The sequence below is a fragment of the Juglans microcarpa x Juglans regia genome, chromosome 1D, assembly GCF_004785595.1.
Source record: "Juglans microcarpa x Juglans regia isolate MS1-56 chromosome 1D, Jm3101_v1.0, whole genome shotgun sequence".
In the NCBI taxonomy this organism is placed as follows: domain Eukaryota; kingdom Viridiplantae; phylum Streptophyta; class Magnoliopsida; order Fagales; family Juglandaceae; genus Juglans; species Juglans microcarpa x Juglans regia.
This window is the reverse complement of record NC_054594.1, coordinates 31,469,459-31,541,547: the sequence shown is the minus strand read 5'-3', so window position 1 is coordinate 31,541,547 and position 72,089 is coordinate 31,469,459. Positions and strand designations below refer to the sequence as shown.

General features: G+C 37.1%; 4 protein-coding genes across 4 annotated transcripts; 3 read left to right on the top strand and 1 right to left on the bottom strand.

Moving 5' to 3' along the window:
- Window positions 1-915: 915 nt before the first annotated feature.
- On the top strand, window positions 916-3,345 carry LOC121246699 (exopolygalacturonase-like). The gene is made up of 5 exons (XM_041144937.1): window positions 916-1,158; window positions 1,892-2,203; window positions 2,337-2,626; window positions 2,761-2,989; window positions 3,121-3,345. The coding sequence occupies exons 1-5, from the start codon at window positions 916-918 to the stop codon at window positions 3,343-3,345; spliced, it is 1,299 nt and encodes a 432-aa protein (XP_041000871.1).
- An 18,891-nt stretch (window positions 3,346-22,236) lies between these two features.
- Window positions 22,237-24,980, top strand: LOC121265808 (hyphally regulated cell wall protein 3). Its single transcript, XM_041169475.1, has 2 exons — window positions 22,237-24,001; window positions 24,558-24,980. The coding sequence occupies exons 1-2, from the start codon at window positions 22,646-22,648 to the stop codon at window positions 24,729-24,731; spliced, it is 1,530 nt and encodes a 509-aa protein (XP_041025409.1). The 5' UTR covers window positions 22,237-22,645; the 3' UTR covers window positions 24,732-24,980.
- A 16,614-nt stretch (window positions 24,981-41,594) lies between these two features.
- LOC121267460 (ethylene-responsive transcription factor RAP2-3) lies at window positions 41,595-43,034 on the top strand. The gene is made up of 2 exons (XM_041171329.1): window positions 41,595-41,871; window positions 42,226-43,034. Exons 1-2 carry the CDS (start codon window positions 41,685-41,687, stop codon window positions 42,843-42,845), a joined length of 807 nt encoding a protein of 268 aa, XP_041027263.1. The 5' UTR covers window positions 41,595-41,684; the 3' UTR covers window positions 42,846-43,034.
- Window positions 43,035-48,550: 5,516 nt separating this feature from the next.
- On the bottom strand, window positions 48,551-49,421 carry LOC121240120. The gene has a single exon (XM_041137589.1). The coding sequence runs from the start codon at window positions 49,279-49,281 to the stop codon at window positions 48,739-48,741; it is 543 nt and encodes a 180-aa protein (XP_040993523.1). The 5' UTR covers window positions 49,282-49,421; the 3' UTR covers window positions 48,551-48,738.
- Between the last annotated feature and the right edge of the window lie 22,668 nt (window positions 49,422-72,089).

Here is a 72,089-nt window from a genome sequence, read left to right as displayed (position 1 = left end):
GAAAGTGCAAAACTCACATAGGGATAGTAATACAGTGGCCCACATTCTAGCTAGGAAAGCTTTGCAATTAGAGAATAAGAGGGTATGAATTGAGGATGGCCCTAAGTTTATACGTAGTCATTTGACAAGAGACAGATTATGTAATAGTTGACGTTTTTATGAATATGAATGAAGGAAAGTTTATACTAAAAGAAAATAACCCTTTGGTTTTCCAATGAGATTTATTTATACTGTTAGAAATATGTTAGATATATTAAATATTAACTATCATGTATGAGGGATATATAAACCAATGTTGCATATCCACGTTTTAATCACCACCAAATTCCAAGCGAGGGTCAGAAGCATCACATTTATATTCTAAAATCACTTAATAATTACTCACGACAGAAAATAAAAAATGAAGACAATGAAAAATACTGAGAAGACTGATCTTTTCCGTATCCTTGGAGCGTAGGTTTTCCTCAATTAAAAGACATTAGGATAAGCAACAGTACTTTCTCCCCCGGTTGACCGACTGTGACTGGCGGAGGAACCGATGATCATGATAACCTGCTGTCACAAGATGGTGGTGCGAAAGTGGTGGTGAATTTGTTGGTACATGGAGATCAGGTTCGTGGAGAATAAGTTCAGGGAAGCCATGCACACAAAGCATCATACCATCAATTTTAGACAAGAAAATTTGACAAAAACACAAATTAATTAATATTCTCGATCCGTAGACTTAGATGGCCCATATAAAGAATCTGTATCGCTGGAAACCAAGTGTTTAAATAAAGAGGCATAGAAAGAGAGCTGACTTCCCATTTAATCGAAGAGAGCCTCCACCAGAGGCTTTTATATTGTAGAAAATGCGTAAAAGGTTATAAAGAAATCGGTGCTGGGATTTGAGAAGGTACGATAATAAACGCAGCAATGGCAGATAATAATGCAGCAGGAAACTGGGCTTGCGTGCACGCCACCATTCTGATTTTGTGCTTTGCAATTGCCTGCTGCTGCGAGGCAAAGGGCATGTCGCATGCACTTGTTGATACTCTCCTGGGTGCTAACTTACGTCGGATTACTTATGACATTCGGCCTGCAGGTCTTAACTATGAGAGAGTCTTCAACGTATTACACTTCGGTGCCTATCCTGATGGTCGAAAAGATAGCACCCAGGTAATTATAAATAGCTGTACTGCACCAGCTTAATTTATTGATCAATATTTGGTGTAAATACATGTACGTGGTTATGATCACAAGCATGCATTTTGTTCTGGTCATCTTTTATGGTTGCATAGAAAATCTAGAGGAAAAGGATGGAAACATGGATATATAGTGAAAGCATTTATATAAGATTTCACGAGCGGAATGACTCTTTATATAAAGATCGACATGTTCAGTTGCAGTCAAAGATTCTCCAGAATATATCCCATCTTATTAATCAGAAACAAGCTGTGAAAATCAGTTTTACTTTGTTTTTAATACACTTGGTACGGTCTTTGACAAAGTAATTCCATATTCCTCGATGCTCTTTCTCCACTTTTGTCTCTCTTTCCCAAAAGGATTATCTAGATGGCCTTTAGAGCAAATCAGTACCAAACAATCAGCCTATCCGTAGAAATGAAATTACTGTTTATCCCAAAACATAAGCAATGAAGAGAAATAGTTTTTATTATTTATTTTATATTTTAACAAAAACCATCCAGAAAAATATCAAGGTGAATGAATTTATATTTCATTCTCAAACTTCCTCATTAATTAAAAAGTTTTTGAGCGATAATATTCACAAAATTAGTTGGCTCCATTTAGATACGTTTCAGATAATCTGTAAATAATACTAAAATAATTTGAGAGTATCTAAAAGAATTGTATTAAAAAACGAACCTTAATCGAACTATAAACCCTGCAGCCGTTCAAAAGAGCATGGCGTGCTGCATGCGGCTTCAAGGGAAGGTCGAGGCTACTCATCCCCGGAGGGGCTTTCTTACTATCTGAGATTGTGTTTGCAGGGCCATGCAGCGGCCCATCTCCCACAATAGTTCAAGTTATAGGGACATTAAAAGCAACAACGGATATCAGAGAATACTCTTCCTCTGAATGGGTCTTGTTCCAATCCATCAATGGCTTGGTAATTACAGGAAGTGGGACTTTTGATGGGCAGGGTGGTGCTGTTTGGAAATACGACTGTAAGGGTAACAAAAACTGCGTCCAACTTCCATCTGTAAGCTAGCTAGCTGCTTTCTCGATCTTTCTTTTGATCAGTAGTTGATTTCCTTTACTTGAGATAAACTGAGTCGAAATTTAGAATGGTTTGTTTGTGTCCATTTACTGTTCGATCTAATCATTTGGAGCAGAACATTAAGTTCAACAAGGTCACCAATGGAGTCCTGCAGGGCATCACTTCCCTTAATAGCAAAGGGGTTCACGTATTCATCACTCAATGCGAGGACATCAGGGTACGCAACATTCGTGTAATTGCCCCCGGAGATAGCCCCAACACTGATGGCATCCATGTTAGCCATTCCAACAACGTGCGAATTAATGAAACCATCATCCGGACTGGGGATGATTGCGTCTCTATGATCCAGGGAGCCACTAACGTCGCAATCAACAAATTAACCTGTGGACCTGGTCATGGCATTAGGTAAATAATATTTCTATGTATTTAAAGAGAGTTAGGTTACAAATTTACAATAATGGTTACGTTACATGATGAGTATAATCATGAAAAGGAAACCCGAATTACTTTTTGCTTAATTTTGATCATGTCTATGACAGTGTGGGTAGCCTCGGCAAGTACCGTCACGAGGAGGATGTGAGAGGCATCGTTGTGAAAAATTGCACATTGACTGGCACAGATAATGGGGTTAGAATCAAAACATGGCCAGGATCTGATTCAAGTTCAGCGTCTGGCATGCTTTTCCAGGACATCATTATGAACAATGTCAAGAACCCCATCATTATAGACCAGCGATACTGCGAAAGATCAACCAAATGCAAGAAAGCGGTTGGTTTCATTCACCATATTTCCTCTGCACAAATCTCTCATTTTTTCTATATATATATATATATATATATATATATATATATATATCAGCTGCTCGATCTGGTACTTAATTAATAAATATGAATGTGCAGCCATCGCGTGTAAAGATCAGCAACGTTTATTACATAAACATTAAGGGAACCTCAAGCTCCGCAGTGGCAGTAAATCTGATGTGCAGCAAGCAGTTTCCTTGCCAAGATGTTCACTTCTACAACATCGATTTGAGGTATCAGAGGAAGGGAATGGGTGCCACTGCTACATGTGCCAATGCAGTAGTAAGGTATGGTGGAAGACAAAACCCACCACCTTGCAAATAGGTGCAAGTTGAAACTTGAAATTAAATTAGGTGAGTTGAAATTGTGAATCAGGTAGCAATTTGGCAGATCACCTACATGATCGATCAGTACATAAAGTGATTCCAAATTGGAGGCTTATAAGTATGTTGGCCATTAGGACTGCATTTGTTTTTTACCCCAATTCATTGGTCTGAGACATTGGCACTAGATTTGGGGGTGAACTGTTGGTATCTGTTTCTTTTTACCATTATTTTCAAATTTTGCAGAGATCATGTATATTAACATTATCCTGATCTGTGACATCCCCAAGAAAGACAAGAAATTATTAGCTTCATTTTGGTTGTACTGTAAATCACAAGTCAATCTCCTATTCAATTGTAAGTGATTATATGTATTCGAAATTGAAACAAAAGCAAGACGTGGTCAAAGCCCTTCCTTTATGTAACAAAATATATATACACGAACCTTCTGTCTTCCAAGGTTACCGGTACATAACGAAATCTTAATAAAAGGAAGGACGTTGAATTCAGAAATTCACTTTATGATCTATTGTATATATCTCAAGATTAAAGGGCAGCATCCACCATAATTGGATTATAGTTCAAGACTGAAACTAGTCAGAATTACACCCTTACATTTTTATTTTTTCTGTTTTTTGAAAAAAAAAAAATACTTCATATTCTTCTTTTCTTTCTTGTTTTGGTTTCAAAAAAAGAGATACGGAAGCTAGGGGCGTTCCCACCTACACGGGTGAAGCCACCCCATCCCAACAGGGGCGGAGAGTCAAATTTTTTCCCGCACCTTTTTTTTGTATTTATAGGGGGGCGGGCGGGCGAGTAGAATATCCACCCGAATCCTGTCCTGATTTTTCTTTTTTATTTCTATCTGTCTCGTACCATGCAGGCCAAGTGGGGCATACTAATGTTTACATTATGCATGACTTGTATTGATTTATCTTAATTATCTTACTATTTTGATTTATCTGATTGCCCAATACACTTAATCATGTGTGCAAGGTTGTACACCGGCCCCACATCCCTTCGGCCACAAGGAGAGCTGCTGAGGTAGTATTCTGACATACTATGATGGACCACGCTTGAGTCCGTGGCTTGCACATTCACCCCTGAAACTGTATTGGTATCATGCATCTAAATGACCATCTAATTAAATTGATTTGATCTTATCTTGCACTTGAACTTAAGAAAGTTTACATGTCTTATGCGACATGAGATGCATGACATAATACGTACATAATTATAATTATTAAATATGAACATGATGCGGAATGATATGATCATATGTGCTATGTTGGATGACATATTTGCATATATCAAGATAGGCGCTGTACATAAAAAGTGGATGTCAAAAATGGCTTTAATAATAATTTATCTAAACTGACATGTGATAATCCTAAATATTCATGATCAAATTACTTACCTCGCTTTAATGCTTCTTAAATCTCACTTCGTAACTCGTCATCTATACGAAGTATTAAATGTCACTAAATCTGTCAAGGAAAACATGTCCTAATATCCCACTTAATTAAATGCATACTATAAGAAAATAATCAAATAAATATTTTGTTTAATATAAAATCAATGAATGTTTATATCTTAAATTATTTAAATACTATAATATATTTTCACTTTCAAATTATAATTTAGTAGAATACTTGGGCAATATTTAATTCTATTAAAATAAGTTGTTAAAAATCTCAATTCTTAAAATATGTTTACTTTCTTATAATTAACATAATTATTAAATCTTACAAGAAATCTAATAAATATTAATATAATATCATTTTAATATTCTTAAAATATTTCTTTATTTTCTAGTTATAACTGTAATATAATAATTTTACCAAATCTGACCACTAATTTGTTCTCTTCGAGAGGAGCTCCTCCAAGAAAGTGAGAAGTAAAATGAGAGAAGATGAGAGAAAGGTAATGAAATTTCTATATCAGAATACCCTACACTCTCCAAGCATTTGAGTATATATACTCACGTGAATACCTGTGGAAAGCTATCTGCAAGCCATGGGCCTTTAAGCCAAGTCAAACTAATACAAAATATAAGTAAGAACTATAAGCAATTGGACTTAACTAACCAACCTCTCTTGTATATGAAATACAATAAAACCAAGTGGAAAAGGTACTTAACCATCCTAACCCAAGCCCATAAAAGCCTTGAGCCCAGATCTCTAAATCTTTATTATATCAAACCAAAATCCACAGTGATCTTGGCCCATTTCTGTTGATGCATTAAAGTGTGTCAGATGGGAGTAGTGTTAAGTTACTATTCTGAGAGTGGATATAATCAGATGGTTGCATGGAATAGAAACTAGGAATACAAATGAGAAATAACATAGGGGATGAGAAGCGTTTGTAAAAAGGATTCAATAAGTTAGAGCACTCTCATTGGATTAGCCAAAATTAAAGCATATTTTTTTATGAATGTAAGAGAAATTTGACTTTTAGCTATTCCATTTACATAAATCTCTCCATTGGAATAGCGATTTTTTTCCTTATATAATAATAAAATAATTTAAGATGAAGTTGGTTTTAGTTATTCACATCAAATCTCCACATTAGATTATATATTTATTCATTATATAGTAATGAATAATTAATAATTTCAAAAATATTTAATTTTTTTAATTATTAATTTATTTTATTTTATCATATTTTACTATTCTACCTATTATATATTAATTAATAATCATATTCTTATTAAATTAATATATCACTAACTCAAATTAATATATCAATTGTGATAAAATATGTGATAGAAAGAAAGGGAGAGAGAAATAATTAATAAAATATGTATTTGATGTATGTACAGTAACCTTCAAATTTGGAAAAACTTTTGAAAGTCATTGTAGCTAAATTCTAAATATTTAAAATTTGGCTAATCCAATATGAGCATATTTTGCTCTCCAAAAGCTAAATATTCATTGGATTTATCTTTTAACTAATCCAATGAGAGCACTCTTATAAGCTTGTATTGATAATAGGGTTATTCGAGGAATCCCTAGACCTCCATACATTCAATAAACTTTCCAAATGAATCTTCTATTTCCTCTCTCTTTCTCATATATCTAGGACCTTAGATTCGATAACTAACTTCTAGTAAATGATAAACTAGCCTGACAGACACTTGCAAAATGATAGAAAAACTAAATGCACCGTTTGATTTTGTAGTCCTAAAACAATGTGTATTAAAGTAAATAAAAAATGATAGACACTAACAATTGATTAAACATTGTGTATTGCAACTCCTAAACCGTAACACAACTTCAACCAACATGCCTCATTTTATTTCCTCAAAATGCAGTGCTTTGTGACCTCTTCCAAAGACGTCGTTCCCAATCCCATGCCTCTCCACTTAGTTCACTTCGCATAACTTCATCTTCAATTCAGCACTTACTTGCTTTACTTTCTTCTCTACTCCTCCTTAGGGTTTGCAACTCCAACCTGTTCCTAACAAATCCCCTCCGTTCAAAGCACCTTGCCCACAAGGTGTGGGTAAAGGGCTTGAAACTTCCATAAAACTTTCCAACTACTTTCTTCTACTGGCAAACCAACCCACTTCACAAGTATCTCGATGATGGTTCGGTTCCCTTGTCACAAGTATCTCGGTGATGGTTCATGATGGAAACCAAGGTATTTCATTCCCACGGGTTCATATCAGTTCAGTTCCCTTATTTTCTCATACGCCTTTTCAAAACTTGCTCTGGCTTGGGACAGATCTCATCCATGGTGTCTGTAGGAGGCAAAGTTGGGAGGACTTGGACGTACAACCCCAACTTTCTCTTGAGGCAAGAGGCATGGATCATGGGATGTATCCTAGACGTTGGGAGTAGCTTCAACTAGTAAGCCACTGAACTAATCTTCTCTTCAATTGGAAATGGCCTATAATATCTAGGAGATAGCTCCATTAACAGTAGTTCCAGGAATGTATGATAGTAGTGTTGGGGTGGATAGCCATAAGTAGCCTCGAATGGGGTCATTTTGGTGGCTATGTGGTAGGTAGTATTATACCACCATTCCGCCATAGGTAGCCACTGTGACCAAACCTTAGGTTTAACCCCTGCATAACACTTCAGATACCCTTTGACACATTTATTTAACACTTCAGTTTGGCCGTCCGTCAGTGGGTGGTAGGCTGAACTGAAGTCTAATGATGTCCTTGAGCTTGAAAAATGGCCTTCCAAAATGAACTTAGGAAAATTGGGTTCCTATCCAACACAATTGACATTGGGAACCCATGGAGTTTGAAAACATGGCTCATAAATTCTTCGACCACACCTTCAGCTGTGTAAGGATGGGCTAGAGCAATGAAATGACCATATTTTGTGAAACAGACGATCCACCATAAAAATAACGCTAAACCCCTTGGAAACTGGTAGTCCCTCCACGAAATCAAGAGATATGTCAGTCCAAGGATGATGGGGAATGGGCAAGGGCTGAAGATGCCTTACTGGATGTGAGGTTTCGTACTTCATAGCTTGACAAGTGTCACATTCCCTCACTAGCTATTTGATGTCCCTCTTCATACCCCTCTAGTAGAAGTCACATTTAGCCTACTAATACATTTTCAAATACCCTGAATGACCTACTTGGGAGCTGTTGTACACATATTGTAGCACCATTTTTTTAAAATTAGATTTAGGATCCAACACTATCCTTCCCCTTTTAATGATTAAACCCTGCTGCAGTGAAAAGCCCTTAGGAATGTTCTGGTTGGTTTGGAGCTGATTCAACAATTCAACCAGCTCATTGGATTCTTGGTAATTGTGCTTTAACTCCTCAACCCATAAAGGAGTTGGAAATGAGATCATGGCAGTACCCATGGGCTCTTCTAATTCTTCTTCCCTCTGAGAAAGGGCATCAACCACCCTATTTTCCTTTTCCCTCTTATACTCGATATAAAAATCGTACCCTATTAGTTTTGTTACCCACTTTTGCTATTTTTTAGTTCCAACCATCTATTCAAATAGGAATTTGAGAGCTTGTTGGTCAGTTTTAATAACAAAAGATTGACCTAGGAGGTACAGTCTCCATTTTTGCACCGTCGTCACAAGAGCCAATATCTTTTTTTCATATGTAGAAAATAGAAGAGCCTTCCCCTTAAGTGCTTGACTTAAATAAGAAATAGGTTGTCCTGATTGCATTAACACATCCCCAATTCCATTACCATACGAATCGCATTCAATCTTAAAAGGCTTGTTGAAATCAAGCAATTTCAGAACCAGGGGATGTGAAGCAACTTGTTTTAAGGCCATGAGTGCCTTGCTGGCCTTCAAGTTCCATGAGAATGAATTCTTCTTGAGCAAGGAGGTAAGAGGTGTTGCGATAGACCCGTAATTCCTGATAAATTTTCGATAATACCCTGTGAACCCTAGGAATCCTCTTAAGGATTTCACATTCTTAGACTCGGTCCATTCAGCATGGTGGCAATCTTAGAAGAATCAGCCATTACACCCTTAGCATTAATTATATGGCCTAAATAGTCAACTTTCCCATCTGCAAACTCACATTTAGATTTTTTTTGCATACAAACAGTGCCTCTATAACATGGTTAGGTCCTGCTTTAGGTGATTTATGTGCTCTTCCCAAGACCTATTATACACCAATATATCATCAAAAAATATGAGCATAAATTTCTTTATATATGGTTTGAAAACATCAATCATTAACCCTTGGAATGTGGTTAGGGCAATGATGATGCCAAAAGGCATCACAAAAAACTCATAATGCCCTTCATGGGTATGAAGGTTGTCTTAGGAATGTCAATAGGCACTACCCGAACTTGGTGATAACCTGATCTTAAATTGGGTTCAAAGAAGATCATAGAGCCAAATAACTCATCCAGCAGTTCATTTATCACTAGAATAGGAAACTTTACCTTCACTATTTCCTTATTTAGTGCCATATAATTGATGCAAAGCCTCCAACTACCATGGGCCTTGCGAACCAGCAAAACAGGGGAAAAGTAAGGGTTGGAGCTTGGCCTTATCACCCCTGCAATAACTCTGCCACTATTTTTTTTATTTATGTTTTCTAGTAATAGGGGTATCAGTATGGTCTATTAGTGATGGGTTGTGTTCCCTCCTTGAGGATTATGTAGTGGTCATGGTTGCGTGGTGGGGCTAACCCCTTAGGTTTACTAAATACTTCTTTAAATTCTTCCAACAGTTCAGTAATTTTTCCATCCACTTTTTTAGAAACTTGCTCTTCCCTTTCATCACAAACAATTTGTAACAAAATTCTCTTGCCCTTAGCCATAGTGGTCTTGAGCATTTTTCGGCCATCCTCCACAATTGATGAATTCAATTTCAACCCTTTTAACTCAACAGTGCTACCACCATGCACAAAACTCATCAACAATTTTGAAAAGTCCCAAGTTATAGAACCTAAGGTCTCTAACCATTGGACTCCTAACACAACATCACAACCCGCAAGATCCAGTAAATGAAGAGGAGGTTGGAATAGAGTACCTTGCACCTTTCGTTTTATAGTTTTGTACATCCCTTCGCTGCTTAGACTTTGGTCATTAGCTACCTTTACCCTCAAATTAACTTAATAGGCCACTGGCAACTAAAACCTAGAAATCAATGTTGAAACTATGAAATTATGTGAACTACCCGAGTCCACTAATATCACCACTTGTTTTTCTATGATGTTTCCCACCAATCACATGGTTCTAATAGTGGGAGTTCCAGAAATGGCAACCAAAGAAATCTCAATTTCCTCAGATTTGTCGGTAGGTACTGCCACATCTTATTTCTCTTCATTTTCCCCACACTACTTGTCTTCTTCCTTTTCCAACAGTTTATCATTAACTTGTAAAAGATAAATTCTAGGGGTTTTACAAATGTGGGTTGGGATCCACTTTTCTTCGCAGCGATAGCACATTCCCTTCCTTCGCTTATCATCCATTTGCATGGATGTCACCTTCTTTGTAGGTCCCATGGGTTTTTGCCATTTGTTGTAACTGTCATTGGAATATGAGGTGTGTGCAGAATTTCCTACCACCCCTGCATCGTGCTTCTCCATTATGGGCTTGCTGACTTTCTTTGTACTCTAGAGGTACTCTTCTTACATTTTTGTTAACCCATAAGCTGCATTTAAATTGATAGGATTCAACATTCGAATGGGAAGGCATATCTCATCCTTCAAGCCACTGAGGAAACAACTCAGCTTATACGCATCTAATAGCCCCCTCAAACGGTTGAACAAGGCCTCAAATTGAGCCTTGTACCCTGCCACAATGTTGGTGTGCTTAAGTCTAGTCAATGCTTCCATGGGGTCATAATACATTGTTGGCCCAAAGTGAAGGAGCATGAATCTGGTGAATGCATCCCAATCTCTACACTATCCCCCTTCCACATCGTCTTGGTACCACACAAGAACTTCACCCTCCATATGGTAAGACTCCATGAGCATCCTGTGGGTAATAAGAGTCTGATGGAAGTCGAAATAATGATTGGCTTTAAAGATCCAAGTTGCTAGGTTGGTTCCCTGGAAAGTGAGGAAACTCAAGCTTGACACCCCTTAAGTTGATCCTTCTGGTTTCCTGGTTCTCATGCTCCACATTGACGTCCTAGTGAGGCTCCTCGTTATTGTGGTTCTGAGTAATGGAGAAGTTTCTCATCGTGTCCTTTATTTCTTGCACGTTTGTTTTCAATTCAGTAATGGATTGTTGTTGGTGGTTGACTTGGTGTTGAAGAGACTCATGTTGTTGGTGCTTAGATCTTGTATTATCTGCCATAGGATCAGTGCATACTAATACCAATTGTTAAGTTACTGTTCTGGGAGTGGATGTAATCAGATGGTTGCGTGGAATGGAAAATGGGAATACAAATGAGAAATAACAGAGGGGATGAGAAGTGTTTGTAAAAAGAACTCAATGAGTCACAAGCTTATATTGATAATAGGGTTCTTGGAGGGAATCGCTAAACCTCCATACATTCAGACTTTTCAATAAACTTTCCAAATGATTCTTCTATTTCCTCTCTCTTTCTCGCATATCCAGGACCTCAAATTCGGTAACTAACTTCTAGTAAATGATAAACTGGCCTGACAGAAATTTGCAAAATGACAGAAAAACTAAACACACCTTTCGGTGTTTTTAGTCCCAAAGTGGTGTGTATTACAGTAAATCAAAAACGAAAAACACCAAGAATTGATTAAACATTGCATATTGCAGCTCCTAAACAACAACCCAGCTTCAGCCAAAGCCCAACACGCCTCATTTTATTCCCTCAAAATGCAGTGCTTTGTGACCTTTTCCAACAATGTCGTTCCGAGTCCGATGCCTCTCCACTTAGGGTGATGATAAGTGTCATGCGGCGGTTTCTATGGAGGCTGGAAAGCTGAGGAGGGATGCGGCTTGTTGGTTTGCCGTAATTGGAGGATGGGTTGTGCTTGTTCTTGTTGTATAAGAACACAGTTGTGTTGGTGGTTGCAGGTTTGGTGGCGTTGCGGCGTGGAAGAGATGGGTGGTGCAGTATTGGGTTATTCGCAGTTACTTCGGGATGAAGGAGAGGACATATGGTGGTGCTATTCATGGCTAAAGCTTGTTGCTCTGTTTTTGGGTTGGTAAAACTATCGTGAGCTTGAGGTTGGCAACATGCTATGGTGACTTGCTATGGCATGCTTAGAGGCTTGCAGTTTCATGTGATGGAACGTAAACCTAGAAGGCTTGTTCGGCGTGTTGTTTCCTTTGACTGCTACTCCGTGTGATGCAACAAATTGTAGAATAGAAAAGAGGACATAGAGTAGACATCGAGGAACTAGCTTCTGTATGTTGGGTTGCTTCATGCAATCGTGGCTATCGTGAGTGCTTTGTGGCGTGCGCAATGGAGATTTCATGAGAAACTAGAGGATTTATAGGTGAGGTTTTGGTGTGTACATCATTTTGAATTGGATAGTGCTACAGTTACCGCTTAGTTTTCCCGTTCGTGTCTCCCGCTCTACGTGGCATGCCACGTCATTTAAAATCATTTTGTTAAAAATAAAAATAAAAATAAAAAGCTTCATCTCCCGCGCAACCCACCCACCCCCCTCCCTCCCCTGCTCCTCATTTCGCGTTTAGAAGTGAAAATCCCAAACCCGACGTTCATCCTCCAAGTTAGACATCCAACCCCGACCGTGTTTTAAAATCAAGAAAGCTAGCCACTTTCTTTCCGGCGCCGTCTTCCTGCTCTCCTTTGTCCGACCTCCAATCCGTGAGGTACATTTCCTAATATTTTTCGTCGTTTGGGATTTGTGATTGACTGAGAGGGCATTGAGCCATGGCCTTCACCTTTAGTACTCTTAGCTAATTAGTGTTAGTGTTATGTGATATTGGGACAAGCTCTGGTTTTTTTTTTTTTTTTGAATGAAAAACCTAAGATGCATGTGATAACAGAGCACGGTGGAGTTGGTTTATTCATGCTTAAAACCTATGAACTGGAACTTTTTTTTTTTTTGGCTGTAAAACTAGAAATTGTAGATCCAAAAATATCCGAAAATAGATTTATCCATTAACTAAAAGGAGCTATGAAGGAAAGCATTCACACCCAGGTGGTGAGATTATTTCAATATACCAATTATCACATTACATATAAAGGAAAGCATGACCTGTCGTTGATTTCCAACACACACAACTAAATTATAAAATGGAGAATTTAATTTTCTTATGTTGGGAGGGAGATGGATAGCCATCAGCTAGCTGTTCATGTATTGAACTATTAAGGCCAACTACCTGATACCCAATTATCAAGGCCAATGACACCAAGCTGAACTTGGAAGTTAACAAAATTGTATCTTTTCATCAAGTTTGATGTTGGGAATGTTGTCATGGTGACTAATGGAAGAAACAGGGCTCGTGTTGGAATAATTAAGAACATGGAGAAGCAAAAGGGAAGCTTTGAAACAGTTCACATATAGGATGTCCTTGGTCATGAGTTCACTTTTGCTTGAAGGCCAACCTATCACTGCTGCTTGATCAGTATTGTCTATCAATTATAGTTTTAGAGCATTACCTAGGTGGGGTTCACTTTTGCTATTTGATCATCCTTTCATGAGGTCATGCTTGGGATTCATGTTTTTGCTTTAATTTTGCAGTACCAGGTTTTGAGTTGCAATACCTTGATTTTCTGTTCTGACATGTTTATGTGAATTTGAGATAAAATTAAAAAATTAAAAAAAGCAAGGTAAAAGCCAGGAATGTCTTTGATTTTCTGTTCTGACATGTCTAGTTGCAATACCTTGAGTTGCAATACCTTCCAAGAGTGTATAGTGTACATGTTTAGGAATGCTAAAAGCCTAAAAGCAATGTAAAAAGCCTAAAAGCAACGTAAAAAGTCATTGTTTTTCTTATATGCTCCTGAAAGAACTAATTCTTGCAGCAAATGTTTTTTTGAATTAAAGTCCCATTTTAATTTTTATGTAGTGTTATTTTTTCAGTACTAGTGCATTGATGCTCAAGTCAAGTTTTACAATATGCGTATTAATGTTTAAAACTGAATTCTTGAAAGCCAAACTTGATAAATATAACTGTTAATTATACATTTGAGAGTAATACAATATCTACCAACATTATATCACAAACTAGAACAAGACATCTAACTTCACATTCTATGAGTATTTTTTACATGAAATACTTGTCCTATAGTTTCAACTAGATCGACAACCACATGAATAGCCTATTTCATAAAGAAAACCAGGTTATAAATACATCATGAAAATACTGCAATATTTCCTTACATTATTCTCTCGTATTGGGAATCCATAGCTGTACTATTGATCTTGTTCTTATTTTCCAACCATAGCTAGCTATTGATGAGATATTCTCAATGCATGACAACTTAATTTGTACCCGTTACAAACATTCTTCTTATCTTCTTGAGACCCTTATCATTTATGGTTGTTTTTTATTTTACAATCCAGTGGGGTCTCAAGCTCTTGTTCTTGTTTTAGTTGTTATTAATAACAACTAGAACAAGAAATATGAGAGAGATGGACATGAGAGTCTTAGTCTGTTACAGTATAAGGAACATAATGAGAAATAAATTCTTTTACATTTGCTGAAATGTGGTGGGACCATGTCCCACTATCTGTTTCCCAAATTGTTTGGCTTGATTAGAACAAATTGTAATACTTTTATGAGTTTAATGACATGGATGTTTTCCTATAAATATATATATGTAATGTATAAGTATTAATAATTTAGAATATAAAGAGTAAAACTTGTAGTAGTACTATTTAAAATATACAAAACAAGTATTTCCAATAGTTTGGAAAAAGAGAGCAAAAAAAAAACCAAAGCAGGGAAAAGGAAAGACAAGCAAGTGGAATAAAACGCAAATTATAAGATAGGTCTTCAAAAGTAGCAAAATAACAAACAAAAATTCAAGGAATTGATGTTTCACTAAACCCTTCTTCCACACACACACACGTGTATATATATATATATATATATATATATATATATATATATATATATATATATAATTGGTTCAATGAATTGAACCAAGTTGATTCCAACTGATTCATGCCAACACAGTGAGTTGTAAACTATATACAAAAATTGGACAGACTGCTTTCGACTTTTTATAAATAGATTGTACTTTAGATATGAATTTTTTCTCTGCAAATTTGTAACTCCTAAAAGACCAGTACTTGTTTTCTTTTATGGTTTATATAAGAAGTTGATTTTTGACACTATATCTTTTTGTATCATTGTAGGCAATTCGAACGGATGTACAATGGATGCCAACACAGATTGTACTTCAGCTCGTAAGTGTGATGAGGTTGTTGAGGATACAAACATTAAATGTGATGAAACTATGGAACAACCTATGGTTGGAATGAACTTTTTATCTGTAGAAGAAGTTTAGTCTTACTATAAGAAGTATGATAAGCAGAAGGGTTTTGGAGTGTGTAAAAGGAATTCTAGACAAGATGACGATGGGAATGTCAAATGGATTTGCTTGGCATGTGTGCCTAGGCACATCAAAGAGTAAGGCTGCCAATATTATGAAACCAAGACAAACAGAGAAGATAGGATGTATGGCTAGGATTAACGCAGTACTGAATGATGAAGGTGGATATACTTTATCTAAAATGATCTTGGATCACACACATGTTTGTAGTCTGAAAAAGGCAAGGCATTTCAGATGCTTTAAGAAGGTTAATGCTCGTGTGGCGAAGAGATTTGAAATAAATGATGAGGCAGGAATAAGATTGTCAAAAAATTGGTTGTGGTTGTTCAGGCAGGGGATACGAGAATATGCCATTCAGGGAGGAGTGTCAAAACTACATTAACAAAGCTAGACAACTTCGCCTCGGGGTTGGAGGTTCTATAGCTCTATGTAACTATTTCCAAGAAATGCAAAAAATAAATCTGGATTTTTTTTTATAAGATAGACATTGACAATGACATGCGGTTAATAAATGTGTTTTGGGCAGATGCCAGCAATAAAGCTGCGTATGAATCATTCGGGAATGTCATTGTCTTTGACACAACATATTTGACTAATGTGTATAAGATGCATTTTGCACTGTTTGTGGGTGTGAACCATCATGGTCAGTCAATTTTATTGGGGTGCGGATTGATATCCAATGAGGACGCTAATACATTCGAGTGGTTGTTTGAGTCATGGATGAAGTGTATGAATGATCAACCACCAAATACAATCATCACAGACCAAGATAAGGCCATGAAAATTACAATTTCGAGGGTGTTTCCAACGTCTAGACATCGCTTTTGCTTGTGGCATATAATGAAAAAGCTTCCTAAGAAGTTTGGATCACATTCTCGATATGAGGAAATCAAGAGTACTCTATATAGGTACATTTATGACTCTTTCAGTGAGCTTGAATTCGAATCACAGTGGCATGATATGCTCAATACCTATGATCTGCATGAGAATGCATAGTTGGTATCACTATATACTGATCGCCATTTTTGGGTGCCGACGTACATTAAAGACACATTTTGGGCAGGTATGTCAACTACACAGCGGAATGAAGGCATGAATGCATTTTTTTATGACTACGTTAACTCTAAAACAACTTTGAAACAATTTTTTGAGCTGTACGATTCAGCCCTTAGGAGGAAGGTAGAGAATGAAGCAATTACTGATTTTAATTCATTTAATACGGAGATTCCGTGCATCACTCGCTATCCTCTTGAGAAGCAATTTCAAAAAGCATATACAATTGCTGAAGTACATTCGAAGTTGCCAATGAGATTCAAGTTGGTGATGACTTGTTAAAGCATGCAACCTTCACTGTCAAAATTGATGAAGATCCCTTTGATGTTAAATGCAGCTGTAAGTTGTTTGAGTTTAGGGGCATATTATGCAAGCACACTCTTCGTATCTTGACTCAGCTAGGTAAGCATATAGTACCATCGAAATACATCTTAGATCGGTGGAGGAATGATGTAAAGTGAAAATACACCTTCGTGAAAAGTAGTTAAGACACTAGTAGCATCGATGATGCCCGAACGAACGATAGGATCCAGAATTGCTTCTATAAACTGTGTTCCAATGCTTCAAAGTCCGAGAGCAGTTGTGTGAAATTGATTAATCAGATAGAACAGTTAAAGGTACAGTACCCTGGTATCGCTGATCCAGTTACTTCCACGGGGAGCACGACAATTGATCCAGATACTTTCCATAGGGGGCACGACAATTGATCCAGCTACGTCCATGGGAGGCACGACAGGTAGAGTTCTTAATCCATTGGTAGTTCGGAGTAAGGGAAGACCACTGTCTAAGAGAAAAGTGCACCCTGCTGAGAAGAGTCTTAAAAAATCTAGTACAAGGAGACGATTACACCACGAGGAAGCTGAGGTTCATTTTTTGTTTTATGGTGTATATAAAACATTATATTTTTTTTTATAATGATAAATTATTATCTTCATTGCAATGAATAGCGGAGTAGTCACGCTCTAGATGAATGCATTTTCAGCGGCACACAGATGAGGCTCCTCAAACCCAGGTACTTTTTTTCTTTCACAATTCCTAGATTTGTAATTAATATAAACAAGTTAAAAACAATGTACTTTTGATATAGGATCAATAAAGTCAAATTTGGACATGTGTGCCGGATTTTTTTGCTACTCCTTGAATTATTCTGGCATTGGATGGACTGCTCCTCCCTCACAGGTAATTCAAAGAACATTATAATGTAGAAATTGTTAATACGGTTCATTTAATAATTTTATGCCACTCACAGTACATGCCTCATCAAGTATATGCATCGAATTTATTTGGTATTGGACAGACTGCTCCTCCCTCACAGGTAATTAAAACTACATTATGATGAACGCATTTTTTAACACTGTTCATTTAACAATTTTATGCTATGACCAGTACACGTTTCATCGAATATATACTATGGATTTTTTAGTATTGGACAGACTGCTCCTTCTTCATAGGTAATTCACACTACGGATTATATTATTTTGGTATTATTTTTTTAAAAGTGTATTGCAACATTTTTTTGCAACAACTGGTCAAGTATACACTTGTGACTTTAGGCGCAATTGAGAGGATTGCATGTCACGGAAGAGGATAATGATGCGAGAAATTAATCATACATAATGCAGATGCGGTCATTGGAAGACGCTATGTTTCTGGAAGATACCATACAGCTTTTGTACATTTTGTAATGTAATAGCAGATTTTTGGTTCCTCTATATTTTGTATATTTTGGGAGAGACTAATGGTATATTTTGTATATTTTGGGAGGGAGCAATTGTATATTTGCTCATAAATTTTGTAATGAAGACAGAGTTTTCTGGTTGATTAATGAAAGGAGAGACAACATGGTCTAATTCTGGTTGATTAATGATCAGTGCCTTATTTTGGTTTCTTTTTATTAATTTTGAAATGAGATACCATTTTCAGGAAGAAAATTTTGAAGTGCAAAATTTGTGCAATAAGTAACCAACCAAGCAAAATAACCATTTATACATTCAAATTTATACATCATTTACTTTGTACTATTACAAAAAGTAACCAACCAACCAACTAAGCAGGGTCATATATTACATCTACATACCAACCAACAAATTCTTTTTTAGAATTTTTCAAAAAGCATGCCTAAACAAAGTAGCCACGACATTGAAATTGCAACAACTACACTAAACCTCTCAAACTTTCGATTGCACCTTTCAGTCTCTATTTCTAGTCGATGTCGAGTTGTTTGGATATCCATTCCAAGTTATATTTTTTGAATTTCGGTTTTTAAACGACTAATTCTCTTCTCGCCATATGGTGGTATTTCCGGGTCATACCAACAAAAAAACCTGCAAGAATGCCCAACCTGCAAAATCAACCAACATATATTACCTTACAAAAATTACCCAATTGATTTTCCAAAAATAGATAAAAGATGCAAGTAAAAATGCAAGTAAAATAGATTTGCTCTCACAAACATTTAAAAATAAATTCTTAGCAAACAATTAAATAACATACCTCAAAGTTTTGGCAAATAGAATGTCCATACCGGGACGTCGACGTGAAAATGGTGAGTCGACGGAAGCTTGAAGCGAAGGTGACGGAATTGCTTCGACGGAAGGGTGGGTTTCTCGAACTGGGATGGAGGCTTGAAGGAGAGGCGACGAGAAGGGTGGGTTTCTCGAAATGAGTCTCTTTGGCCGTCGGATGGCTGGAGGCTTGAAGACGAAATGGGTTTCTCATAAGGTTAAAGACGAAATGGTGCGAGCCAGGGATGGGTTTCTCGGTTTCTTGGGATGGGTTTCTCGAAAGGTTGAAGATGAAATGGTGGGCGCTGGATGGGTTTCTCAAAAGGTTGAAGATGAAATGGTGGGTGCGGGATGGGTTGAAGACGAAATGCGAGATGGGTTCAATTTGAAGAAGGAAGGTTGAAGATGAATGGGATGGGTTGAAGACGAAATGAGCACGGCTCGTTTGGACTGAAGACGAAGACGAAGCGTGTTTAATTTTTAATTTTAAAACACTTACAATGTGGCATTCCACGTCAAGCGGGAAGAGAGAACGAGAAGGGGAGCGGGGCGCATAGCATTTTCCTTTAGAATTAGGAAACCCTTTAAAGTAGGAAATCACCCAAGAGATTACATGATACATGGAAGAGCTTATAAACACACGGTCTGATGAGGATACGAAAACGAGTTTGGGCCTTTTTAGTGGTTGTGGGCCTTGGGCTGGCCCATCACATAGATACGTGGGCTATATCCAATTTTAATGGGCTTGAAACCAATTATTTAGGCCTAATAAAACTACTAACCTATCGTAATAGAATTCAGGCCCATGGCTTATTCAAAATTATTTGTTGCATCTCAAATTGGCTTTTTTGAAATATTAACTATCAATGCCGTCCAAAATCATCAACTAGATATTTACTGCCTTAAAATAAATTTTTGAACCTACGAGTCTAATCTAAAATTCGCACAATCTCAATAAATTATAGATCGCGGACTTACCAAAAATGGCCCATTAAACTTAATTAGGCCTAATAAAATTTTTCCTTACAAATATTGGGCCTACTAGTATATTTGTAGTAATAATATAGATACAACATTTTTATAAATTTTGTTTTAAATGAACGATAGTTATGTAAGATTTTATAACTCTTACCAAAGCAACTGAAATTTTTATATAACTATTAATTTTAAAACATGTCATTTTAAAATAGGAAAAAAGTTTTCGTATCCCTACTCTAAAACTAATTAATATTAGTCTCTTTTTACCATCTCTGATAATGTAACCATGATTACTTAATTTACCTGTATTCTAATATTAGTGAACATTTCATATGGATTGCATGCACTAAAATAAAATAAAATCTAATACATTATTCTGTAAAAGTATATACCTAAGTAAAAATAATGTTAAATTACACTGTTGTTGATTATTGAAATTGTTTATGAAATAATCTGAAAATGAAGAGTTTGACTCCAAATGTATATTTAACCTAAGATTTATTTATATCTTCAGTTTTTTTCAACCTTTACTCATATATACTTTATTTTGAGAATTTTATTATTCTCAATTATAATAATTAATATGATATATTGAAAGTAATTATTTATTTAAATAATTAATACAAAAAAGGTATTTAAAATATGTTATGTCAATTAACATGATTAAAGATAATAAACTCAAAATAAAGACTAACATGGCTCAATTACAATATACGCTGCTCTGTTTTTTCTTTTTTTTTTTCCGATTCTCTTATGTGACTTAAATAGTACAAAAAGAAGAACAAAGCCGCTTTGAAGCGGTCCGGCTACTTTTATTAGAGAAGCAGACCTCCTATTATGAGTTGCCATATCAGATATCACACCAAATAGAGAATAGATGCACCCAAACCGAATCACAAACCTAGGTCACCAAAGCCCCTCCCTTCCGTCTCGATTCCATTCCAAACTCACCATCGCTTTCATCGAAGCAGCCCTCACCATCACAATTCGAAGCTCATCTCTTCCATCTCTTTGCTCCGTCGCCCAATAGTTGTTCTTGTTCCACCGCCACCTCCCAGTTTGACGTCGACAAGTTTCAATCGAAATCCACCTCTCACAATCACTGCTTGCTGCGAGACTTGAAACTCTTCCATCGGAAAATCGTGCGATTCTCTCATGGCAAATCGCGTGGACGAGACCTGGGAAGGTGATAATGTAAGGCACTCGTTGCTAATTTTCTCTAATTTTTTTGGTTTGAATTTAGAAATGTTGTGCTTTAGGAATGATGGCATATTAATTTTCTCATTGAATGCCTCAATTTAAAGAATTTCAACTTAAGGAAAGATGGCCGAGAGGAAGTGGGACTATAAGTGACCAAAGAGCTTTCGTGCGAGAGGGGCAAAGTGGATGGTGAGGAATCGGGTGAAGTGCAGTCACACTATCACTAAATTGTGAAGACTACGTGGCAACCAACTATTGGAGGGCTGTAATTTTAAGGTTATAAGGCCAAGAGGTAGGGCTGTAAATGAACGAGTCTATTTGATAGCCCGCTCGGAACTCGCTCGATTAAACTCGAATCGAACTCAACTCATGAAAAAAAAAAAAAAGCTCGTTCGTGAAAACAAATATCCGCTTGATTTTTAAATGACATATACCCGACAAAACTCTACTCGACTCGTTAAAACCCACTCATTTATGCTCGAATCGACTCGTTAGCTCGACTCGATTAAAACTCATTCATATATTGATAAATATATACATACGCTTATGTACATATACACAAATATATATATTAGCTAATAATATAAACATACCACTTTTATAATTAAATATATAATATGTAATCTAATTATTTATGTCTATATAGTGAATATACTTCATAGGTATATTTTATAATTTGTAAAATAATTAGTCGATAAAATTTAATAACTTCATATACTAGTACGTAGAAACCATATATGAAATAGATATATGTTATCATATCAAATGTATGTATTAATAATATATGTGGGCATATAATATATTGTTATTTTGGATAAATATCAACTAAGTAAATATTAATTATTTATAAATTTTTTAAAATTTTATAATTCAATAAAGGTTCTATTTGTTAGTTGTATAAATTTAATATTAAATTTTTTATTTTTGTATTTATTTAATTTATTAATTATTAAATTTTATTCCAAAAATAAAAAATTCGAGCTTGAACTCGGCTCAACTCGACTTAAACTCGTTTGTGGGTAACTTATCAAATCGAGCTCCAACAAAGAATAGAAAAAAAATATCAAACTCGGATTCAAGTTCGAGCTCGAGTATTTATAATCAAGCTGAGCTCGACAAGTTAAAATCGGCTTGGCTTAGCTCAACTCGATTACAGCCCCATCAATTGGTCCTAAAATTTTCTCAAAGAAGAAAAAGAGAATTAGAATAAAAACAGAGTAGAAAAAAAGAAAATAAGGTCAGTCATTTTTGGCTTTACATTTTCGGATTTTCCCGAAATAAGAGGAATTTGGTTCTTTTCCATTCCATTTTTGCCACACACAGACAGAGAGAGAGAGAGAGAGAGAGAGGCATACGGGTATTCGAGATCTAAAAAGCGCCCGAATCACTGAAAGCTGCTTCCTGTCCTTCATCGTCAATCAGGTACTTCCTGTCCTTCATCGCTCTCGCTCTCACCAATCTTCCGACACCGAAGACGCACCTTAGCACCGCCACCGTTTCTCTCTCTCTCTGATTTACGGCCTCTGTTTTTTTTTTTTTCCTCCTGCTCTCTCTGGTACGCTATCAATCGCACCAGATCTCGTATCCCTCCCTTCGATTTTCAATTTGAAGGAATTTGATTCGAGTAATAGTATAATTAAGAAAGGTTCAAACCATGAATTCAAATTTCGGGAAATCCAGCTTCGACTTCGATCTGGGTCTCGGATCTTCCCGACCCAAATCTCTCAACCAGCAGAAAAACCAGATCTCCTCCTCCTCCTCCTCCTCCTCCTCGTACACCTATGCTTCCTCCCAACCCAAATCCACGTGGCAGCCTAACAAGCCCTCCTGGACTCACCAGCCGGCGCCGACCCAGCCGGCGGCCAAACCAGGTTTGTCCAACGGGCCCACTACTTCCATGGTCGGCGACATCCTTGGGAAGAGCTGGAATTCCTCGGTGCCTTCCGTTTCAAGCGCCGGCATCGGGATCGTCGACAAGAACCCAAATCTGTTCGGGGATTTGGTCAGCTCTGCCTTGGGCGGTCAAGGTAAGACCAATTCCAATGTCCCTTTGAAGAACGCGACGCCCGTGTCATCGGCTTCGAATAAGAGCAGCTCGTTCTCGATGGGAAACATGGCTGATACTTTGCCGAAAACTGGTAATTCGGCTAAAACTAGTGGAACCTGGGGATCTTCTGAGAGTTTTGGAAGTTATGCTAATAGTGGTGGATTTAATTCTAGTAATAGTAGTATTCGCAACAATAATTCCATTAGTAGTGACAAGGGTCCGAATCTTGGAGGTCCTTCAATGCGAAGTATGGGCAGTAGTGGTGGAGTTGGGATCGGGATGAGCTCTAGTAAGGACCCATTTGTTTCTTTGGTTGATTTTGGATCAAAACAATCGGGTCGTGGTGTTGATTCGGCGACTACAAATAGTAAGACTAATGCTGGTAATGATGCCTTTGGGGATTTCCAGAATGCCTCGAAATCAGGCTCAACTGCATACCCTTCGGGTGGTTTTACGGCAAGTAATAACGATTTTATGGGAGTCAATTCCGGTACTGGTTCAAAAGTGAGTGATTTTGGGATACCGGGAATGGATTTTGGTTCTAAGAATCAGACTCCGATTCAGAGCTCTGGTGATGATCCGCTCAACATGTTTTTCTCCTCGTCATCTGCGGCTTCGGCCGGAGGTGCTGTTGGAGGACAGCAAACGTCAGGAGTTGATGATTGGGGACTGGATAATGACTTTGATGGTGGGTTTGGAGGAGACCATGATGGTGGTTCCACAACTGAGCTTGAAGGGCTTCCGCCACCTCCTGCTGGGGTGTCAGCTTCCATGGCTAAAAACAAGGGGATGGATAGTTACAAGCAGGGACAGTATCCCGATGCCATCAAGTGGCTTTCTTGGGCTGTAATTCTTCTTCAGAAAGCAGGTGATGATGCTGCCGCTGTGGAGGTCTTGTCCGGCAGGGCATCCTGTTACAAAGAAGTTGGAGAGTATAAGAAGGCTGTGGCAGACTGTACAAAGGTAATGATGGTTTCCTTTTCTTAAAATTGGGAATGCTAAGATTTTTTGTTATGCATTTGATATTTATCCTGTGGCTTGTAGTCTTGTAGATGACATCTGTGACTTTAGAGTTGTTGAATTATTAGTAATATCATTTGGGTGCTTGGCATAACATTAGTAGAGCTACACAGAGCTAATGAATCTAAGCTAGCTAGTATTTTTCTGACATTCAGACTATAGGCAGAAAAGAATAAGAATTGCCTGTTAAAAAGGGCATTATTTGAACAAACTGACTTTCATATACACATATATGCAATAAGTACTACTGCACGCTGGTGTGTGGCGGCATCAAGGTTTGCTTTTGCCAGATCTAAAGTATTTTTCCTTGGTTTGAGTAATGGTAGATGACCAACTTAAAAGAGGTAACCAGCCAAATGGTGCATGTTGGAGTGTGGTTCAACTACGTGTAGACAGCTGAATGCCACATTTCTTTGCTCCGTCATAGTGATTAAATAACAGTCTTGATCGCTTTATTTCCCTTATGAATAATGTTAGTAATCTGGATTGTGTTGTGTAGGTACTGGAAAATGATGGGGCAAATGTATCTGTCCTTGTACAACGTGCTCTCCTTTATGAGAGTATGGAGAAGTACAAACTTGGGGCAGAGGACCTTAGGTCTGTTCTGAAGATTGATCCTGGTAATAGGATTGCAAGAAGTACCGTTCACCGCTTGGCTAAGTTGGCAGACTAGAAATTCAGATTTTTAATCTTTTATATTCATAGACTTTTCATATAGATCAATACTTTTCCCTCTTACTATAACCAAAAAAAAATCGTGGGAAATGAACATTTTGCTTGGATACATGAACAGTTATCACAATCTGGTTGTTGGGATTATTACGAGTGGTGTATTCTATTTGTGACTGGGAATGATTCTTTGTGTAGCATGTATGTGGCTTTCGAAATTTGAAATGATTTGCAGGGTGTACTTTGTATTTCATATTTGCGGAACAGCTTATTTTCTACCTGAAGCCCTTAACTATGCATTTCTTGGTTTTCTACTCGACCTCTTCATGCAATTACACTCTGCATATCCTCATATTTCATGCTAAGCTCAGCCCTATTTAGTTTGGGACCTGGTAGCCATATGGTTTTGGCCTTTGTGGTTCTTCAGGTTGCTAATCTCCCTTAGTCTGGCAACTTATAGTCACCTGTAATTTTCCCATTACAGTGCTTCAATAATGCTTCAATAATGCTTGTTGACGTATGTACTAAGTTCCGCGATGATGGGAATGTAGTTGTAATTTATTTGTTTCTTTGAATGGCGTCTTCTTATGGTACCTGCATTGTCTATTCCTGTTTGATGGTGCAGCTTTTGCTTGAATGGTTCTAGTGGTTGTAAACCATCGTATGGCCAGGTTAAGCTAGAATCGAAGTTGGAATGCCTGTTTATTAGAAAACAAATTAAGAACTCCTTTTTGGTTGGAAAAGGTTAAAAATCATCAGCCAGTTGAGCTTTCTGAGACAGTTGATGTTGAAACATGGTATTATAGCAATGACCCTTAAGTTCAACCTTGATTATATATACTCTTATCTTCTAATTGAAAATGCTGAATTTCAAATAGATAGGTCCACACACCCTTCAGTCTTACACGTGATGGAGAATATTAAAGAAGATAAATTAAACGGTTATATTAGCATCTTCCTATAAGTTTTGAAACTTCTGAATTTCAAAGTGGACGCATATTTTGAATCATTCCAAGCATATCTCTCTATTTAACATTTTTAGGAAGGTAACAACTAGAGTGTGCTGAGTAATGCTTGATCAAAGTCTAGTGCGCTTATGGTTTGTGCATGGGTCCTGTCTGGTCTGCAACATTGTTCGTTGCAAACTTTATTTGTTTGGATTTAAATTTGCTCATTATTAGTTTGGCAAAATGTATAGTTCCTAGCGTCCCACACCAATGATTCTTAGTGATGAGTTTGTTTATTGCGGACCTCTTTTGCATTTTGGTCGTAATTTTCCATGAAATGTTGGAGTTTTAGACTGCGAAGTTTCCTGCAACTAGCATTTGTGCTTAGGGGTGTAGGACTGGATCCGAATATCCAGTCATAACCGAATCCGTATCCGGGTTTTAAAAATTATCCTCCCCGATAAGTTAGAGAAAAATCAAGGTGATAATTGGATGTAAACTCGGATATCTAGGTTTATTAACTTCTGCTCTTTTTAAAAAAAAAAAATAGAAAAGACTTTTTAAAACCATATTCCAGCTTTGCCTTTGCGTACCCAATTTCATGCACTTGATAATTTTTTCCAGCTTAACCTTTTGTTTTTTTTCATACAAAAAAGCATTTTTCATTTTTTATAATACTTTATTAATTTTTATAAACTTAATTTTTATTTTATTTTATTTTGGGATAATAATTTTATTCTATCGCTTTAGAAGATAAAAAAAAAAATAATTAGAATGATGATAAATAAAAAAAATTATATTCCATATAATATTTTCATTTTTTCGAACTACATAAGATATTAAGATTTGAAAATTTAGACTTAACGTACAAATACGAGAGAAAAAAAGAAAGTAAGATACACTATTTACCATTACTATATCTTGCAAAATGATATATATATATATATAAATATTTGTTAGGTAATTTTTGTTCTGAGTCTCTAAGTTGTTTTTTTTTTTATACGTCTCTAAGTTGTTATTAGTTAAAAATATTGTGAAAAACGATGACAATAAAGTAAATTCAAATACGGGAAAAAATAAGCAATCACACACGACACAGTATTTACGTGGTTTGACAAATTGCCTACGTCTACGGGAGCTGCAGATGATTGTATTACTTGAGGAATCACAATACAATGTATGTAGAACGGCTACTGTTCACTCTGATACAGTACAAGCTATAAAATATCACTATATATATGTTATGCGGCGGAAACTCTAAATTCAGCAGAATTAGTGATGTTCGCTCGAGCGACGTGTCGAGCCCGCATCGAGCGAACCTGTTTCCCGCAACTGCTCGAGTCATGTGTCGAGCGGCTCCTCAAGCGAAGCTCTCTGACTTCCCTCCACTCGAGCTGCATGTCGAGCGGTGTCGAGCGAAGCTCTCTGACTTGCCTTTGCTTGAGCGGTCTGTCGAGCTATCTTTGAGCGAAGCTCTCTGACTTGTATTCGCTCGAGCGGCTAGACGCTCCGCTTGAGCGCCGTGGACCAGACTCCAAATACTCAACAATTCTCCCACTTGGAGACTGGTACACCCACAGTATGGCCCTCTGCCTCAAACATGATATCCTCCACCTCTGCAACTCACAGCTCCTGTCTTCATGCAAGAAGACTAACTGAAGTTGCGCACAACTTCAGTTTCTCAAGTGTAACACCCTTTGTCAACATATCAGCAGGGTTCTTACTTCCACAAATTTTCTCAAGTAGCAACTGTTCATCATCTAACAATGATCGTATAAAGTGATACCTGATTTGAATGTGCTTAGTCCTGGAATGAAATGCTGGGTTCTTGGCAAGGAATATGGCACTCTGACTGTCACTGTAGAGAATGCCCTTCTGATTCTTTTTACCCAATTCCTCCAAGAAGCCCTGTATCCAAACCATCTCCTTTGCAGCTTCTGAAACTGCAATATACTTAGCTTCTATAGCAGACAAAGAAACTGTCTTCTGTAGATTTGAACCCCATGAAACTGCAGTACCACCCAGAGTGTAAACAAACCCTGTGGTACTTCTTCTGCTATCAGTATCTCCAGCTAAATCAGCATCAGCATAGCCTTGCACCTCTAAGCCCTCTCCTGAGAAACACAAGCACGTTTCTGAGGAGCCTTTTAGGTACCTCAAAATCCACTTCACTGCTTCCCAATGTTGTTTTCCAGGATTACTCATGTATCTACTCACAACTCCCACTGCATGGGCAATATTTGGTCTAGTGCAAACCATAGCATACATAAGTGAACCAATAGCTGAGGCATAAGGGACCTTACTCATATAGTCTTATTCCTCTTCTGTCTTTGGTGCCTGATCCTTGCTGAGTCGAAAGTGACTACCCAAGGGTGTGCCAACAGACTTAGCCTTGTCCATATTGAACCGATTGAGTACCTTTTTCACATACTCAGCCTGTGAGAGTCTCAACGTGCCTTTGACTCTGTCTCTGACAATTCTCATGCCAAGGATTTGCTTTCAACTCCTAAATCCTTCATTGCAAAATGCTCTGACATCTGCTTCTTCATATTATTGATCTCATCAATATTTGCCCTTGCAATAAGCATGTCATCCACATATAGCAACAAAATAATGTAAGAATTGTCAAACTGCCTGACATAGCAGCAGTGATCTGCCTGACATATGATGTACCCTGCACTGCACATGAAACTGTCAAACTTCTTATACCACTGTCTAGGAGCTTGTTTCAGGCCATACAAGCTCTTCTTCAGTCTGCAAACTGAACCTTCCTTTCCCTGTACCACAAACCCCTCAGGTTGGTGCATGTAGATGTCTTCTTCAAGATCTCCATGAAGAAAAGTTGTCTTCACATCTAACTGCTCAAGAAATAGATCTTCAGTAGCAACCATAGCCAAAACTAACCTGATGGTTGTGATCTTTACCACAGGTGAAAAGATCTCAGAGTAATCAATGCCCTATTTTTGCTGAAAGCCTTTTACAACAAGTCTGGCCTTGTATCTCTTACTGCCATCATGCTTAGTTTTTACCCGGTACACCCACTTGTTGTGTAAAACCTTCTTCCCTGATGGAAGTTCTGTCAACTCCCATGTCTGATTCCCTAATAAGGAATCCATTTCATCCTTCATGGCCAACTCTCATTTGCTAGAATTTTCATCTTGCAAGGTTTCTTGATAACTCTGCGGTTCTCCACCATCTGTCAATAGAATATAATTTAAAGTATGTGAGAAACGCTGTGGAGGACGAATAGTCCTAACTGACCTACGAACTGCAGCTGTAGGAGTGGACGGCGCTGGATCTGACTGAGGAATAATAGGAATGGGTGCACTGTGCCCACTCTCCCCTTCACTCATTTCCCTACACTGCACTGTGACCTCTGGTAGATCATCCAAACTCACAAAGTCAGACTCCTGAGGAACTGCTTCAGCAACTGTGCTAGCCTTGTCCTTGTACATAATCTTCTCATTGAAGATCACATTCCTGCTTCTTATAATCTTCCGACCCTGATCATCCCAGAAACAATAGCCAAATGCCTCGTCTCTATAGCCAATGAAATAACATTTCCTTGACTTAGCCTCAAGTTTACTACGAGCATCAGAATCGATAAGAACATAAGAAAGACAGCCAAAGATTTTAAGATGGAAAAATTTGACCTCTTTCCTGCTCCAAGCCTCCTCAGGCAATCCACAATCCAACGGAACTGATGGCCCTCTGTTTATCAAGTATACTGCAGTGCTAACTGCATCTACCCAGAAAGTAGGTGGTAAGCCAGCATGCAGCCTCATGCTTCTAGCCGCTCATTTATGGTTCTGTTCATGCTCTCAGCAACTCCATTTTGCTGTGGTGTCCCAGGAATGGTCTTCTCCATTCTGATACCCTGAGTAGCACAATACTCCTTGAACCCACCATCAATATACTCACTACCATTATCAGACCTTAAGCATTTCAACTTCAAGTCTGTCTCTGTCTCAACCATGGCTTTCTAAATTTTGAACACATTAAATACATCAGATTTCTGTTTCAAAAAATAGACTCATACCTTCCTGCTGTGGTCATCAATGAATGTAACATAGTAACGAGAACCTCCAAGAGATGCTACTGGGGAAGGTCCCCACACATCAGTGTGCACAAGATCTAGTCTCTCTGACTTTAGTGTTCTGCCACTCTTCAAGAAACTGACATTCTTCTGTCTCCCCATAATGCAACTCTCACACATACTGAGATCAACTGACTTCAGTTCTGGTAGCTTACCTCTAGACAGAAGTTCTTTCATACCCTTCTGACTCATATGGCCAAGCCTGCAATGCCACAAATCTGCTATGCTCTCTGCAACGGTAGCAACAATAGTGTTATCCAAACCAGTAGTCATATAAAGTGTATCAGTTTTCTTACCCCGAGGCAATACCAATGCCCCTTTGGTGACCTTCCAGGTGCTATTTGAAAACACCACTGAATGTCCACAATCATCAAGCTGCCCAACAGAAATGAGATTCTTCTTCAACTCAGGAATGTGTCTGACCTTTTGTAAGGTCTATTTGTTCTTGTTAGGAAGAGCAATATCAATATCTCCCATCCCTACAACATTCAAAGCCTCTCCATCAGCCAAATACACCTTTTCAAAATTACGTGCAACATAATTCTGCATTATCTCCCGATGGGAAGATGTATGGAAGGAAGCCCCTGAATCAAGTATCCAGTCATCAACTGGACTATGAACTGCAAGTAATAGTGCATCCTGTACTTCTTCAGTAACCACATTAGCACTATCATTCTCGGTCTTCTTTAGATTTCTGCAATTCTTCTTTATATGGCCAGCTTTGCCACAATTCCAACAAGTTGCCTGCTGGCCGGGTCTTGACTTGCTCTTGCCCCTGTTCTTTAATTTTGATCTGCCTCTGTTTGAGTTCCTGTCTTGTGTTCTCCCCCTAGAGTCAACATTCAATGCTGAACTCGAACCTGAGGTCTCGCCCGAATCTTTCATGCGCACCTCCTAAGCCAGAATCAAATCACGAATATCATCATATTTCAACTTTGACTTACCGGCAGAATTACTAACAACCATTCTCATGGCTTCCCAACTATTTGGCAGTTATGCCAATAGTATCAATGCACATATCTCATCATCAAATTCAATTTCAACAGACGACAATTGATTTGTGACAGTATTAAAATCATTCAGATGTTGTGCAACAGACGTACCATCTGCCATCTTCAAATTAAATAGCTTTTTCATCAGATGTACTTTGTTATTTGCTGTCGGCTTTTCATACATACCTGACAAAGCCGCTATGATATCCGCAGTCGTCTTCTCCTTGATGACGTTGTGAGCAACGGATCTCGACAGGGTTAATCGGATAACCCCCAGGACCTGTCGATCCAACAGGGTCCAATTAGCAACTGACATGCTGTCCGGCTTCTTCCCCAACAATGGAAGATGAAGTTTCTTCCCATAGAGGTAGTCCTCTATCTGCATCCTCCAGTATCCATAATTCGTGCCATCAAACTTTTCGATCCCCGATACCTTCACTTCCTCTCCAGCCATCGTTTTTTTTTTCTCAGACCCGAACCTGGCTCTGATACCAATTGTTGTGAAAATGATGACAATAAAGTAAATTCAAACACGGGAAAAAATAAGCAATCACACACGACATAGTATTTCCGTGGTTCGGCAAATTGCCTACGTCCACGGGAGCTGCAGAGGATTGTATTACTTGAGGAATCACAATACAATGTATGTAGAACGGCTACTGTTCACTCTGATACAGTACAAGCCATAAACTATCACTATATATATGTTATGCGGCAGAAACTCTAAATTCAGCAGAATTAGTGATGTTCGCTCGAGCGGCGTGTCAAGCCCGCATCGAGCGAACCTGTTTCCCGCAACTGCTCGAGCCATGTGTCGAGCGGCTCCTCAAGCGAAGCTCTCTGACTTCCCTCCGCTCGAGCTGTGTGTCGAGCGGTGTCGAGCGAAGCTCTCTGACTTGCATTTGCTTGAGCGGTCTGTCGAGCTATCTTTGAGCGAAGCTCTCTGACTTGTATTCGCTCGAGCGGCTAGACACTCCGCTCGAGCGCCGTGGACCAGACTCCAAATACTCAACAGAAAAGACATAAAACATTAAAAATAGTAAATTATAAAGCTATCTTAAAGAAGAATTATAAGCTTAATTTTAGTAAATTACTAATTAAAATTTGAGAATAAGCGTGCACGAAAGAATGAAGACTCAATTGCTCGTCATCCTAGGGGTGGGCAGCGGGGCCCCGCCCCGCTTCCGCCCCGCCCGTCAGATGCGGGAGGCAGGGCCGCCCGCCCGCATCTGGGGCAACATCCGGGGGCGGGGGCGAGCTGGGGTGACCCCCGCCCCGCCCCGCCCCGCCCTGCCCGGATATATTATATATATATATATAATTATAATTATATATAATTATATTATATACATTATTTACATATATATTACAAAAAAAAAAAAAAACCCAGGCGTGAAACGACGTCGTTTCATGCCTGGGTTTAAAATTAAAACTGAAACCCTAGTTACCCAGCCCCCCCCCTTCTTGCCTCTGCCGAGCCCCGATTTCTGTTCTTCTCACTCTCGCAGCCTAGCTCTCGCCTCTCTCTCTCTCTGAGTTACTTCTCGCAGCCGTGAGCCGCCGGCCGGTCCATCTATCTGCATCGCCATCCCCGTTGCACGACTCGGACTCGCACCCGGTTCCTCTCTCTTCATCTCCGAAGGTAAGAAACCCAAATTCGACACTTCAATTTTTTTTGTGATTTACATATTTAATGGAGATTGGAGGAAGAATGGGGTTTATCGGAGATGGAGGATGGGATTTTGTGAATTGTGCGCTGTGGAGTTTAGATTGTGCATGTGGTTTGATCTTTGAAATTTTGAATGGCTCCCGTGACCCGTGAATTGTGTGCTGTGAATTGTTTTTTTTTTTTTTGCATTATATAATGTGTGTAAATCACTGAATTTCAATATTATTGTGTCTAATTAATTCGGATTGGAGCCCTAAATTAATTTAGGGCTCCAATCCGAAACCCTAAATTAATTTAGGGGTTTTAATCTTTGAAACCCCTAAATTAATTTTGGGTTTCGAAATACCCTAAATTAATTTAGGGGTTTCAAAGATTGAAAACCCTAAATTAATTTAGGGGTTTAATCTTTAAAATTGCTATGCACTAGGGGTTTAAAAAATTAATTTAGGGGTTTAAAAACAGAATTTGATGTTCCCTACCAAATTGAACAAAAAAAAAAAAAAAAAAAAGAATGCACTAGGGTATTTCGAAATTCAATATAATGAATTAAGATGAAATATATATATATATATATATATATATATATGAAATTATGAATGTCAAGTGGTACTTTTTTTTATTCTACTTTTTTTTTTTTATGTTCATTATAATTTATATAGTTGCTATGCTTATGCCTTATAGTCTTTCAAGTTATAAATATATATATATATATATATATATATATATTATGAATGTCAAATTCATTTGAACACAAAAGAGAATTTGCATAAACATGTTGTTTTAGTAAAAAGAAAGCATTTAGGGTGACAAGACAAAGCCCTCAACAAATTTGGAACATTCATACTAACACAATAATTATGGTGCATGCCCATTATCGATATGGACATCCATCCTTTTGTAAAGCGACCATAATCATTATTATCCATTTATATCAACATCTCATCCCTTATTTTGAGTTGATTTCTAGACGTTTCATTTTTATTGTATTGTATTTAATTTCTTTATTTAATTTAATATGCTCAGATGTGATCATTTTTCTTAATATGTTGGTTCAAATTTGTCTGTTTTGAGTTCGGAGAAATAATTAAAATAGTACAATAAAAATAACTAAAACCACTATAAGTCTTTTTATAACTTGAATAATTAATGTGTCTTTTTAATGCCTAAAATTTATGACTTTAAATTTTTTACAATTGTTTGATGAATTATATGGTCTAATTTTTTTATTCTAATTTTTTTTTTATGTTCATTATATATTTGCTATGTTTTCTATAATTTCATATTTGTTGTTTGCTTGAGTTCATGGATATGCCAGCAGATTCTAGTGCGAGCTCTCATTTCCAGGCCGAGGGCACCCCTACCCCTACCCCTACACCTACACTTACACCTACCCCTCCTACTCAAACCCCTACCCCTAGCCCTACAGCACCTTGCCCCACCCCCAAGCCCAACAAGAAACCTGCTTCAATAGTTTGGAGTCATTTCACCAAATTAGAAGGTGGTGACTCAAGTAACCCCCAAGCCAAGTGTAACTATTGTGGAAAAATTTATGGATGTCACTATAGGAAACATGGCACCTCACAATTAAAGGTGCACTTAGAAGAGCAATGCAAAAAAAGTCCAATATTAAGATCATTACAAGACAAAAGCCAATCTAGGCTAGAAATTGGACTTAAAAAAATGGCGGATGAGACTAGTGGGGGTGCAACTTTGAAGGGATATACTAAGTATGATCCCGATGAGTGTAGAAGACACCTAGCTCGTATGGTCATAAAGGATGAGCTACCTTTTCAAATTGTTGATGGGAAAGGGTTCCAAGCGTATTTTCGCTACTTAGAACCAAGGTTTAATATTCCTTCTCGCCACACGGTGGCAAAGGATGTAAAAAAACATTATTACATTGAAAATGAGAAGTTGAGGGGTCAATTGGTGGATCAATTTGTTTGTCTCACCACTGACACTTGGACATCGATCCAAAATTTTAATTATATGTCTTTGACTATGCATTTTATTGATTGTCATTGGACATTGCAAAAGAAAATTATAAAATTTTGTAAAATCACCGATCATAAGGGTGAGACAATTGGAAAGGCCTTGGAGACCGCAATAAAGGAGTGGGGGTTGACCCGAGTGGTTACAGTCACAGTCGATAATGCCTCGTCTAACGATGTTGCATTGGGACATCTAAAGACCTATCTTAGAGAGGCAAATAAGACACTCATGGGTGGTGAGTGTCTGCATGTGAGATGTGAGGCACATATTCTGAATCTGATTGTCACTGATGGTTTGAGAGATCTTCATGACTCGATTGCTCGGGTTAGGACTGCTGTGAGATGGGTGAGATCTTCTCCTTCGAGGTTGGACAAATTCAAGGTTGCTGCGAGATCTGCGGGCTTAACATCTAAGAGGGGCCTTTGTACTGATATGCCTACATGATGGAACTCAACATTTCTGATGTTGGAGGCGGCCCAAGAATATAAGCTGGCATTTACATTATTGGGTGACGAAGACATCCAATATGTTAAATATTTTGATGATCACGGGGGATTGGGGAAACCCGTAGAGGATGATTGGGAAATTGTAACTAATTTTGTAGAGTTTTTGAGGCTTTTTTACGATGTCACCATGAGGCTATCTGGAACTTTGTACCCTACATCCAATATTGTATGTCAGCAAATATGTAGGGTAAAAGAAGAATTAGATGACATGGTCGCGGGTGGTCACATTAGGATGCGGGAGATGTCATTGATTATGAGGACAAAGTACGACAAGTATTGGGGAGATTTAACGAAGGCTAATATTTTGTTAGCTGTCGTGTTTGACCTGAGGTATAAGTTGGATGGCATGATATTTGGATTGGGCCTTGCGTACGGGTAAGTATGGGCAGAGCTTATTGCAGCAAGGGTTCGGGAAACCCTTACTAGATTATTTGATGAGTTTTCCACCCTGCGGGGTGGTTATATTGCGGCACCTACACCTACCCCCTCAGCCTCAAGCTCACAGTTTCCTGAAGTCGAGGTTGGGAAAAGACGTAGATTGGAGTGGGGTGAGAGGTATGAGCAGACCCCCTTCCTTCGGAGTTCTATAGAGGCTCAGCCAGAGATAGACAGATACTTAGCAGCAGAGATTCTACCATTTTCACGAGATTTTGATATATTAAGTTGGTGGAAGGTGAATGCCGTGAAGTATCCCATCCTTGGAGAGATAGCCCGTACACTTTTGGCCATCCCTGTTAGCACAGTAGCCTCAGAGTCGGCCTTTAGCACGGGAGGACGTGTATTAGATTCATTTCGGAGTTCATTAGCTCCTGCCACTGTGGAGACTTTGATTTGCACGCAGAATTGGATCAAGGGAACTCCAATTCATGTTCCGGATGTTCTTGAGTATGAGAACGCCGACGTCGAGGAGGATAGTGATGATCAGTTTGGATCTGGTATTTATTTTAATTTCATTTTATAATTTCTTATTTTAATTTATTTATTTTCATTTAATTGGTATTCATTAATTTGATTTCAAATTTAATACTTATAGTGATACATGAGACGACGTCTACGGCTACCTCCGATGCAGTATGACTTTGTATTGGACCCACCATTGTCATGGTTTGCACAATTTCTTCCATAATTGTTTTTTGCATTTAAAATTTTGTTTCATCTTTATAACTTTTTAATTCTAATTTGTTTTATTTTTAACTTATTAATATTTCAGGTTTTATAACTTATTGACTTTTATGATCTTGATTTTCAGTCTCACAGCAATCGACATAACTCACCACTCAGTGAACTCACCGCTACGGCTCCACCCCAAAATCAAATTGATCAAATTGAAAAATTATGATTTTGTTAATTTATAATTAATTGTAATGTTGCTACAATAGTTAATTGTACAATTTGTAATATTTATTTCTTTTAGAGGAGTTTGTAATAGTGTAATAGTTTATTAGTTCTCTGAATTTGTATAATTGTGAACATAATATTTTAGCATAATGCCTTACTGCCTTAGTGATGATTACTACTTAATTAGTTAATAACGTAATAGTTCAATCTATGATTCTATATATATATATATATATATATATTTTCATGTTTTTAAATCTATATATTTTTTAATCTAAATAATGGGCTCAAATGGCCCAAAAACAAATTCTGGGCCCAAAGTGGCCCAAAAACCGATTCTGGGCCATTTAGGGCCCAGAAAAATGTACTGGGCCAAAGGCCCAGTATGGGGGCGGGGGGTGCGGACGGGTGGGGGTCCACCCCCGCACCCCAGCCCAATGGACGGGGGACCCCGCCCCCGCCATGCGGGGGCGGGGAGAAATTCCCCACCCCCGCATATGCGGGGGTGGGGGGCGGGGGAGGGGTGGCCCCGCCCCGTAGGGGCGGGTATCACCCCTAGTCATCCGTGTGGTGCCAACAAACCTCCACATGTTGGAACACTTCATTATCTTAAAAAATATTTTTATAGGAGAAATGCTTTTAGTCCCAAATTTGGATCTGAAGCTGTCTCGAATCCTTTTTTTTTTAACTTAGTGATTAAAAAAGTATTTTTTAATAATATTATGAATTTTTTATTTTTTTAAAAAATATTTATGATGATTAAAAAAATACATAAAAAAAGAAAATAAAAATAAAAAAATAAATACATTTTCAGGCTACTTTTTTGGTAACCGTAGCAATTATCTTTTTATAAAATTTTAAGAGAGAGATAAAAAAAAACTGAATAAAAATATTATAAAATTAAAATATTATTAAAATATGGTCTATGTATATTATTTTATTTTGAGATTTAAAAAAAATTAAATTATTTTTTATATATTTTTAGTAAGACCCGGTTATATAATCGGATCCGTAACCAGGTCTATATTATATCCAAATTTATCTTACCTCCTCGGATTTAATTTAGACGGATAAGGGTTCAGATTCGTCCAAATTTTTAGATTGAAAAAAAATCCAACCATGTTACTCACCGTAGCGCGTGGCTCAGAACGAGCTGCCAATTCTATGCCTTTCGACAGAAATGAAGTCACTGGATGCATCTTTGTATGCATGCACATGTAGTTAGAGAAGATCAATTGGCGATTAAAATTTCCATCTGATTCTTCCTGAGAGGGAAAAATAGATAAGGCCAAGAAAGTCTGGAATATTTGTGAACTTGTCACCTAGGAAAACTGTGAGTGAAGAAGTCAGGGATGATGTGTAAGGTTCCTCTCCACAGATTTTTTTTTTTTTTTCTTTTCTTTTTTTTTTCTTGAAGTTGTTTTAATTCTATTTATTTTAGGTTTCAGTTTTTTAATATCTTAAATTTTAATCTCTTATGATTATATGGATTTTAATTTTTAGATTTGGATTTTCTGTTTTTCCTTTCTCTTTACTCTTTTTGATGTCGGTTTTTTTGTTTTTTTTTTTTAATTTGAGACTTTTATAAAAATAATTTGTGAGCTACTCTTAAGTTATATTTACTCGTATCTTTTTTAGATGTGGTGCAAGCTTTTAGCCGATTTAGCCATTTATTGACAAGATTTTTTCCTTTAGTGGTTCTGACGGATAGTTAATGAAATGACTATTTTTATTTTTCAAACCCAAAATCTAAGGGGTATAAATTAAAATTTGAAAATTCATTAATTATTTTTTTAAAAGAATCCAAAATTTAGGGACCATTCAAGTTAAATTTTCCCAAAAAAAAAAATGTATTGCAGTTTTTGAAAAATTGAGATAAAAAAATACCTAAAATAAATAAATACGAAAATTAAAATTAAACAATTTTTTTTTTTTCATTTCTAAAGTATTCTTACATGAATGTTTGATGCAAGTCATAAATTTGACATCGACTGTTAGGCCCAATCTCCACCTTGAAAAGTGGGCCCAACCCCCATCTGGTCAGCTGATCCATCCAAGTTCGGACTGATTTAGGTGCAACGTGCGCAAAGGGTGAACAGTTGACAGACCTAGAGGCCCTTTTCTAGCGCGATATCGACCAACCCATCGGGGAAAGGCCTAGGAGTTGATATGGCCATTCGGCCATGGCTCAGCAGGGTACGCCCATAGGAACTAGTGTAGTCAGGGTAGGCCAACGCATCTCTGCTAGCTCGATTAGTGAATGGGTCAGGTCTGAGTGGCTCTCCAGGCCCCTTTTTCAGAAAGGATTACCGCATTAAATGCACCGAAATATCCTCACAAGAGACATATTTGTTTTGAGCAATATTACTAGTTTTTACTTAGAGACGGCAATACAAAATAATTTTATTTTTGAAAATTTTTAAAATTATAAAAATATTCTTCTTAAAATAATATTTTATCTCATTTAATAAAGAATCATCACATATTAAAAATTTTAAAATTATAAACATATTCCTCTTAAAATAAAATTTTTTTTATTTAATAAAAAATATGTATATACAATCTCAAGTGAAGACTATAAATAGAATTTCATATTTGTTTTAAACCGTGCTGATCAAGGCCTTAGAAAGAGTTACCACATTCAATGCTATAACATGCCTCTTCAAAGGGGGTGTGCTGTTCTCAAACCGCCAAAAAGAGGACCGCCAAAACGAGGACAAGTCAGAGAAAGTTTATTAAACTCATCCTAATTTAAAATTTTTATAATTAGATGTCGGACTCATTTTAAAATTAGATTAAATTTAGTTAAACTCAATTAAATTCAGTAATGAAACGAAGCTTAAATCTTAGAGTAGTCTATCCTTTTTCTTTCTCTTTTTTTTTTTTTTTTTTGACTTTGCTTGACTGTACAGTATCGTCTACTACGTACATTGACATACTTTTCCTTATCCACAAATAATCTGATAATCATGATCTTAATTATATTCAGAGTAAGTACTTAGTACCAATTGAGTAGTGGATGCAGGAAGTCGTCGTCCATACCAATTACAAGTATTCAAATACGTTAATATTCTTCATGAATTGAAAGTTAAAATTTGATTAGGAAGATAAGTAACATTAACAATAGTTAATTAATTTGTGAAGGAAAATATAACAATAAAAAAATCAATTGGAAATTAAGATTAGGATGAACATCATGAATTAAGAAGGCGGCTGCATGTATGAGGATGGGAATGTGAGTGGAGAAAAAGCAAAAGGCCATGATTTTCTGACATTTCATCGATTCATCTTTGAAAAGAGTGGCGGGCGCAATTAAAAAAAAAAAAAGTGAATAAATATTATATTTATACGAAAAAAGTTAATTCTTTAATAATAATTTTTTTGTCTTTACATACTCACAATTATATGTGAAATTATTTAATTAATGTGTGAATATTATAATACATGCATTTATATATATATATATATATATATATATACACATACATACACACATTCGTGCATCCCGTGCGAGGTTTAACCCTACATGACTTATAACGCATGCGTTGTATTATTTCTTGCATGACCTACTAAATTACTAATGTTAGATATAAGAAAAATTCTGCTTAGCATGTTACATAACATACTTCTTTTAATTTTTATTCTCTATAATAAGTATGTGGTGTACGTATAAATAATAAGTAAAATAATTCAATTAGTTTAGTAAAAATAAAATAAAAAATTTAAAATATGAAAAGTGTGCAATGAAATGATGAATAGCATCCATCTAGATACAAATCTTAATTTTACAAGTCTCGCACAAATTTTTTATAAAAAAGAAAAAATAAGTTGTATTATAAAAAAATTAATATTTTATTACTTTATTATTGTGAAGTCTACCTTTATACGCACAAGGACCTATAGGTTTGTACAAATTATTACTGTTATATATATATATATATATCTTTAAAAAGGCATAAATGACTCTTTAAAATTTATTTATTTAGGTTGTGTTTAGATAGTGAGGTGATATCTGATATTTTGTTAATAATAATAAAAAAAGTAATGAAAAAATAATAATAGAATATTGAATAATAATAAAAAATAAGTAAAAATTAATAATAAAATAAAGTAGGTGATCTCGTGATCTAGAATACTCCACAACCCGAACTAGCCCTGGGTCATTTTTAATAATTAATCTTGATGACCCTGAATGCATTATTCGTTCGGGACCCAATTTACTTGGTTTGCAGGCTATGAGTGATCATGAGTATGGAACAGTTAGTATGGTGAAAGTGAAAATTGTAAAGGCGCTCAAATATATATACCAGCTGCATGCAGGCCGGATGCATGCATATAAACTAAGTTTCGCAGTTAATTTGGCCGTATTCCTTCAATTATTTACTGAAATGAATGAAAAGGACAACATGCGCGCGGCATATGAAATATTATTTAAGTTTCTGCTAAAACTCTGATCTTAAATATTCCAATTTCATAAACAATTACATATATATATATATATTTATATTACGGCCCAAAATATGTATCTGATCTTCGCCAGCTTGCTGCTGATGATGTAATATTAATGCATGCTCCCCTTAATTATAAATTTATATATAGATTATATTGTCATTTTCTTCTACTTTCTCAATGATCAGAGATTAATGCATGCATGGGTTCGGTCCACATGTCTTATAGATCAGATGATTTTGAAAGAATAATCCTACGTGTCACTAACCATTTCAAACGTCACGTAATAACTACATGACCATATATGACATGCATCGTTAGTTTTTGTTTTCTTGAAAATAATAATAATAAAAATTATAGAAATTATGGAGAGCATACGTACGTACATGGATGACGATGTCCCTTGGTTTGGTTTCATCGGTAAATATTGTTCGAACTCAGGGTCATTTGATATAAAACTACCCCGGCTTCGAAGAAACCGAGCGCGAATCCGTGGCAGTTAAATTTTGGCACCACCCGTGACGTACGTTACATGACTAGCTGTTTCCCGGCACGAGCACGGTTACAGTACCGTCGTCTAAGCTTCCCGTTTCCCCAAACCACTAGCAGCCACGTACACATCCTCCACATGCCCAACTTGTTCCGTAAGGCCCCCCCACACCTTCGCTCCCTCGCTTCCATAAATACCAATCTTCCAGAAATCGTACGGTCGCTGTCGATTCAATCCCATCTGTAACCCCACACGTTTCTCTTCAACTTTACCTTCATATTAATGGGCCTGGAAAAGCAGGCCCATTTAAGGAAAAAGTAAATGAAAGTTTGTCTGCTTCTGGGCCGAGTAGTTGTTACCGTCAGTCTATAAATGGAGACCCCAACACAGCCGTTTGTTCGTCTCTCCCAGACACGTTCTGCAGACCTGCCTTCTACGAGACTCGTCACAGTGATCTCTGTTATAAGCGGCACAAAACATGTGTGGGGGTGCTATCATTTCCGATTTCGTAGATATAAAGCCGGTTAGCCGGAATCTCACCGCTCACGATCTCTGGTCGGAGCTCGACCCCATCTCCGACCTCTTTGGCTATGACTCAATTACCAAAGATTTCGCTAACCAATTTGCTCACAGGTTGCCTCAAAAGACCAAGCAGATTCGCAAAGGTAAATTCCTTGTATCTGAGTCTCGTCTAGAATTCACAAACTTTGTGGCCTTCTACCTTTCTTTCTTTCTTTCTTTTTTTATTTTTTTATTTTTTACTCAATCCTTGTGACCTTGGCCTTATACTTGAAGTAGGTATCTGGGTATTTTATTTTTTCTCGGTTTTTTTTTTTTTATAACTCTTTTTTCTTATATTTATTTTGCTTGGCATGATTGATGTGATAGCAGATTTCGGTATATATTTTATTTTGTAAATTTATGATTTTTTGCTGGTTCACAGGTTTATTTTTGTAACACTAGAGTAGTTCTCATCGAAATACAATGGTTTTTTATTTTTATTTTTGTGGGTATTACAGTGAGGCGTGATAAGGCTCAGAAAACAAACCAACTTGCAGAAAAGGAAAAGAAGTGTCAGAGAACTCGGAAGAACGTGTACAGAGGAATCAGGCAGAGGCCATGGGGCAAATGGGCGGCCGAGATTAGAGACCCACACAAAGGCGTCCGAGTCTGGCTCGGTACCTACAACACCGCCGAAGAGGCGGCCCGTGCTTACGACGAAGCCGCCAAGCGAATCCGAGGCGACAAAGCCAAGCTCAACTTTGCCAAGCTACACCAACCCTCTCCGGCTCCACCAGTTGCGCCGCCGCCAGCTAAGAAGAGGTGCGTCGTTCGTGAGTCGACTCAGACTACTTTGCTGAATAAGGAGCCGCCGCTTCCGCCGCCGCTTCCGCCGCCGCTGCCAACGCCACCGCCGGCATATATGGGATACCCATATCAGAAGGAGATTTATTGCAAGAGCGAGGGGGCGAATGAGTTCGAGCTGAAAGAGCAATTCTCGAGCTTGGAATCGTTCTTGGGATTGGAGCCAGAGCAGCCGAGTCTGGATAGTGGAGGCGGTGAGTTCGACGCGGTGGACCTTTGGCTACTGGACGACCTAGTAACACATCACCAGCAACATCGTCAGCTCGTGTATTAGGGCCTTAACAAAAATAGAAGATGAACTGAGAGTTATGTCTGGGAGTCTGTAATCTTTTTATGCTAGGGTTTAAATTTGAATGGCTACACCTGCCATACGTACGTGTTCTATGCTCTTATGTTTGTCCCAACTCTCTCGGTCGGTGCCGTAAATACCTTAAATAAATCGTAGCGTGTGTTTGCAATGTCATCGTCCTTGTCCTCATCTGCCTTTGTTTCAAAACCCTGGATTATCCCCGTGATCTGTTGTCGGTGCATGTATCTCATCCTCTCGGTTGTTTTTTTTTTCCTAATAAATAATCACTCTTCTTTTAGTTTTATATTATAATCTTGACTTATTATATTGGTAATACACTTTTATCTCGTTAATTTTTAATTTTATTTTCCTAGTATATTTTATCATCACATCATAAAGATATTATGTTTATAAAATGTTGTGCAATGAAAATAATTTATTTATGAGTAACAAGAGGTGCAAATATTTAACATATAAATCTTTTATAAAAAAAAATGATTTTGTTTATACAATTTATAGTGAAATTTAGGATTGATTTAATTACACAAAATTAAATTATTTTATCTTATTTTATTTAATCAGTATAATTTTTTTAAATTTTTATAAAATATAATAAATAATTTAATTTATTTAAATTTTATAATAAAAATAATATTAAAAAATAATATTATAATAATATTTTATTTAATTTTTAACAAAATATTTCATTTCGAAATAAAACGTTAATCTCTTTGAAACGTTAAACTTTTTGAAAGAATCGTGATTTGCGTAAGATTTATATATTTAAAATTTGTATTGATTATTACTCTTTTTATATTATTCTTTATATATTATAAATTTTTAATATAATTTAATTATATAGATATTTATATTGTAAGAAGGGAGGGTGGCAGCCACGGGCACTTCTTTCAGCTCAGAGTTGCTTTATTTCTCTACCAACCCTTGTAGCCCCTCGCGGTGACATAAGATAAAAAAGTGCTAGTGGCTCTACAGCCGCCGCGCGCTAGTTCGTTTTAATTTTTTTACATATATTTTTTTAAAAAAAATTCATATTATTAAAAAAAATGTTTACTTAATCATTAAATTAAAAATTAAAAATTAAAAATAAAAATCGAATGGTAGTCCCAGCAAAAGCTACTAGTGGGAAGAGCAGCGTTATCCAAAAAGTGCATGCATCTTTGTTTTGTATTTGAAATAAACTTTTATATGATTACCTTTTCTAAGAATAAATTCATTTTGAGCACTGAATAATGGTCGTTTTGACCCTTAATTTTAATCTCACAATTTAAATTATAAAAAAATATGACACAATTTCAACGATCATAGTTCGTCTACGATCAAAATTTGATAATTTATGGTGTGAATTAACAATGCTGATAATTTAGAATAAAAATAGAAAAATGACAATTTAATGACGTAAAATATAATTTCTTCCTGTTCCTAATTATAGTCATGGTATATTATTTTTCAATTTAATAAATGATCATAAATTAATTAATTGCTGATTTATCAGATAATTCATATATACATTCAAATAAAATTTTATTTGATCAACATATTATTTATAAATATTTTAATTATCATCTTTTTATATTGAATAACGCTACTTTTCATCATAAATATTTATTATCTCCTGTCACACGTCAGTACTAATGTCTCTTCTCTCTTATAAATATTAGAATCTTGCATGATCGGGCCTGACGGTTGTTTCGGAATTTTGTCTGATTGACAATTTCAGTAGAATGGAATGGATGTCACAATCTTTTGATAAATCCAGTCTCAACAACTACTCTGTGTCTCGGTTGGGCCGTTCCTTTCTATCGTTGAGTGCCTATATAAAATGGCAATGAAAGTTTCATTTTAATGGTTGCTTATATAAAAGAATATGAACCAATTTTACGTACGTTCGTAGTTCGGTCCAACTTGATTTGTAGAAGGAGTGTCTACGCGTTTCTCATCTAATCGACAACAAGTTTATGTTGATGGTTTGACCTCTACATCTTCACTTTCCACTGCTGCTTTGGACCAAGGAAAAGAAGATGAAGAAAGAAGATCCAAAGAAGAATGTTCAACGTTCCTCATTTAATATTTTCAACCCAAGCAGTTGAAACAGGACAGCAGAGGCGTATAAATATAGCTGTCGGACTCCAAATTAACAAATATAGCAGCATGCATGTGTCATTACTTACCACAACACGTTGAAAATTGATATGTCTCTGCCTCAGCAAACCAGATGGGAAAATGAAACACGGGAACATGAGTCCATCTGTCAACTGCCCCGGATCGAGTGGAGTCGACATTATTGGACGTGAAAAGCCTGCAAATTCAAATGGAACGTGATCATATATTGAATTCACTGAAACAAATAACTCAAAATACCTAAACATTTTCTCTTCCACCTTGAGCTTTTTTAAACTTCAATTGATGTTAAAGCATATACAGGTGGAATTAACGTACGTAAGTCTCCTACAAAGAAAATCCAGCAAACGAGTCGCATTTTACTCCCAACTCACTCTACCTCGTATGGTTGGTTCTCTAAGATGAATCCTTATCTGATGAAATCCCTCACCCTGTTTATTGTCTTTGATATTCCAAAGAATCAGAGGATTGACAATATGCATCAAGGACGACTACCATAAATTTGTTATGCAACTGCAAACCAGCACAGGGCTGAGGGCTCTAACATTAATGCCAATGGCCACTCCTTATCACACTGTGTCTATGGGGCTCCTTTGCTCCTCAAAATTGAGTCACTTCTGCACCACCCCGCAAGCCACAACTGCTCACTATTATATAACAAACATGCCTTCTCTCAGATTGTAATCACGATGACAAAAAACCCAGTACCACGTATAGCATATATTTAAAATGCAAAAAAATAAAAATAAAATTGACAGGTCAGTTTGTATATGCAGAAGCTTGATGGGACAACGAGACGAAACATTTGAATAATTTGCATCCATAAAGAAAGATTCATGAACCAGAGCAAACCAAACGTCACACGAATCTGAGTGGGACATGACATTAGGATACATACATAAATACCATCATTACAGAGTAATCAATAGAGTCTCCTTAATTTTCGAGTAATTGAAATCCAATCATTGGAAGCTAAAATTTCGTATATCAGGTCACAAAAAGTTAGGTACATGTCAGCTGATTTTCAGAACAGTCATAAACAAGCTGGATTTGGAACATAACTTGGGTCAGACTTTGTTGCATCTTGTAGGCCCCCAAGTGGGACCCTATTTCTCCTTGAGATTTAGGTACTTTTTGGTAACCAATCTATAACAATAGTTAAGCACCAATATGCAATTATCTATTTCAAAATATGTATTTGTGTCTTTTTGGAAACGACAGATCAAAAAGATACTTCATTGAGAAAAAAAAAAACAAAAAAGTTCACTCCTATAGATGATCTAATATGGAACAACATATACATATGCACATCTACATGAAGCCCAAGGGGTTGGCCTAAATGGTGAAGACCTTGATCTTGAGATATCACTCCTTTCAAAGTCTAAAGTTCAATACCTCATAAGTACAAATAATCTTTTGGGATCATACCCCCTTGTGAAAAAGCAAGAATTTAACCAGTTCTGTATAAAGAATCTTCTGAGAGTGCAGTGCATGAGACCGGAATTTACTTTACAGGAGTGAGTCCGAACTGCCCTACCTTAGAGAGCTTCCTGACATAAAAAAAAAAAAAATATATATATATATATATATATATATATATATATATATATATGTATGCAATGAACCTCTAAGCCGTCTCTATGACAATTTGTGGTTTCCAATCAATGATAGCCTTGAGAATTCGATCCCAATATATTCAAGGCTATATTCCTGTTGATTGAGACACATCTGATTCCAAGTCAATAAAAATACCAATGAGGTTTGTCCACAGTTTTAAACAAAACCACCTAAACCTAGTCATAATCCTACGTTATCTAAGGCGAAAAAATTTATTCATCATCCCAACTCTCATCATCCTGTTATCATTCCATGATATGACATTAGATAATAGGTTCATAAGTGAAATGTAATAAATAATTTTCAATCAACTACTACCACATCATAGAATGATGAAAGGATGATGGAAGTTGAGATAATGAGTAACATTACTCATCTAAAGCACAGTATGACATGATTATCTCCACATATCAGACTTAATTTACACACTTTATAAAATCCTTTCCGTAAAAAAAGCATGTGATTGCTTGACCATAAGGTCGTATATCACTTTCACAAACGCTGTCAGCTAAAACAGACAACAGTTAACATATCCAGAAAATTTTCACAGACCAATCTATGAATGAATGCTAACCAAATCTTTCAGCCTAGCACCTTACAAAACAAAATGGATACCCCTGTAGTCACACCCTCATTCAGATAACAAGCCGATAAAACATATGGTATATCTGGCTCGTGGGGGAAAACAAGCAAGCGAAATGTCCGTGGTCAAAGATTAAGATCCCAGAATTTGAAAACTCCACCAGGATAACAATTATAGGCATCCCGCAATTTCACAGAAAGCAACATGTAACCCAAAGAAAAGCAGCTAAATCCTCTATCATTGTAACAAAAAAAACTAACCCACGGGGTTTTGCTATTAGAACAGTTTGGGCATCTCAGCAATCAGTAGCAACAAATGCACATCCCAAAGTTGCATTGACGTGTTTAGCCTCCCTGAAGAAACTAGAACACTTCTCGACCTACCATGCAAGGCATAAACTCCGTATCAAAAATATATAAATGCCTGATTCAACCTCTTTAGGTCTACACTGGCATCGTACTATTTGTCAAGACAATTTGATAGCTATTTCTATGGACTTTCTTATCAAGGCACCCACACTAGTAATAGACTGCATATGCTGTTCAGATCCATAAGAGGCCAGTATTAAAACCATTCTACTACCCACAAGGGACTTCCTATGGCAATGAAGACTTATCATAAAACTTGTTGGAGCAATTCTATCAAAACGTTCTATTAAAAAGACACTACATCAACAAGGAGGCTTCAGATAGCAGTGCCCATCATCATAAAACTAATCAAAACTACTATTATAAAAAAATCAATGTTAAAATATTCAAACAAACTAGTTTAGCAGACAACATAAGTTTAAAGCCACCAGCCTAGGAGGTGAAAGAGCTGCACTAGGCATCACCTAGCCAAATACTTGTGCTCGAGTCACAACAGAAAAATTATAACCACCTATTTCCATCTCTTGATCTATGGATTACCACAAAGCTCTAAAAATCAGTTTTCCCCTTACAAAAGCGCATTGTGCAGTAAGTAATTTAATATTCAGTCATGCAAATTGCCACAAAGTTCAATGTTCCCGGGTTAACTAGACCTCCAATTCGTTACAAATACTTGGCTAAGAGAAAGGAAAAAAAAGTCAGTTCGTGAAACACTTTTTATCAGCACCGGGTGTCCAAGAACAAAAAGTTCCGATTAATCCCAGAGGTGGACAGACCCTCGATAAGGAGTATCCAGCAGCATCTTAGGTAATTCAAGGGAAGTTTCCCTACACTGACAGCGCCTAGAAATTATTTGCATTTAAGAAAATTTGAATCTTGGACCTGGGGAAGCATATCACCGCGACCAATTCCTTTACCACTTGAATGTGACACACAACTGGGTGAATGATCAATCAGCAAATTAAAGTTCTCGAAATCAATCATACCAATAAATTATATCAATTTTTATTAACCAATTTATAGGTCAATGAGATTATGTGCAATATATACAATATATACAAATCTTATCAGAAAGTTCAGAAGCCACCCCTCCCCCCAAGTCAAATTCAGAAACTACTTCCGAATAATCCCTCATTTGTATGCCGAGCATTGAGTAGATAACGGTACCGTATTAGCAAACCGATGTCAACCTCATCGGCACCTTCTCTCTCTCAGCATCTCCAATCCCATCCGCCAGAATCTGAACGATCCTCTTGAACGCGAAGTGCACGCAATTCGAGAGCGCAATCCAGCAGATGACCTCGTAAACAAAATCGAAAGCGGGGTCAGAGGGCGGTGACGGCGACCCATCCCAATTAAGTCCTCCGAATCCGTCAAAATTCCACCCTCTGCCACCACCGCCACCGCCTCCGCCGAATGGACCATCTCCACCGTCGCCAAAAAAACCGTCGTCTTCACCGTCCTCGGAGTCCTCGCCGCTGAAGGATCTCCTTCTCGTGCGGCATTTTTTTCGGAGGAACGTCCGGGCACCAGTTCGAGAGTAATGGGATCTGACCGTCGGAGGAGCTAGAGCGCCGACCGCGAAAAGCACGGCAGAGATTGAGAGGTTGTTGTTGTGGGAGGCGAGGCAATGACGACGAAGAATGGATTTGGCGAAGACTAGGCCTTGCGCGGTGGCCACATTAACCGTCTCAGCGATGAGAGAGATGTCCATGCTCGTGAAGTCCTCGCACCCGAGAAATGAGAAATTGGGAATCGGTTGGAAAAGAGAGAGCAAGGGTTTGGAATTTATTTTCCCGAGAGGGAAAATGAAATGAGAAAGCCACGTCGGGAATACAGATTGCCAACGCAAATGCGATAATATAATTTATCAAAAAATATTGGCATCAATCTACTGTTTAGGATTATCCAAAATACATCACGATAAAATGATTAAAAACACTCTCAATAAATTCTACTTCTCTCTTATCCAAATCCACTTCTTTTATAACACATAGGGTGTGCTACGGATCAGCCATGAACAGAACTAATTTATATACTCAATAATCAATTCCCACTAGAGGCGGCTCACGTAAGACAATGACGCGTAATGTCAAAATTTCGAGATTCACCAGCTAGGGGTCAAATTAGGGATTAGCCTTCCAGTTTGGTCTAATTTTAGAGAAATTTTGAAACCAAATCCATAAATTAGAAATTTAAGAATCCAGGTTTATCACTAAAATAGGAATTTTTGATTTTTCTAATTTTGGTCCGGATTTCCTATTTATCATTTATATGTTTGATATTATAATTTTTTTAATACTAAACTTAATTGTGAGAATTTAGTATTTATTATTAACAATTACTAATTCTTTAATGTTCAATTATAATAGTATAATATAAGTAGTGTCTAACTTATTAGTAAAATTAATAAATTTGAATAATAAGATTAAAATAGTATAATTAGTGTCTAATTATTCTAATATATTAATAAACTTAATAAACTTGCATAATAAGATTAAAATTGCATATTATATTAATTAGAAATGTAACTTATAATATATAATAATAATATAAAAATTATATATAATATAAAAAATTAAAAATATATATATGTACCGGTCCGGTTCGGTTTAAACCAGTTTTCAAAATATGAAAATCGGTATCACACTGGTTTAGGATCGGTTTTCATTTCTAAGAACTGGTACTGCACCGAACTGATTACAAACTGATTCGGTTCAATCGATTTTTGGATTTTTTCTTACACCCCTAGTCAAACCTCACAAAAAATGTTCAACGAGCACGATCACTAAACCAGTAAAACTAAGAGTAATGTTACATGTAGTCATGGAGTGCGCAAGCGTCGTGCAGTTACTTTGAAAAAAAGTAAAGTCCACTATTAAATGATTGCACGACGTTTATATACTCACGATTGCAATAATCATTTCTCTATAACTAATTACTCAGTCTGTATGATAGGAGTACGTGGGCCTGTTGTCAATGAAGGGGTTAGGGCCCAAGGGGGAGCCATGATGAGCTCGAAGTCCAGTTGTTCATGGACCAGCTGAAAAAATTGTTTCAAACCCTTTACCAAAAAAAAACCTGAATTACTTTTACAAATTAATATATGAGACTTGCTAGGTACAAGCAATTTGACGCATCAAATTGCGTATTAATACTCATATAATTTTTTTTATTATAAAAAAATGAAAGAAATTTTTTTTAAAAGAAAAATAAGATTCTCTGTCTCACGAAAATTATTTTTGTCTTCAATTTGCATTATTTCATTAAACAAATTCTTTATATTTAATATTGGTGTGCGGTTTAGTGTGTAAAATTGCTTGCAAGAAGACTTTATTATAAAAAAAGTCTATGTTCAATCTATTTTGTCAACAAACTTGCGGACAAATTCCAAGCTAGCATGGCAACTCAAAAATGAAAGGAAAAATCTAATTGTAAGCGATTATGCGTACTAATACGTGCACCCATTCAATATGATTGGTCATAAAGTAGATTTTATTGAAAACAGTGCTAATTTGAATTTAGAATATGAAGGTAACAACATTAGTACGAAGATTGGTATGCAAACTTGCTTGTAAATAGCAAAACTCAAAATGAAATGTGGCGTTTTAATGGATGGGTTGGAGAGAAAAAGATGCAATATGCGAGCGGGAGATTGCCAAATGAAACGGTGCATTAAAATTGGAATTGCATCCCCTTAGAAATAGACAATTTTTTTCCTTTTGAAACATTTGATCGGAAGCAAGGACAAAACTCGATCCAGCCACCTTTGAAACCTTAATTCCATCTTGCTTCATCGCCTTCACCCTGCCCCACCCTCTTGCGGAATGCAATCTAACAAAATGAAATGCAATCTAATTCTACACAAGGACAGCAGCCAGAGCATACCTGAAATACACTGCAGCACTCAAGAGATACAAAAAGCTGATAAAGCATGCTGGAAAGAAAAAGATAACAGTTGCAGTATATGAAAAGAAAAAGAAAACAGCAGCAGGAAAAATGAGACAAGAGATGGTGCACTGAAAAGAAGAACCTTAGCTAAGGAAATGCATGGCTGCACACAAAGAAGCATGAGGGACACGATGCATAGAGCTGCCTCTACCATGCTGTCCATTAAAATTCTGAATTGATACTTGTAATTGTGTAGATAATTAAAAGTTAGTTTTACAGTAGCTTTTTCTGCTTTTTGTAATGTATATATATGACCTTTGTATGATCCAAAGTTAATTAATGAAAATCAGTTTCTTTTCAAATCAGTTTCCTCTCATCTTCACTTTCTGTTTTTAACAATTTTTAACATAACCCATCACGATATTAATTAATAATCATATTCTTATTAAATTAATATATTACGATAATGGGCTAAAGAACTCCAGCAAGAACTTTGGCTGATCATGCTCAACAAACCTACTCATTGGAGACAATTGATAATGGCTCCCGATGTTCTCGACAGACAGCCATTACGGAAAGGCTGATGAGGGCTCAAGGAGATTGATAGTTTCGAAAAAAAAAAATTGAAGTGAAAATGGAGAGCGAAATAAACATAGACACTTTTGTTTGTTATGATGTTTGTGGGTGGTAAAAGAATCCTACATAGATTCGAACGCCGAACTGAAGTGAAAATGTAGAGAGAGAGAGAAAGAGAGAGAGACTTCAAAAGCTTGTTTGGCTAGTGCTGATGCGTTCTGCCACGTTAGGTTGGTGCGCAATGTCGTCCGCCAACTCGCCTGTACGGAGAAGAACTCATTTATATAGTCCTGTGCAAATTAAGGGCACTCTTGTTGAATTAATTAAAGTTAAAAGAACATTTTGAATGAATGTAAGAAAAATTTAATTTTTGATTATTTTATTTATATAAATTTTTATATTAGAATAGTGATTTTTTTACTATATAATAATAAAATAATATAAGATGAATTTAATTTTAGTTATTCATATCAAATCTTTATATTATATTATATATTTATTTATTATATTGTAATGAATAACTAATAATTTTAAAAATATTTAATTTTTTAATTATTAATTTATTTTATTTTATCATATTTTACTATTCTACTTATTATATATTAATTAATAATCATATTCTTATTAAATTAATATATCACTAACTCAAATTAATATATCAATTGTGATAAAATATGTGATAGAAAGAATGTGAAAAATAATTAATAAAATACGTATTTGATGTACGTACAGTAACTTTTAAATTTTAAAAAAATTTTTGAAAGTCACTATATTTAAATTTGAAATTTAACTAATCTATTGTGAGTATATTTTATTTTTTAATAATTAAATATTTAATAAATTTAACTTTTAACTAATCTTATCAGAGTACTCTTGAGATCAGATCCGCCCACTAGAATAAAGTCGGGTTGAACTTAATTTGCAGGTTCAACGTCATCCAACCAAACATTTATCTGGCGAAACCATAGCCCGAGCTTATAGATTTTTTGTTTCGATAGGTTTCGTTATATATTTCTGTTTATTGTTAGTGGGTCGATTATTTGTTGGGCTTTGATTGATTTTCGAGAAAAGGAGATTATATATCCGTGCATGAGAAAACATGAACAACTAAGTAAATGTAAATTAGTTTTTTTTTTTTTTTTGCCGTTTTCATATAATCTCCGTTGCTTCTATATTTAAATTGCTTTGTTTAGCGTGAAGTCTCGAATTAAGGACATATTCATGTATTTAACTAAGGTTTTACACTTTTATATAGCAGTTAGTTATTGCTTTATTTACACTTTTATTTAACCAAGTCACTGCATTTCTTTTCTTGCTCAGCATTTATCCAAGACGCTGAGGATAATGTTTTTGCACCGATCTAGTACTTTTTCTTCTCCCTTAATTTTTTGCTTGATTGATATTAAAGGGGGCTAAAAAAAGGAGGGCTATGGACTTTTCCTCTGCTCCTTTGGTTTTCTAGTTAGTATCAAAATCTTCCCTTTGTTAATTTATCGATTATTTTTTCCTCATGAGGAATTGTTTTTTTTTTCTTATCTGAAGAAAGAAAAAAGAAGAAGAAACTGTTGTATGTGTAAATGACCATTGTTAACGTCGTGTTTCGCACTTTTAGACCAAATTCCAACAACTCAGGTCTTCCGAAATGAGCTTGCAAAAGATAGGAGAAAATGTAACTAGGAGAAGGTAGCTTAGGGGACAGGGAGTCTTCGATGCCAAAGTTAGTAAATATTATTGGAAGGTTGTAAACAAGTGAAAGAGTCTAGAAATTAGAGAGTCTTCTTGTACCTGGAACTTGCTATTTGTACACTAGGTTGGGGGAGGTGAAGATCGTCTTTGTCTCAACAGAGTTCGTGCCTCTTCTGTTGTATCTGTTGTCGGGTCCTTTAATGTAGCGTGACTCTACGATGGCACCATAAATGTGGTGTGTAGCTCGGTAGTGGCGTCATTAATGCAGCGTGGTTTACTGGCCTTGTGTTCATCCCTTGTGATTCGTAGATGGTTTGATATCTAAGACTGTTCATCCGGGCCGGATTTTTTTCCGGCCCGGTCCTGAACCCGGATACCCGAAATCTGGATTATAAAACCCGGACCTATACGGTCCGAATGCGGGTGTTTAAAGCGGGTTCCAGATTGGAAATTCGGAACCCGCATTTATACGATTATGTACACTATTTTCATTTGATTTCGCTCTGTTGTCACTCTCTCTCAATTTCCTTAGGTCATCGACTCATCGCCGTCCCCTCTCTCTCACTCTCTATTCTTTTCGAGTTTCTGTTTCTCACTTGTGGCTCCGTCGTCTTCTTCTCTCTCTCTTTCTCTCTCGTGCTAAAACCCTACCTCTTGTCACTCTTCCTCTGCCGATCGAAGATCTGTTCCTCGTGGCCGTCGTCTTCTACTTGACAAAAACCAAATTATATTCTCTGTGTTAGTTCTTGACAAACCGAAGGTTCGTATTTACACTTCTGAATCTGATTTTTTTTTTTACAGTGTTTTAGATCTGTAAGCATGTGGGATAGGATTAGGGTTTGTTTTTAAATGTGGGGTTTATTTATTTATTTGGGTCTGTTATATGTTGTTGTTTTGCTAGATCTGCTATTTTTTTTCTAGTCTTGGCTTGATTTCTGCGACTGGGTTTTTGTTCTCGCTATTGTTTTTGGGTTTATTTTGATATGAATGTTTGAATGAAGTAATCTTTGTATAGTGTTTTTATGGGTTAGTTCTAGATTTGTGAGACCTAGAAGGGAGAGGAGTGAAAATATCCATAACAAGAGTCTCCTAATAATATCTGGATCTGGGTTTGTGAGATCTAGATCGTGGGCATAAGTTTTCTTATAACAGATTTGATACGAAACTCGTATGTACTTTTATTTAAAATCATGATAACTCTTCCAATCATGATAACAGATTTTATTTAAAATGTATTGTTTTGTTATGATCTGTCGGCATGTTCCATGCCAGTAGAAGCTCCTTGTAGTCTGTACTCTCTAGATCCAACCAAATCACTATTCTATGTTTTAGGGTAACAAGAGTTGGTCAAATTAAAATTTTCAAGAAGATTCAAGAAGACATGTAATTGGGAACAACTTGGAGAATCGATCACATCAATATTTAGCAGTTAGCTACTGTACAAAGGTATGCTTTGTAGATTATCTTAAAGAATGGAGAAGCAAAGTAGATTATAACAGAGTTTAGTAAAATGTTGTTATCTGTATAATATCATGTGATGGCCATGTTATAGGTCTTCAACATGGATCTATCATCTTTTATTCGATTGTTTTATGATCTTATTAAATGTTGCATATTCCTTGTATCACCACTCATCCATCTTATCATAATCATATAGGCTATATATTTTCTTAATAAATTATTTGTGATTGCCCAATACAATAATATTACATTATACTACTTGGTGGATCATGTGAGATTTGGATAAGTGCCATTACATATTTGCATCTCTGTTGTTACCCATATACTTGATTTTTATCATTTTGTACTGCATTGTTTGGCTTGATAAAAGAACCGGTGCAACCTATTTGTCAAAGGGTAGGTTTCTGCTCATTTTTGTGGAAAATGTTCTTTGAGAAGCATGATGACTACAAGGTAGATGGAATGAAATATTTCTTTCATTCCTGAACACTTTTTGACTTGAAATTTTTTGTTTTTGCAGGATCTCTCAATCCAATCACTTGAAGTTGCTATTTGGTTTGAGATTAAATAACAAATAATGTAATAGGTAGTCAGATCACTTGAAGTTACTACTTGCTGGAATTATTTTGTAATTCATATATTGTAGTTTTGTATTTTGCAATGTAATGTAATGTGTAAATAACAAAATAGTGAAATATGTAGTGGATTGCATGCATTTTAGTTTTTCATTTTTATATATTTTTATTATTCTGGAAAATGTTAGTATTATGCTTTTTAATGACGACTTAGAAACGTTTTTCATAAATATATGCTTTTATAAAAAATTATGATTTTCAACACTTTTTAAAATTTTTTTTAATAAATATAGAAGAATTATGCTTTTTAACATTTTAATTATTGGCTTTTATAAAAAAAAAAAAAAAATTATGTTTCTAAACCCTTTACATGAAAAAAAAAAAAAAACGGTTACAACCCGGAACCCGGATTTTCGGATTTCAAAAAATCGGATCCATCCGGGTTCTGGCCCGAGTCTGACCCAGACCAACCCGGTCCGGGTTTGAAACCCAGGTTCTGGTCCGGGTGGGAACCCGGATGAACACCCCTACTGATATCGATGGATCGAGGGCTTTTTGCATTTTCTGTTGTGCTCTTTGCAAGTCTTTAGGTTCTGACCGCGACTGTGGGCTGTCAGGCTAACCTGTTTTATTGATTACTCAACTCATTTTCCTGGTAGATTCTTTGCCCCTACGTAGTCTTGTTGGCCCTTGAGCTGGGTATTGGGCCAAGGCCTAGTGGGCTTTGTGAAGTGGGGAAAATTCCCTTACAGGTCTAAGGGGAATTTCTCCTTTATTCCTTCAACTTTTGCTCTGCAAGACTACACGACATTCTTTGCTGTGAGCCGAGCAATGGTTGGCCACCCACTTATGTGGCAATATTGTGTCAGTTACACTTCACATTGAATAGCATCCTTTTGGTTCTTGCATCATAACTTCGTGTTAGGTAGCCATTTATTTCGCACATTGTATCAGCAGATATACTCTGCAGAAGTTACGATGATCGAGGGATTCTGGTACTTTGGGGGACACGTGGAGTTATGTTGCCTCGGGAGTTCAAACATCAACCCCGCCTATATAAGGACCCTTTCTCCCTTGTGAAAGCTCATTACACTCATTCTTCCTTTTGCTTAGTTTCCTACGTTCCTTGCTTGCTACTTGAGTCATTTTTTCCTTTGTTTTCCTTTAGTTTTCTCCTGAAATCTCTTTAATTTTCTTTCGATCTCTCATGGCTTCGAAGAAATCTTCATGCCCTTCTGGACATGTTGGATCCTCTGGTGGTGCTCACATTCTTTAGAACCCCCAACGCGACCTCAGGTTCATCAATATAGGGAATTTTCCTCCACATCAGGAGTCTCTAAAGCAGGGTGCTCTTCTCATGAAGGGTCTAGTTCCGAGCGGTCTTGGTGATGACCCGGCGAGGAACGACCTTGCTCGCTAAGGGTGGAAATTTTGGGCAGATCTTCTTGCTCTTCTATGTTGTTATTGTCCCAAGCCTCCGCAGCCTTTTCTGGGAAGATCTCCTTGCCCTTTCTCTGCTGTTGTTGTCTCTGTGCTCCCTCTTCTCGTTGTCGCCCTTTTGCTTATTGTGCTCCTCTCGTTCTCACCATTTTGCTTATTGAGCTCCCCTTTGAGGCCATTCCTTCCTTTCATACCTCTCCTAGGTTGGCGAGTGGTTTCAAGCGGCTCCTGAGCGATTGTGGTCATTGTACGACTCAATTAGTTGTCTCATTACATCCCTGTTTATTTTTTAGAAGTAAGTTTGGGCGTTATTGACACATCATAATGATGGAGATCTCTATCTGCCACTTTCATGGAACATGATTTGGTTGAGCTCGATTGTGACAAGTCGCCTTGCGTAGTAACTTGTTCCTTGTAACTCTGTGACTTTATGTTGTAACTTACTCCTTGTAGCTCTACGGCTTTATGTTGTAACTTGTTTCTTCTAGCTCTACGACTTTATGTTGTAACTTGTTCCTTATAGCTCTGCGGCTTTATGTTGAAACTTTCAATGATTAATGATATTACCTTTTGTTGACGATACCTAGCTATATCCTTTGTGCATCCCTTTTCTGCTGTTCTTTCTCTTTTTTTTTTTGTTGGTCAACTTGGGGACGGGGGGCGCTTGGCTACGAGGATTCGCCACACATGGCTTTGGTGGTCCACCCCGCCAGTGCCCAGCCTATATCCGATGATCCCGCCAGCCAGCGGTTTACCTGCTCGAATCCCTTTCGTCGACCTTTGTCATGTGGCTCTCTTAGGGCCTTAGTGACCTTGTTTGACAAGGCAGCCATTCTTCACATTTTCCTTTATCATAGATTTGTTCTTTAGGTAGCCGTGGGTTGATCCCGCTCTCCACCGCAGGGAGTCAAGACGGCCTTGGGCTCAGCTTGCCTCCTTGATCCTCGGGAAGGTAAGTAGTCCGGGAAGTTTGGAGTTGTATCTGTCTTTCTCCACTAGTGTAGATTTGTTATTTGGGTGGCCGTGTGGTTGATTCCGCTCTTTGCCATGGGAAGTCAAGACGGCCTTGGGCTTGGCTTGCCTCCTTGGTTCTTGATGAGATAAGTAGTCTGAACAGTTTGGAGCTATATCTGTCTTTCTCCATTAGTGTAGATTTGTTCTTCGGGTAGCCATGGGGCTGATCTCGTTCTCCGCCACAGGGAGTCAAGACGGCCTTGGGCTCGACTTGCCTCCTTGGTCTGCAGGGAGGTAAGTAGTCCTGGTAGTTTGGAACTCTATCCATCTTTCTCCATTAGCGCTCTACATTCATCCTATTCGAGAAACAAGAATGTTATCATTATTTTGCTTTTGGTCGCAGAAGTTAACGTCATAAACCTGGGTTCTTCAGTCAATGTTGTATAGTGCTTGTTGTTTTCTACCTCACCATTGCTGCTTGTGCTGCTGACGTGTGTGTCGATGATGTCTGTGTCTTTCACTTCATTATTCGAGATGTCCATGGACTCGGCCCGCTCTCTGTTTGGTAGAGGTCAGAATGCCTCTTGCCAAACTGCCTCTTTCTCTCCTAGAGGGGTAATTCGGACAGCAATGTGGTTAGTCCACTCCTTCGGCAGTAGGGGTTGGGCTAAGTATTCGGGTAGCGTTGGGGCTAAACCCGGTCTCCTTAGCGGGAGGAATGAGACAACCTTTGGCTCATCCCATCCCGTTGCTCCCCGCGAAGTACACGTAAGACCCAAAAAAGGATCCCACAGATGGCGCTACTGTTAACGTTATGTTTCGCATACTTTTGGGCTAGGCTCCGACAACTCAAGTCTTTCGAAATGAGCCTGCAAAAGATCGGAGAGAAGGTAACTAGGAGAGGGAGGCCTGGGGGCTGGGGAGTCTCCAATGCCAAAGTTAGTAAATATTCTTGGAAGTTTGTAAATAAGTGAAAGAGTTTAGGGATTAGAGAGCTTTCTCATACCTGGAGTTTGCTATTTATACCCTAGGTTGGGGGAGGTGAAGATCGTCTTTGTCTCAATAGAGTCCGTGCCTCCTCTGTTGTATCTGCTGTTAGGGTCCTTTAATGCGACATGGCTCTGTGACGACACCATAAATGTGGTGTGTAGCTCGGTAGTGGCGCCATTAATGCAATGTGGTTTCCTGGCTTTGCATTCATCCATTGTGAGTCGTAGATGGTATGATATCGATGGATCGAGGGCCTTTCGCATTTTTCGCTGTGCTCTGTGCAAGTCTCTAGATTTTGACCTCGGCCGTGGGCTGTCAGGCTAACCTGTCTTATCGATTACTCGACTCCTTTTCCTGTTAGCTGCTTTGCCCCCTACGCGATCCGTGTGGCCCTTGAGCCGGGTATTGAGCCGAGGCCCAGTGGGCTTTGTGAAGTGGGGAAAATCTCTTTACAACAATGAAATTTTAAAGAATCCATATGTTGGAAAAGCAGTGAATGGTGATGAGGAAGATGGCCCATGTAATGCTTCATTTGATAAAAAGCTTGCATTGCTTCGTTGGTTTGAAGTTGTGTTCATTGGTTTATAAAATATTAGACCCAAACAATGTTTTTTTCCTGAAAAAATGAGTCATGTGAAGAATGTGTTGATTACAAAAATACAAAGTAGTGGTCCTATATTAGAGATATGGGGAGGTGGGGGGAGTAATTATCTGGTTTTGTAGCAAATCAATGTTGTAGAGAGTGCTGGAAATTTGACCTATCCATGGTTTTTTCCACTGCATATTAAAATTTATTATATACAACTCTGTTGCTGTATAATCCAAGATGCTAAACTTGTATACATGTACTTCTATGGGTTTCTTTTGTTGCCCTTTTTTATTTTATTTTTTTTCCTGGACATAGGATTGAAATATTCAGAGTAGAATACAGAAGAAAAATAATTTCCTGGAAAAAGTAATTCTTAGGTGCCTTTTGGATAGTGAGTTGAGATGAGATGAGTTGAAATGAAAGTTGAAAGTTGAATAAAATATTGTTACAATATTATCTTTTAATATTATTTTTGTTTTGGAATTTGAAAAACTGAATTGTTTATTATATTTTGTGTTGAAATTTGAGAAAATTATAAATATGAGATAAGATGAGTTGAGATCGCTTCTCAATCCAAACGGGGTTTCTAATTCTAACGCAAGTTCCACATCTTGAACTGTTGGTACAAGGCCACAAGGTGTATCTTATAAGCTATATGTTGCCAAATCCGCATACCTTTGTCAAATTCATTTTCTACCACATTGTGCTCACGATGTCATTTGCATTCAATACAACCCCTGTCTTTATGATTGTACCTTCGGATATTCTTCCACTTCCACACATGGAACGATCTACAGCTCAATCTAGCAATTGAAGCAGCCACCAAAATAGCGAACCTCACCCTGGTAGGTCGCCTCATCTCCAATCGTCCATTAAACAGATTTACATTTCACACCACCATTAAAGCCATTTGGAACTTTGTCATTGGCATGACCATATAACCTCTAGAAAGGAACACATTCCTTTTCACATTCCCATCAGCAAATGACAAAGAAAAGATCATTTCCAATAGCCCATGGAATTTCTAAGGCTTCCACATGACCTTGCAACACTAGCTACTGGGTTAGTCTCTTTCTGAAAAAGAATTAGACCATACCATCTTCTGGGTTCAAATCCATAGGCTGCCCCTGGAATTGATGAACTTTAATAATGTCACAGTAATCAGTATAAGGCTAGGATCCATTCTAGAAATAGACTATACATTTTGTGTGGACAATTCATCATACTTTGGAGTGGCACGAAAAAAATTCTTGAGAATCATAATCCAACTCTAAACATCCAATCCACGTCAAAAAGGCTTCCATCTTCCTAGGCCTAAACAAACACCAGCAAAAATATCCTTCAAATATGAGTGCCTCTTAGACTTTTGTTATACATGTGGTAGGCTGGGATATACACAAAACCAGTGTACACACTCCTTAGGAACCCCAGACGTCCCAAACTTCAGACCTTGGATGAGAGCCGATAACCTCCCCAACCAAAGACCAGAAAATATTAACCAAAGGCTTTCTCCTATTTCTGATAACTTCCCACCTCCTCAAGATTCTTACACCAACAAAGGGAAGGAAAGAAATGGTGCAAGAAGGCAACACTGTAGACTCTTTCTTATAACCAACATGCATGCATGAAACATTGAAACCACCACCAGAACAAGTTTGTCACCACATGTCCCTATGCAACCAAATGAATTACCTGTGACGCCTCTAGCCCCCGCTTGGGATTGGATGGTGACTGAAGCGTCGGAATATGTAACTCAAGGCTACATATCCCTCATACATGACAGTTAAGATGCAATGCACTTATAATCTAGCAGTATACAGTAATTCACAGCAGATAATTCTTTTAACTACTTAAGGATGGTAGCAATAAATAAACACAGTATTGAATGTAAAATCTCAAAAGTTTGAAACTTCCTTAATTGTACTTTCTTCAAAATAGATAATTGTTTTCAAAACCATTTCCCAAAACACAGGGGCCATCAAAATATTATTTCACAAAATACTAAGTCATTGTCTTATCTTTCGAAAGGTCTTAGGTTCCCATTTTCATCATCACCATGGCCTCATTCGGATTTAAACACCAATAGATCCCTTGTGACTTCGGAGGCTCGAGTGTCAGTAGACCTAAATCCTTTGTTATTTCCTTTGCGTAAGCCGCAAACTAAGAGGCCCTCTTGAGAAAAGTCGACAACCAGTCCATGTTCCACCAAAATTTCAAATTCGTCGATGGACTGGTGATAGTAGCATCAATCTTGGTATCACTAATGCTAACTAATATTTCTCTCATAAGCGAGGCCTTGGGCTTCAAAACATCTGCTGTAAAGTTATGACGAGCCTCCACGATATACTCGTCCTCTATCATCGAGTCTTCTAAGTTCATGATTCTATAGGGTCTGGAACACCTATCACAACTTCTACCATTCTGGGTGTGAAATGGTAGTCGAAACTACCACAATGAGATTTCAAGAAATCTCAGCAAGTAAGCAGTCAACATACAACAGATTATCACAAACATATACAAGTAAACCATTAATAATAGCAATCCATAAATGAATAAATGAATGCATGGACATGAACTTGACATAAAAACTTTGACATATGCAACATAGACTTTTCATAAAACATATTTTCATCTTTTAGACTTCTTAGCACTCCGTCATATCATTTGAGCTCAGGATCTTTTTCTTGTCATATCATGCCATACTTCTCATATCATAACATATCATGTCATTCTTATCATTTCGTAACATTTTCATATTGTGATCATATCACATCGTAGCACATCATGTTATATCATAACATATCATGGCATGTCATAACATATCATTGCATATTATAACATAACATAACATAACATGGAGCTCAAATGCCTTAATCATTTCATGATTCATATGAATGGATACCTCATGGCTCCCCTAAGCACCGTGTGTTCTCTGCTAGTTACCTCATCAACCAACGATCTACTTGATTGAGGCAACTAAGTCATAATATCAACAACCCGAAACATGTATGACCTAATTCACAATGTACATCTCACAATATGGCTTGAAAACATTAGAACATGCAATCATATGATGAATACGTGTAAACGTACTTGAATCACACTCAACCAAACCTAAAACAGATTCAGATTCCCTTATTATGGCCTTGGCCAAAACATCCAAGTCCTCCAATCATGAATTTACATGATCACAACACATAGTCTCTTGCTTTTACAAGTCCATATATCAAAACAAACATGAATGGCATATTTACATGTCAAAACTGAAACCCTAATCATGGGATTTTTGAAATAAACTTCATCAAACCATCATAAAAATATGGCATCTCATATTCATATCAAGACCGAATATACATACCACAATATAACAAGATTTGATCAATGAAAAACAAACAAAGTTCACAAAATATATAAAAGTGCCATCCAAAGTAAGTTGGAAGTTTACTTAACAAAAATCCGAAGTATAAACTTTGCAAAATTTGAAAAATACATGCAAGATATATTAGAAAACAACGAGAAACCCTAATATCGAAATAAGAGTGGTAGTGTATGTGCATCTAGGGTTTTCGAAAATGCTTTTCCATGAGAAACCCTAACCTTCTTCTAAATGGTGGCCGTGACCTTCAATCCCTTTACACTCGGTGTTCAAGAGTTTTAAATAAAAGACATTTTTTAGGTCCTTCCTCTTCTTGAAGAAAAAATCCTAGTTTCTAAAGTGAGAGTATGTACACATGTGAGAAAAACCCTAAATCTGAAACTTAGTGTGGTTTTTCCCTCTTGGTCATGTGTGTGTGTGTGTGAGAGAGAGAGAGAGAGAGAGAGAGAGAAGAAGAAATGGTTCTTACCTCCTCATGTGTTCCTCCCTCTCAAATGGTGTAGGAGAAGTCCTTGTGATTCTCGAAATAGTGGTGTTTGGTTGGTGAGAAAGTAGTGAGAAAGTGTAAGAACTTGGAGAGAAATGGTGAGTGCCGAAAATTCCTTAGAAGGATAGTTGAAAACTTGAGCAAAAAGGCCTCCAACTTTCAGCTATGCCCTTTTATAGAGAGCTTTCCTTCCTTCTAGAAAATCTAAGAGCCTTTGCATGGATGCCATTTGGCAAAAAGACTATTCCCTTTCCCCCTTGATGGGATTGCAAGAAAAATCCAAAGGTTGCCTTGTGTGGGTGGCGTGTAGCCCTCAACCCTCTCTTTCCTCACCTTCCAATTTTGCCCTTCTCTCATTGTCTAGATACATTACACTTGGTGGCTCAAAGGTAAAAACAAAAACCCTAATCTTTCTTGAAATCCTACTAGTGTGCATGGTTGCCACGTGGCAAAAAGGCATGTGTGTCTTGCTCTAGCCGAAACCCTAGGTCACTTCTAGTGACTTTTGTCTTCCCAAGATGACTTTGTGTCTCCCTCCATGTGGTTGCCGTCGCCCCCTCTCTCTCTTGCTCCTCCAAAAAGTTTCTTCTAGAACATGCTCTTCTCTCTTCCCAAGAAAGGTCCTCTTGGAACTCCCAAAGTCCTTTTTTGCATTCTTGCCAAGTGTTACTCACCGAAATGGGCCTTGTATGTGGGCGTGTAAGCCCTAATTTGGTGACATCATCTTCCACTCACATATTCTAGAACCTCATGTTGGACAAGTGTCACTCCTTGCCTCTTCCTTAAAGTTTCTATCTAAAAAAGACTAAATAGCCATTCTTGGGCCATGTGGCGCCTACATCACCCTTTAGAAATCATTTTGGGCTTCCAAGCCCTAATGCTACCCTTGTTGGCTGAAATCTACGTGGGCCTTGTTAGGCTCTTTCCCTCACCTATCTCTTATGGACTTCCTACTTTTAGAACTCTTAGGATCCAAAAATACAATATACTCTAAGGCTTTTCCTCTAACACTTAGAATCTTCTAAGGACTGAAATAATTCTCCAAATAAAAATAGGAATGGGGACTTGGCAAAGTTTGGGTTCTCACATTACCCCAATTACCCCCATTAATTCCTCACCAGTTTGTTCCCCTTGAAAAAGCCAAAACCATACCCTCGAGCCCACAACGGATCTTTCATCTAACTTTCCTAGTCACTTACCTCAACAAAATAGTATCCTATCCCCCACCAAACCCTTTAACTCACAAATAGCCTCACACTTGGACCAACAAAATCTGCAAGAGATAATCCTCAGGCCCCAAACAAAAAACCAAACCCAAATCTCTGAATCCCAATTTATGCCAACCCTTAGTACCCACGTACCTAAAACCCCTGCTCCCTTCCACGTACTTCCCCACGAACCAACCCCCCTCTCACACTGGGCCTTCAATATTCAAATCCCTTATCTTTCACTTTGATAAAATTATAGACCCATCTGACTACTCCTACCCAAACCACAAAAACTCACTATTGGTCAGCCCATCCTGGAAAGAAATACTATCTCTAAGCCCAATAGAATTGGCCCTCAATACCTAAACTAGAGCTTAAGCCCCAACCAAACAAACACGAACCCAAACCATTCCACTCCCTTGTTTAGAGTTAAACTCGTTAACAACTATTGACCCCACCGAATCCCCACCCTTCGAACCCCCACCTTCACCAAACCCCACTGAACGACACCTCTTCATTCTCCCCCTCACCACAACCTCAATGAACACACTCTTTCTCTCAACCCCTGCAAACGAAACTTTCTAAACTCAATTGGAGAGGGCCTTATTCAGTGCAATTCGCTGGCTTAACTCATCAACCCAAGCGACAAGTCAAAGCTTCACCATGGGGCTTTCAACCCACAGACTCAAGGTATGACAGAATCATCAGGAGATAACATCACTCTCTAGGCAGTCATGTCTTCCCAAAAAAGCAAGCCAGGTAACAAATCAAGATTCCCTCTCAAAAAATCTAGATACAACCCCTACCCGAAACGAAGTACCTCACACTCTTATGGCAACACCCCAATTCCCGCAATCCAATTTTTCCCAACAACCCCAGACAGTGCAGTGGCAGATCCAAAATTGCCACCCCCGAGAATGAGGCTTCTTGCTTGGAGTTGTAGGGTAATTGTCCGACCCCGTGCACTTTGCAGTCTTAGGGCAAACATCAGGATACATCATCCTGATAGGGTCTTCCTAGAAGAGACACTTTTGAATGATTTTAATGCTATGGATATTGTAAATAGGCTAAGTTTTCCTTTTCATGTACATATTCCCCCTAGTGGTAAATGGGGAGGCTTGTTGTTCACGTGGAAGTAGGGTTTGAATGTTGAACTTGTAAATATTTCAGATAATAATATAACTCTTTTTGTGTATTCAAACCCAGTTCACCAACCTTGGTTGCTTAGCTTTGTCTATTGCCCAGCACAAACTAAGAAAAAACATGACTGCTGGCAAATGCTCTCTAGCATCACCAACTCTTTCTCAGGTCCTTGGTTAGGAATAGGAGACTCCAACAACATTATTAACCAATCAGAGAAAAGAGGAGGCCATCCCTTTTCCAACCCTTCAAACCCAACTGGACACATCTTTCATGGATCAACATGGATTAGTTGACTTAGGGCTCATCTAGTCCTATATTCACCTGGTCTAATTGGAGAATTGGACTGGCAAACATCCAAGAAAGACTATATAGAGGCATTGCTAATAATGATTTAAGGATCCTGTTTCATGATGCTCATCTGACAAACCTCCCAATGACATCCTAAGATCACTCCCCCATCCTTCTAACAGCCACGAGTCACCAAAACCTGAAAAAACACTTCAAATTTGAAGAGTTTTGGACAAGAGAACCTTCTAGGTAGAAGTGATCAAAAGTGCTTGGCTTAAACATATTTTAGGATCCCCCGCCGTTTGTTCTGTACAAGAAACTAAGAGCCACAAAAGATTACCTAAAAAACTAGAATAGACAATGCTTTGGTAACATCCAATCAGGCATCAAATATTTGAGTGAGTAGGTAATCCAATCATCAACCTCTAACAGAAATCCAATCATCAACCTCTGGCATTTTTGATACACCTAGAAAATCAGCTCCAAGAAAACCTCAATGAACTTTTGAAGAGAGAAGAGCTACTCTGGAAACAAAAATCATGACCAACTTGGCTTACCACCACTAATCTAATCACAAACTTCTTTCACCTACCCACAACAATCATAAGAATGACTAATTCCATCGATAGTCTCAAAATAGAACAAGGAGTATGGTTCACTGATTCCACCACAATCCAAAACTCATTCATAGACCATTTCAAAACCATCTACACCTCCTCCAACCCTCACATTCCCGACAGCTTGGACCAACTCTTTCCCAAAAAAGTCAGCCTAGAAGACAACTCATTCCTCACAACAATTCCAGATCATGATGAAATTAGAAAAGCCATACAAAAGCATTCCATCTTCCAAGGCCCCGAGACCAAATGGCTTCACGGGTTGTTCTATAAATTCTATTGGGAGGTTGTGACGCTCCCATCCTCTACTTGGGATGGAACGGAGACTTCGAGCGTTCGGACATGCAATACAAGGTTACATACCCCCGTACATGACAGTTAATATGCAATGCATTCTAGTATGCAACTACCAGTATGCAATAATTGTAGCGGAAATAAATGTGAAAGTATACTTATGCCAGGATAACTAAAAAACGTCTCAATTTTATTAGTAATCATCAAGTTCAAAATACCAATGTAGCATAATCTAAAGTCAAATCATCCGCTTCATGCGTTCTAAAGCATGAAGGACTTGGCCTATAACATTAGGATTAAATCCAATCTTCTCTCAAGGTCTGGCTACTCCACAGTCAGTCAGATCCGGCACTCCATCTAGCTCGTCCTGACATAACTTCTACCATTCCGAGTGAAATGATAGTGGTCCCATAAAGGGTGAGATTTACTCGAAATCTCAATAAATTAAATAACCAATTTACACAAAGATAAATTAAATATGAAGCATGATAAATATGCAATGCATGAGATGCAGAAAAATTAGTATGAATGTCTCCCACCCAGATTCCTTAACATTTTAGAAAAATGGAGACACAGGTTTTCATTCAATAAATATTTTTGCCATCATTTTTTAAAATATCACTTCATCATAAACTTTCATCATTATTAGCAATTCAGAATTAACATCATAATGTGTGGTAACATCACAGTTCCTCATATGCACTATGAGTACCTGCCGATGACCGTAATACAACTCAAGTTAAAATCACGTTGTCTATAAACTCATTCTCAATGCATTGGTAAATATAACATAACATCATAACATGTACACCCACTAGCATTAGGTGTCATAGCATATTAATTTCGCTCCGATGTTCTTTAAAAAGAACTCATTCGAAGCCTGTTGACTGTTCTTTGTTAACCCAGGAGTTATCATTCCATTTTTAAGCACTCTAGAGTAAACAAAGGAGTTTTTTCACTAGGATAATTCTACATCCTAGCCTTTGGGGTCCTGACAAAAATTAATTTTATACTATGCTTGAAAAATGTATTTCATGACATGTGCATATGTGGCAAGTTTTCATATAAAAATGACATTTATATGCAATATGTTAAAAATGGTGAAAATCTCACATGATATGTAAGTATGCACTAAATGTATCATATAACATGATATTTTATACTCAAAATAATAATTGAAATATGAATGAAACATTTATCAATAATTCATAAATAATCTATCAAGGTATAAGTTAGAGGCCAACTTATAAACTTCCTGAGTAATAAAAAAAATGTTGTAGCAGCTAAAATCAAGTGCGTACTAAGTTAGGATTAATACTTCTATAATTGAGGCTCAAAATCAAAGGTTTCAAAAATAGATATTTACAAAAATACCCCCTAGACTCTCAAAAATTGCCGTTAAGGCCCTAAATTTTCACTAATTGCAAACGAACTCTAAATTTAACCAAAATTCATGGACTTCATATTTTTGGCGTTCTAAAACCAACTACGCCCTTGGATTTTCAAGAATCAAAGTGGAACTTGTCCAAACTGTCCAAACCGTGGCACACACTCTAGTTAATGCGTATGTGTGTTTTCAACTATTGGTCCCTATGAATGCATGCATATGAGATTTTCTTTAATCACAAATGATCACTAACATCTTTAATAACACAATGAAGGCTAATTATTGGATAATCAAGTTCATCTCAACACTTAATCATGGCTAAGAAATCCTTAATCACCAATATATTCAAAACCAATACATGCTTGATGATCAAAACAAGATAGATTCAAAACCTACTATGGCATGCTTCTAACCACAAATTAAACCTTCCATAATCATGCTAAGACAATGATAAATCATGTTTAAGACATGCCATAGCTAATTTTTCACTTAAAATCATTTAATCTTTCAAACCATCATTTAAATGACCCGGTTTTGAACTTAGCATGATAAGCTTCTCAAAACTCAACCAAATTTTTACCAACACCTGAAAACAAAACTTTACATGCTAAATAATATCAAAATTAAGAAATCTTACAAATTTCGTGATCTTCCAAGTACTCAAGACAGCCTTGATCAAGAACATTCAAGAACTCACCAATACTTACTCGGTTTCACTCTTTTGATCTCTAAGGGGGAGAAGTGCTCTCAAGAATCAAGATGAAGCTTAGATCTGAGGTGTGGAGGAAATGAGGAAGTGAGGGAGGTATTTATAGGGTTCAAGAGGAGTGCAGACGTTGGATTGGATGCTTGGTGATTTGGTGAAGTGGGAGGCGGTGTAAGGGGCTGGAATTTTCAGATTGTAATCCATCACTTTGTGTCACTTGTGTAGAACGAAATAGTGCCCTAAACCACCATCATTTCATCACTCCAGGTGCTACAGTTCTCCTATGGGTGCTGTTCAAGTCGTGGCACAAAATAAATAGAAGGAAACCAACCAAAACAAACCATGAGGCTGATGGGTTCAGGGTGGTTTTCCTTGGGGAGATTTGGACTTCGGTTTTGGATGGTTGGGTGGGAAAATCTGAGTCAAATTTCTCATGATGGTAATGGGACCTCTTGGGGATTGGATGGTGAATGAGGTGGCATGGGGTGGTGGCTCAAATAGGGCAGATGGTTGGTTAGATCTTAACCCAACCGGTTCCCACTCAAACTAGACTAAGGTGCAATCGGTTTGGTCACTTGAATTGGTTTGTAAAACCAATTTCGTCCAAGACTCAAACTAGATTTGAAGGGGTCTCATGAGACTTTTAAGGACCATATTACCCTTGAGGATAAACCACAAAAATATTGGACCTAAGGGCAAAACAATTCAAGTACAGGTGATACACAATAGCCAATTGATGCACGTTTGGGATTTGATATTTCATTTTCCTTAATGACGTGTGGGGAGGTTTATTTAGGGTATTAGTGAGGTCTAAGTATGATGAAATGTAATAATAAATCAAGAAAAATTCAAATTAGAAGGTTAAGAAAAGATTAAACGAAATTAAGTTTCAACGCATGGCTTAAAGTTCACTAACCTCAAGTATCTGATTGTTAGGGTATCTCATTTAAAATACTCATGATGGAATCATTCTGATTGTCTGAGTATGTCTGGCGGAATATGTTGGGCAGAATCATTCTGATTGTTCAGTATGCCTAACGAAACGACTGGCGGAATCATTTTGATTGTCAGAATTCAAGTCTAAGTTCATGTTAAGTAAAGAAGGCAGCTCAAGTTCATGTAAAGTTAAGTTCAAGTTCAAGTTAAGTTTTAGAATTTAAGTCTAAGTTCATGTTAAGTAAAGAAGTCAATTCAAGTTCATGTAAAGTTAAGTTTCAGTTCAAGTTTAAGTTCATGTCAAGTTAAGTTTTAGAATTCAAGTCCAAGTTCCTGTTAAATAAAGAAGTCAGTTCAAGTTCATGTAAATTTAAGTTTCAGCTCATGTCAAGTTAAGTTTTAGAATTCAAGTGCAAGATCATGTTAAGTCAAGTCTCAGATCAAGTTCATGTCAAGTCCAGTCTCAGTTTAAGTATAGTTTAGTCTAAGCAAGTCACGTTCAGTTCATGCTTTAGTTTAAGTTATGTCAGTTATGTTATGTTGTATGTCAAGTTATGCTATGATTACTTTTGACTTTGATTATGCATTTATGCTTTTACTACCATGCATGCATGATTAACCTGTGTGGAGGTTTCATGTTAACTTGCTGAGATGTATAACAAATCTCACTGTGGTAGTTGAGACTACCATTCCCCCCCTCCCCCGGCGAATGATAGATCTTGTTACAGGATCTGAAGAAGAGCCAAAAATCGACCAATTGTAAACAGTCAACTAAGCGACGGTGCGATGTCGATGGTAGTATAATAGTTAACTTAAATTACTACTTGTACCTATGGAGTTGCATTTCTAGTACTCTTTTGATCAGTCATTTTGGATTAGCGTTATGATCTCATTTGTTTAGTATGTCCTTTTGTATGAAGTATGTTTTAAGTATTTGAAATATTTTTAGTTTGATGCATAGAATTGCTAAAGAAAAAACTTATCAGCTGCGAATATTGCATAATGCTAGATGCATGTTCATTGCATCTTTAATTATCACTAACGGGGGCAAATAACCTTGTGTTGTATGTCCAGACACTTCAGATGTTCGTCTGATCCCAAGCAAAACCTGGGGGCGTCACAGCATTCACTGTCCCTGGACATTATGAATGAAATGTTATGCCATTTGAATTAAAAAATGCTCTTAGTGAATTTCAGAATATTATGAATGAAATATTTACTCATTTTACTCACTTTTCGATAGTTTATATAGATCATGTATTACTCTTTTTCTCATCTATTGAACAACACTGAAAACATCTAAATACCTTTGTCCAAATTATTAAACAAAATGAATTAGTTATTTCATCACCAAAATTAAAATTATTCCAAATAAAATTAGATTTCTTGGACATGACATCTTTCAATGAACTATTACACCAATTAGTAGAGTGATTGAATTTGCTAATAAATTTCCTAATGAAATAAAAGATAAGCAACAATTATAAAATTTTCTGCCCCATGGACACAAAAGCATACAAATATTATAAAACAAATTAAATCTCACGTTAAGAAATTACCATGCTTAGTACACCTCATACTTTTAAAATTGTTGAAATAGATGCATCTGATATTGGTTATGGAGGAATTATGAAACACAAATTATCAACCGATTTGGAACAGATTATTTGATTCCATTCAGAATGATGGAATCCTGCCCAAAAAAATTACAATACTACTAAAAAAGGAATTTTAGCTATTGTATTATGCATGAATAAATCTTCACAACCTCCTCACACTCCACACTCTACATTTTTTTTTTAATTTTTATTATTTTTTTCTTTTATCAAATATTTATTATATGAATAATGAATAGAAAATTTAAAATAATTTAAAAAGAATAAACTCAAAAAAAATTTAAAAAAAATATTAAAAAATT

What these genes read in the sequence shown, in the direction of transcription:
- LOC121246699 (XM_041144937.1), top strand. Translation starts at nt 916, where the DNA reads ATGGCAGATAATAATGCAGCAGGAAACTGGGCTTGCGTGCACGCCACC. An exon ending in GTCGAAAAGATAGCACCCAG is followed by an intron (nt 1,159 to 1,891) that starts GTAATTATAAAT and finishes TAAACCCTGCAG; the next exon opens with CCGTTCAAAAGAGCATGGCG. An exon ending in GGACCTGGTCATGGCATTAG is followed by an intron (nt 2,627 to 2,760) that starts GTAAATAATATT and finishes TGTCTATGACAG; the next exon opens with TGTGGGTAGCCTCGGCAAGT.
- LOC121265808 (XM_041169475.1), top strand. Translation starts at nt 22,646, where the DNA reads ATGAATTCAAATTTCGGGAAATCCAGCTTCGACTTCGATCTGGGTCTC. An exon ending in CTGTGGCAGACTGTACAAAG is followed by an intron (nt 24,002 to 24,557) that starts GTAATGATGGTT and finishes TGTGTTGTGTAG; the next exon opens with GTACTGGAAAATGATGGGGC.
- LOC121267460 (XM_041171329.1), top strand. Translation starts at nt 41,685, where the DNA reads ATGTGTGGGGGTGCTATCATTTCCGATTTCGTAGATATAAAGCCGGTT. An exon ending in GACCAAGCAGATTCGCAAAG is followed by an intron (nt 41,872 to 42,225) that starts GTAAATTCCTTG and finishes TGGGTATTACAG; the next exon opens with TGAGGCGTGATAAGGCTCAG.
- LOC121240120 (XM_041137589.1), bottom strand. Translation starts at nt 49,281, where the DNA reads ATGGACATCTCTCTCATCGCTGAGACGGTTAATGTGGCCACCGCGCAA.